The sequence below is a fragment of the Bombina bombina genome, chromosome 2 (genome assembly GCF_027579735.1).
Source record: "Bombina bombina isolate aBomBom1 chromosome 2, aBomBom1.pri, whole genome shotgun sequence".
NCBI lineage: Eukaryota > Metazoa > Chordata > Amphibia > Anura > Bombinatoridae > Bombina > Bombina bombina.
This window is the reverse complement of record NC_069500.1, coordinates 1,120,884,695-1,120,956,783: the sequence shown is the minus strand read 5'-3', so window position 1 is coordinate 1,120,956,783 and position 72,089 is coordinate 1,120,884,695.

Sequence of the window (72,089 nt, the reverse complement as noted above, 5' to 3'; positions counted from 1 at the left end):
AGCAAAATATTTTAAAATTTTAGATTTTAATATTAAAATAATGTTAAGAAGTGCAATGCACATATGAGTGGTCGCACTGGCTGGCTGCTACGTAGGGCAGCAATTAACAACAGTATGCTGTGTAAGTCAGATAGACAGTTAGACACAGGCCTGATAGAAAATAAAATTAGATTACACTAGCATAATGATTTAAAGACTTTTTTTTGGCAATTTAAAGAAAAAGGTTAAGCACATAAATATGAGTCGTGGCTGTCTAGCCTTGGAAGGGCAGCTATTAAAAACAGTAGGCTCTGTAAGTCAGATACACACACGCCTGATAGAAAATACTATTCGATTACACTAGAAAAATGATTTAAATTATTTTTTTTTGGGGGGGGAATTAAAAAAAGGTTAAACACATATGAGTTGTGGCTCATAGACTAGGGAGGGCAGCAAGTAAACACAGTAGGATCTGTATGTCAGCAAAACACACAGGCCTGATAGAAAATTATATTAGATTACACTATCAAACAAATTTAAAAATTTATTTTTTTAAATTTAAATTAAGGTGAAGAAGATATGAGTGCTGGGTGGATGCCTGGCACAGACTAATTAACCAAAAGACTGAAAAAAAAGAGGTATATTAATTCTGAGTGAGCCTGACAGACACAGGCCTGATAGTAAATGTAATTAGATTACACTAGCAAAATATATATATATATTTTTTTTTAAATTTAAAATAATGTTATAAACGAATATTAACACTGGTGGCTGGCACAGAGCAATGAACCAGAGTATATGCTGTGTGACACAGGCCTGATAGAAAATGAAAAAAAAATTACACTAGCAAAATAATTAAATTTTTTGGTTTGTTAAATTTAAACTAATGTTGTTAGGGAGTGGTGGCAGTAATCACAGCAGCATATGCTGTGAGCCTTAAACACACAGCCTGAAAGCCAGGCAAATGCTAATAAAAAAAAAAAACGAAAAAAAAAAAAAAAACGGCACGAAATATAGCCCTAAAAAGGGCTTTTTGGGGTGCTGTGCTTGCAGCAGAGATGAGTGGAGTTCTTCTGGACTGTAAATACACTAGCCTAGCTATGTTTTTCCTATTAATGTCAGGAGCAAAAACACAACACGTCCTCTCATTAAGAAAGCAAGGTCGTTATGAGTCTAAAATGGCGGATTCCGAGTAGCTGGGAGGGTCTGTGAGGGAGTGTCTGATGTTGATTGGCTCTAATGTGTCAGACGGCTGTGACATAAAGAGTCAAAGTTTCCTCAATGATGACACATAGGGGCGGATCGAACATCGCCATGTGTTCGCCCACAAACGCGAACGCGAACAAGCTATGTTCGCTTTGAACCGTTCGCGGACGAACAGTTCGGGACATCAGTACTCATATCTGTTGTCACAGTAGCTTGCACGCATAGTACCACCAATCGAAAAAAAAATGACAGGCAAAGGCAGGCCACCCCGCAGGGGCCGTCGTATTCGTGGTGCAGTGATTCCCTTTGGCCCTAGAATAATGCCCAGTGTTCAGAGGCCACGTACCCCAAACTCGAACATTTCTGAGGACATAGTTGACTGGCTAACACAGGACACCCAATCTTCTACAGCTTCCACTCGGAACCTTGATGCACCATCCTCCTCCAGCTTAGCTTCGGGCACCTCTCAAGTTACCACTCGCCCCACCTGCCACCACCACCAACACTAGCACCACAGCCGCTTCACTTGATCTGTCAGAGGAGTTATTTACACATCAGTTGGAATAAATGAGTGATGCGCAACCATTATTGCCAGAGGATGTAGATAACAGGGATATGTCTCAGTCAGGCAACATTACACACATGGACGTACGGTGTGATGATGATGATGTTGTACCCACTGCGGGAGTTTGGTCTGTCACTGTGAAGTGGGCGTAACCCTTACACTACCTGATCGATACAAAATCATACCTGATGTTTTAAAGCACGTTATTCCAAACAATTTAGGAATGTTAGGTGATTTATGCCCTTTATGGATTAAAACCATACTCTGTATCAACTATGTAATTTTCCATGGGAGTTTTGACATGGATCCCCCTCCGGCATGCCACAGTCCAGGTGTTAGTCCCCTTGAAACAACTTTTCCATCACTATTGTGGCCAGAAAGAGTCCTTGTGGGTTTTAAAATTCGCCTGCCCATTGAAGGCAATGGGGGTTCGCCCGGTTCGCCTGTTCGCGAACTTTTGGGGAAGTTCGCGTTCGCTGTTCTCGAACCCAAATTTTTAGGTTCTCGACATCACTATGAACAATGTATCAATATACTAATTGTACTAGTAAGCTGCTATCCATGATCAAAACGAACAATGTATCACTAATTCTTTCAATATGAAAGATAGGAAAGTGCTAAAAATACAATCTGCAACAAAATTTAAATCTATTGTATTTTTTTAAAAATGTGACAATAAAACACTATTTTTGTATTTGTGAGCAAATTTAAAAACAATACACACAAAAACCAATTATGAAAGAATGCTTGCACTATGTGCTAGATAACAAGTGGCACTGTATTTTTTCCTTGATTTTCAATTTTGTGCTTCTTGGGCTGGGTTCTTATTACAAGTTACAAAAAAACATATTCTGCGGTAGCGTTAACCCCGAATAGCGCAAAAACCTAACAAGTTTTTTCGTGTGCGCATGCATGTATTCCTCCATAGAAATCAAAAGAGAAAAAAAGTGGAAAAACTAACACCCGAGATTGTACAAACCCCATCGTATTTTTACATTCCCCATAGAAATCAATAGAGTAAAGAAAATTGCTGGGGAAAAAACAAACACCCATCGTGCAAACAACATAGCATATTTGCATTAAAAAATGTGAAATATTTACAGTAAATACATAGTTAAATTTTTTATTAAATATTGCATAAATATTTTATATCATGTTTTCATCTACTTAATGGCAAAGGGCTCTAAAGCCCCTACATATACTATATGTTTATATATGTGTAGATATACTGTATATTAATGTTTTTATATGTGTGTATATATATATGATTTAATTTTTTTATCAGTGTTAATATGAGTGTAAACCGTACTTTGTAATGCATTTTTTAAGTGTTTTGTGCAATCTTTTTGTTTTGGAAAACAGTTAACCACAGCTCTGAGATCGCAGTGAGGATTGAAGCATAAAGGGCGATTGAGCTAGAGCAATCGAAATTTCGCTCCACTTGTAATATCAGCTCAATGAAAATGGCTTGCAAAAGTTATAGTCAGCTGCACAGTAATCAGAAATGTCAATGTAATGCTCGTGGGATATTCTTCTATCAGACCAAACTTGGCCAGTAGTCTTCTTATCCCGGCACCAAGTGGAATAATAGGAAATATCCCAGAACAGAGAGAGTTTATGAAATGAGGTAAGCAGTACTCATGGTAGGCAGGGTAGTCCTTCACGGCAATAAGCGTTTAGGCAAAAGAATTGTCAAGACAGGCAGAGTCTGGCAACAGGAAGGCAATCCAGCAGTATAGCAGTTCAGGGTTAAACCAATAGTTTAGAGTTTAGCAACATTATAGCAATCCAGTATTTTAGGAGTTAAGCAAGCAGTGTGGTCAGACAGGCAGAGTTCAATAACGTTATACAGTCCAGCAATATAAGGAATACAGCACTCAGGAGCACACACAGTAATACCTATACTTGGGCACAGGTGAGAATGACTGAGGCACTTACATAGGGTAGGATTCGCGCCACAGGAGGGATCTGAACCAGCATCAGAAGACAGGGCGGGTGGTGATGACATCACCCCTGTGCTGTAGTTACACCGCTGCATCCCTAGCAACAGGAGGACTGTCTGCATCCATGACAACGGCCAAAGCAGAGCGGAAGAGTGGCGTGACAGAGCCCCTTTCTCAAAAGGTACCTCCGGGAGCCTGCATAGGCTTGGTGGGATGTGCAGCATGCAACCTGGAGATCAAAGAAGGAGCATACACATGATGGGCAGGAACCCAGGAACGATCTGCCACAGTGTGACCCTTCCAGTGCATGAGGTATTGGAGTTGCCTGTGTCTGTACCTGGAGTCCAGGATCCTGGCAATCTCATACTCCAGCTCACCATAAACCAAGAGTGGCGGAGGAGGAGGTCTGAGTTGGGTAAACCTGTTTGTGATGTAGGGCTTGAGCAGAGAGATGTGGAAGATAGGATGAATATGTAGGGCTCTGGGTAAAGCCACTTTGTGGCAACAGGAGATAATCTTTTGAGGACCTTGTAAGGGCCGATGTAGCGAGGACCCAATTTGTGGCAAGGCTGACGTAAGCGAACGTGTCGAGTAGAGATCAAGACTCGCTCACCAACAGAAAAAGCACGAATAGCAGCTTGATGATGGTTGGCATGCTTCTTGTATCTGGAAACAGCTGAACGTAACTGAGAGCATATACGCTGCCAATGGGTAGCAAGTTCAGTGAAACAACGGTCAGCAGCAGGAACTACCGTAGACTTAGCCAAAAGAGGGAAGAGACGGGGTTGATACCCTGCTGCGGCTTGAAAAGGAGAGCATCATAGAGATGAGTGCCAATGAGTGTTCCTTGCCAGTTCAGCTAGGGGCAAAAGTCCTAACAAGTTGGTATGCTGAGAGTTAACATAGGCTCTGAGATAGGCTTTGAGATCTTGATTCATCCTCTCCATCAGACCATTGGTCTGAGGATGATGGCCAGGAGATAAGGATACAGTGGTCCCAATCAGTTTGTAAAAAGTTCTCCAGAAAGTCGAAATGAATTGAGGTCCTCTGTCAGAGACAATATGTACAGGTATACCATGAAGGCGTACCACATGAAGAAGAAATAGAAGTAATGACTTTTGGGCAGTAGGTAGATTGACCAAGGGCACAAAATGAGCAAGCCTGGAAAATCGATCCAGCACAACCCAGATAACCGTATTATGGTCAGAAGGAGGGAGGTCAACAACAAAATCCATTGTTGTGTGTCCACGGTTGTTTGGGAATGGACAATGGCTGGAGTAAGCCATGAGGCAAGGATCGGGGAGTCTTATTGGCAGCACAAGTCATGCAGGCTTTAACATAATCCTGTCAGGTTTCGAGTATAAGAGGAATTTTATTTGTTTTAACCACACAGCTTCAAAAGAGGTCGAGATCACTAGATATGTAATCCCTGCTTTGATCATATACCGTGGGTCAACTTTAGGAGTTGAAGGGGAAGTTTTAGGAAGGTGAAACTTAGTATAGTTAGATCAACAATAATAATTTACTGCAGTATATAAAATATAGAATACCAAATACCGTGAAGATACCCTTGTTGAGGAATCACAAAGGCAATCAGTTTAACTTCAGAGACCAGTATGTAGTTAGGTACACTATAATGAGATAAACATTTCTGCTGTAATTAAAGGATGTACTTAAACAGAGTTCATTAGTAGCGAAAAAGATGCAACAGAGTTCAAAATAGTATCTTATCCAGTAGTTGTGCAAATAACAGAGATTCAAGAGCTCAGATGATAGAAAAACTGACAGTTCATGCGGAGACAGACACAGCTTTAGTGAGTAAGTTATGCGGTTACAACACTTACTTGAGTTTGAAGCAGACCACTAGTAAATAACTTCCTTACCAACAAGTAGTGCAGGAAGCTTAGAAGTTCTTAGGTCTGGAGGTGTAAAACTGTAAATCTTACAGCAGGTGTGATGTCACAACTTACGGAGCTGTAGCGAGATCCTGGGAAAATATCCAAAGAGGAACAAACAAGTGAATGTCTGTTTACCTTGCTATTCAAATTTAGCAGAGAATGTGACTGCCATAAAAGCAGCTGGATAGTTGGAGATGAGAAACATTTGAGAAAAGCTGAACAGATGAATTCAGTACGGAACTCCTGCTTCTGTTTAGTGGAAGGCTTAGCGTCTTTTTTTAGGAAACTGCATCAGCAGAAAATCACACCTGTGAATACAAATTACAGAGCAAGGTAGGTGGGGATAACGAGAGTCTTATAATCCAGATTTAAAGAGACAGTACTCAGATAGGTAACTTCCATGACAAATCCTGATTCAGACTTCATGGTAGGCCACCATACATGTTGGGAAAGGAGCTTAAAGGTTCTTGTCAAACCTGGATGTCCTAATAGTTTGCTGCCATGAGCCCAGGATAGCACAGTGGTGCATAGGTTCTGAGGTACAAAGAAGATATCAGGAGCAACAGGGGCTTAATGAGGCTTTCTAGACTGGGCATGTTGCAGTCTTTGAAGTAGAGAGGTGTAAAGTTGAGCAACTACACAAGAGGGGGGTATAATGGGTTCAATTGGAGCTTCAGAAGAGTCATTAGACTGAGGAAACTGACGGGAAAGAGCATCAGTCTTTTTATTCTTGGTCCCAGGAAGATAAGAGACTACAAAAGTAAAATGGGAAAAGAACAAGGCCCACCTGGCCTGTCGAGGATTGAGTTGATGAGCAGTCTCTAGGTACGTCATATTCTTTTGATCAGCGAGTATCTGAATGGGATTAGCGTAACCCTCTAGTCAACTACACCATTCAGTCAGGGCCATCATAATGGCTAAGAGTTCACGATTACCCACATCGTAATTTATCTCTGCAGGAGTAAAGTGTTTGGAGAAAAAGGCTGCAGGGTGCAACTTGGAGATTAAAGGATCCCTTAGGGTTAGGACTGCTCCAGCTCCAATCTTGGAGGCGTCAACCTCTAAAGTGAACTGCAGGTCAGGATCAGGATGGCCGAGCACAGGAGCAGAACAAAAGGCCTTTTTTAGATGAGAGAAGGCATCCACAGCTTGAGGAGAACAATTTTTGAAGTTTCTGTTCCATTTATTTAACTCAGTGAGTGGAGCAACTATTTGGGAAAAGTTATTTATAAACTTGCGGTAATAATTGGAGAACCCCAAGAATCTCTGTAGCTCCATTAATGAGGTGGGTTGAGGCCATTCCATAACTGCGGTGAGCTTAGAAGGATCCATGGCAAAAGCCTCCTTCGAGATGACATAGCCAAGGAACTGGATCTGAACTTGATCAAACTCACATTTCTCCAGTTTGGCTACCAGAGAATAGTCTCTGAGGCAGAGAAGTTCCTGTCTCAAGTGTTCATGATGCTCCTCAAGGGTGGAGGAGAAAATAAGGATGTCATCCAGATAGATGATAACAGTGTGATTGAGGAGGTCACGGAAGACATTGTTGACAAATGCTTGGAAGACTGCAGGGGCATTACACAGCCCAAAAGGCATTACAAGGTATTCATAATGCCCTGATCTCATGTTGAAGGCAGTCTTCCATTCTTGCCCTGGGAAGATACGAATAAGATTGTACGCCCCAAGTAGATCCAAATTAGTGAAGTAGCGAGCATTTTGGAGTGAATCATAAAGTTCAGTGATTAAAGGAATAGCATAGCGATTCTTGATAGTGATGTTGTTTATGGCTCTGTAGTTCACCATCATTCTTACTGACAAAAAAGAAGCCAGCCCCAGCAGGAGAAGAGGAAGGGTGAATAAAACCTTTAGCTAGGTTCTCCATGGCTTTGGTCTCAGCTTTAGAGAGTGGATAAGTCCTCCCTTTAGGAAGTGGGGCTCCAGGAAAGAGGTCAATTTTGCAGTTGTAAGGACGGTAGGGTGGCAGCACATCAGCTGCTTTCTTTTCAAACACATCTGTAAAATCTGTGTACACTGAGGGAAGGCTTGAAGGGGTCTGTAGACTAGCTATGGGGGTGTGGTGAAGAGAAGTAACCTTAGCCAGGCAGAAGTGGAAGCAGGATGTACCCCAGGAGTCCAACTATCCCTCAGTCCAGTCAAATTGCATGGTGTGTATACGCAGCCAAGGAAGACCAAGGATGACAGGCGGTGCTAGGGAATGAATGACATTGAACTGCAACTGTTTGGTATGAAGGACTTCCACATTCAGGGTTAGGGTTGCTGATTCAAAATGGTTTAACCCTGATCCAAGGGGAGTGCCATCCAGAGTAGTTATTTTGAGACATTGTTTTTTCTGCAGAAGAGGCAACCCTGCCTCAATCATAAAACGATTATCAAGAAAATTTCCAGTTGCCCTTGAATCAATGAAGGCTTGAGCGTGGACAGAATTCTGAAGGAAGGTAAGGGTAACAGGTACCAGGATCAGAGATGAGTTAGGGGATTTAGTAGAGGTACCGCAGTTTTTTCCTCTAAGCATTGGCTTTTCCCGGCAGAAACACAATCTCAATCTCCTTCTTCTCTGTCTTTCAGATTCTGTGGGCTTCAGGGAGGAGAGATCCATGGGTTCCTCTACAGAGGTAATTGGAGGTGCTGAAGGGGTAGAGGATAGTCTAGAGACCGAGTGAGTAGGAGGATGAGAGGGAAGAAATCTATGAGTTCTGTCTCTCTAAGCTTGTCTCTCCTGAAAGCGAGAATCTAGACTGATACAAAAGTGTTATAAATTCATGCAGGGAAGAAGGAATGTCACAATAAGTGAGCTCATCCATGATACGCTCATGCAAGCCTCTCCTAAAGGCCGCCTTGAGGGCACTGCTGTCCCAACTGGTCTCAAGTGCCAAAGTGCAAAACTTGATGGCATATTGTGCCACAGTTGTATTGCTCTGGCGGAGATCCAAGAGAGAGTACTCTGCTGCAGAAGCGTGGCCACAAGTCCCAAATACAGATGATAATGCACACATGAAGGCATCAGCATTGTTAAGGAGTTGAGCATCCTGTTCAAAAAGGGAAGAGACACAAGCTAGGGTCTTGTCTTTCAATAAAAAATTATAAAAGTGACCTTTGACTGATGAGACTGGAAGGTGTGAGGATCATTGTGAAAGTACAGCCTGCACTGGTTGAGAAAACCCCTACCATCGATAGTACCATCATACTTGTCAGGCAATGGTATCTGGGGTATACTTCCAGGAGCAGGGGAAGGAGGTGCAGCACTAGCAGCAGGGACCGGCTGTGTAACTACAGGAGTAGCTTTCTTCTCTGCAACCAGTGAGGAAAGCAAAGTGGTTATAGCCTCTAGTTTAGAATCCAAATTCTGCAAGTGCATGGTATGGGTTCCCAGCATCTGTCCTTGAAGAGAGACTGCTCTTGCTACCTCATTTTGGTCTACGGCCCAAGTATAATGTAATGCTCGTGGGATATTCCTCTATCAGACCAAACTTGTCCAGTAGTCTTCTTATCCCGGCATCAAGTGGAATAATAGGAAATATCCCAGAACAGAGAGAGTTTATGAAATGAGGTAAGCAGTACTCACGATAGGCAGGGTAGTTCTTCACGGGAATAAGATGAAGGCAGAGAATGGTCAAGACAGGCAGAGTCTGGCAACAGGAAGGCAATCCAGCAGTATAGCAGTTTAGGAATAAATCAATAGAATGATCAGACAGGCAGAGTTCAGCAACATTATAGCAATTCAGTACTTTAGGGGTTAAGCAAGCAGAGTGGTCCGACATGCAGAGTTTAATAACGTTATAAAAGTCCAGCAATATAAGGAATACAGCACCCAGGAGCACACACAGTAACACCAATACTTGGGCACAGGTGAGAGTGACTGAGGCACTTACATAGAGTAGGATTCAGGCCACAGGAGGGATCCGGACCGGCATCAGAAGACAGGGCGGGTGGTGATGACGTCATCACTGTGCTGTAGTTACACTGCAGCATCCCTAGCAACAGGAGGACCGCCTGTGTACGTGGCAATGGCCACAGAAGAGCGGAGGAGCGGCATGACAGTCAGTAGAAAAACTGTACACCACAATAGGATCACTGGCCAGCAACTCCTCACACCCCCACTATGTGTTTCAAGGATAAGTCCTCTTCCACATGAGGCAGCAGTTTCTGAAGCATTGACTGTTCTCACACCTTCAAACAATTGTAAAAGGTCAGTTCAGATTTTACCTTCTATACGTTCTATGTGCCCTGAGACCAGAGGTACTGTTTTGATTTAAGATGGTAATGTTTCCTCTATGGATGAGGATTCTCTCATCTGATGTTGAACGTTATTTTTCCTCTTTTTTGTTTAAAGCCTATATGTTCTCTTTTAAAGGAGGTCTTTATTACTTTAGGGGTTAAAGACCTTAAAGTGTCTAATGATAAGCCTTTTATTCATTTAAATTCAGTTTTTAAGACTGTTGTTAATCTCCCTAAGGATTTCCCTGTACATGATGCTGTCTCTGACATAATATATAATAGTTATATAATTTACCTGCAATTCATTTAGATTTATGGGAAACAGTTCCCATGCTGGATGAGGCCATTTCCACTCTTCCTTTCGAAGACAGTACTTATTTTAAGGACCCTTTAGATAGAAAGTTAGAATATTTTAATTTAATATAGAGGCCCTTTAAATAATAAGTGATGACATCACAATTCTGAGACTGCATCCTGTCTCACATGGATGATGCACACCAGTCTGGCCATAAAAGGAAGTGCAGTAAGTGAGCAGCATTCCGCACAATGCACCATAGTCAGGAAGAGAGGTGAGTAAAATGGCTACCAGCAGCACATGGCAAACACAACAGGGAAAAAACCCTGACAGTACCCTCCCCTCAACGACCCCTCCCCCATGGGAGGACAAAAGGCTTATTGGGGAAACGGGCATGGAAGGCATGGAGGAGGGCGGGAGCATGAACATCAGAGGAGGGAGCCCAAGAACGCTCCTTCGGACCGTAGCACCTCCAGTGAACCAAATACTCTACACGGCCCCTGGACATATGAGAGTCAATAATGCTGCTGACCTCATACTCAACATGGTTGTCAACAAAGATAGGATGGGGATGAGGCAACACAGTGGTAAACAGATTACAAACCAATGGTTTCAAGAGGGAGACATGAAAAACATTGGAGATGTGCATAGCAGGAGGAAGGTCAAGAGCGTAGGCCACAGGATTAACCCGTCGGAGTATTCGAAAAGGACCAACATAATGGGGAGCCAATTTATTGGAAGGCACATGAAGGTTCAAGTTGCGGGAGGACAGCCAAACTCTCTCACCAACCTTGTAGGAAGGTGCTGGCAGACACCTACGATCAGCCTGGAACTTTTGGAGCTGCATAGAATGATGAAGGCAATCCTGAATCTGCACCCACATGGAACAGAGTTGCCAGAGATACTCCTCCAAAGCTGGAATACCCTGAGACATGAATGAATCGGGCAACAAGGATGGTTGAAACCCATAATTCACCATGAACGGGGATAACTTGTAGGAAGCATTAATAGCACTATTACGAGCAAACTCTGCCCAAGGTAACAGTTCAGACCAATTATTGTGGTGATCTGAGACATAGCAATGGAGGAACTGTTCCAGAGCTTGATTAGACCATTCCGCAGCCCCATTGGATTGAGGGTGATATGCCGAGGAGAAGGAAAGATGGATCCCCATTTGAGCACAAAAGGAACGCCAAAATCTGGAGACAAACTGGCTACCCTGGTCCCACACTATCTCCTTGGGTAACCCATGTAAACGGAAGACCTCCTGGTCTGGCAAAAATTGAAGCAAGCTCCTCAGCGGTAGGCAGCTTCATCAAGGGAATGAAATGTGACATTTTAGAAAAATGGTCAACCACCATAAGGATAACAGTATTGCCAGTGGAAACAGGGAGCTTGACAATGAAGTCCATGGAAAGATGTGTCCAAGGACACTCACCATTAGCAATAGGTTGAAGAAGACCCACAGGAAGACGTTGAGGAGTCTTATACTGCGCACAAACTGAGCAGGAGGCAACATACACAGCAACATCAGAACAAAGACCTGGCCACCAGAATTGTTGAGTGACAGACCAAATCATTTGGTTCTTGCCTGGGTGACCTGCGGCTTTAGGATAGTGGTAAGTGTGCAAAAGTTTAGTTCAAAGATTCTCAGGAACAAAACACTTACCACTAGGTGCATTGGTTTGTGCAGCCAGGATCTCCTCCCCCAAGGGAGAAGTCAAATTAGTACGCATGGTAGCCAAAATATGGTCAGGAGGTAGGTACAGACTCCTCCTTGGACAGAGGCGAAAATTGTTGAGAGAGGGCATCAGCCCTAATATTCTTACTACCAGGCAGGTAGGAGACCACATAATTAAACCAAGACAAAAATAGTGCCCGTCTGGCCTGTCGGGGTGACAAACGTTTTGCTTCAGATAGATAAGTTAAATTCTTGTGGTCAGTAAGAATGAGCACTGGCACGCTAGTACCCTCAAGAAGATGCCTCCATTCCTTAAGTACCAAAATTATGGCAAGTAATTCCCTGTCGCCAATTTCATAATTGCACTCCGCTGGAGACAATTTCTTAGAGAAGAAACCACACGGATGCAAGGAACCATCAACCGACGTTGAGACAAGAGGGCACCTACTCCAGTCTCAGACGCATCGACCTCAAGAACGAAAGGCAGGACAGGGTTAGGATGAGCCAGAACTGGAGTGGCAGCAAAGGCAGTCTTAAGGCTATCAAAGCCCTTAATGGCAGTAGGTGACCAGTGGAGTGGATCATTCTTTTTACAGGTCATGTCTGTGATAGGTTTGACCAAGGAAGAAAAGTTTTTAATAAACTTTCTATATTAATTGGCGAACCCCAAAAAATGTTGAATAGACCGAAGACCAACTGGGTGAGACCACTGCAGAACTGCAGATAACCTGTCAGGATCCATAGAGAACCCTGCAACGGAGATAACATAACCTAGGAAGGTTACTTGAGTCTGGTGGAACTCACATTTCTCGAGTTTACAAAACAGGCTGTTCTCACGTAGTCTCTGAAGAACCCGTGTAACATCAGAACGATGAGCCTCAAGTGTGGGTGAGTGTGTGAGGATGTTGTCTAAGTACACCACAACACACTGTTGCAACATATCTCCTAGGACATCATTAATACATTCCTGAAAAACAGCAGGAGCATTACATAGGCCAAAGGGCATTGCAAGATACTCATAATGCCCGCTCCTGGTGTTAAATGCTGTTTTCCATTCATGGCCCTCCTTAATCCTAATCAAGTTTAGTAAAGACCGTAGCTCCCTTGAGGCGGTCAAAGAGTTCCGTAATAAGCGGAATAGGGTAAGCATTCTTAATGGTAAGACGATTAAGACCCCTATAATCGATACATAGGGGCATATGTATCAAGCTCCATATGGAGCTTGATGCCCCGTGTTTCTGGTGAGCCTGCAGGCTCACCAGAAACAGCAGTTATGAAGCAGCAGTCAAAAAGACCGCTGCTCCATAACCTGTCCGCCTGCTCTGAGCAGGTGGACAGACATCGCCGGAAATCAACCCGATTGAGTACGATCGGGTTGATTGACAACCCCTGCTGGCGGCCGATTGGCCGCGAGTCTGCAGGGGGCAGCATTGCACCAGCAGCTCTTGTGAGCTGCTGGTGCAATGCTGAATACGGCGAGCGTATAGCTCACGTATTCAGCGAAGTCTGGCAGACCTGATCCGCACTGTCGGATCAGGTCCGCCAGACTTTGATAACTAGAGGCCATGGTCTTAACTCACCACCCTTTTTCTTCACAAAGAAGAAGCCAGCTCCTGCAGGAGAGCAGGATTTGCAGATGATCCCCTGCGACAGAGCATCGGCAACATACTCCTCCATAGCACAATTCTCTGCAACAGACAGAGGGTACACCCGGGCCCGAGGAGGAATGGCTCTGGGTTGCAGGTCTATGGCACAATTGTAAGACTGGTGAGGAGGCAATGTACCGGCACACACCTTGTCAAACACGTCTAGGAATTTTTGGTATTCCTCTGGCAATTGAGATACTTTAACTGGTTTCCGAAGACAAGTGGAAATACATTGCGGGGACCACGAGACTGGGATTGTGCTTTTGGAGCCAGGGATAACCCAGGACAACCGGAAAATGCGGAGAGTTTATCACCTGGAACTGTAGGGTTTCAAAATGGAGAGCCCCAACAGCCATGGACAACGGAGTAGTTTTGTGAGTAATGAGTGTGGGCTGAAGGGGCCTGCCATCAATGGCCTCAATAGCAAGCGGTATGGACCGAGGCAAAACAGGAATGGAGTGCTTTGATACAAAGGCACTGTCAATGAAATAGCCTGCAGCACCGGAGTCAACAAGAGCCTGAGTGACTATGGAGGAGTCCACCCAGAAAAGGACAACCATAACCAAAGGTTTCTCCTTAAGCGGTTCCGGGGACGAGGATAAACCACCCAAGGTCTGCCCCTGACAGGACCTTAGGTGTGAGCGTTTCCCGGCCGTATAGGACAAGACTTCAAAAGGTGACCCTGTAACCCACAATAGAGGCAGAGCCCCTCTCTCCTTGTCAGGCTCACTGCTGCAAGGCATATCGATGTACCTGTCCCTTTAAATAATAAACTCTGATTAACAACTTTCTCTATAAAACCTCTAATCTAGTATCCTACATTGCTTGTTATTGACCGTCTGCCACCCAGTGGTAGCTAAACGGTATTATCCTGAGCCTTGCCTGTTTCCCTGCTCCTCTCTGAACCTTGCCTGCACAGCCTCTCTCTGAGTACCGGATCTACTTTGAATCACACACCATCAACAGAACTACCTGAGCCCTGATCAAGCTCTCTACACCAGACCAGCTTACTCCCCACTGGGGTTCTCTATACCGGATTCCAGACCTCACTCTCTAGGGTATCAACTTCCACTCAGGTACTTTTAAAAGTTCAGTTGTTACAAGTTTGTTCTTACTGCTACAGCCTGTATTTTCAGTTCACCCTAAAGAGCAACCTGTCAGTTTTTCTTTTGTTGTGCACATTGCTCTTATCCTCTCAAAATACCACATATATATATATATATATATATATATATATATATATATATATATATATAAATAAGTTGATCAACATTTATCGCTGCATAGCTGTGCTTTATGATAATTATTTTTCACAAGTACTTTGTAAGTTTGTTCTTTTTTTATTTGGGATTCACAGTGAGAGACACTGCTATATAAAAGCAGTGTTAATACCAAACACATGTGATAGCAATAGTGTTTTCTCACCTATTCCCCTAATATCAACCTTGCTGACTGTTAAATGTGCTGTTTGACACTATCACTCATGATAGTTTATGTCACATAGCAATATTTCATTCTGCTACAATCATTCATATTTTTTAGTACAAGTATGATTCTCAGCAGCTGTGGTTCACACAACTCATTATATAAATCTCATTACTAGCTATCGTATCTGAGTCTGACAGAATAACAAGCCAATTAATACAAAATGGACCCAGCTGAGATGACTACAAGTATGCAGAATCTAAAGCAAAGAGTTGATTTACTAACAGAGGGCTTATCCACACTTAAGGCAGAAAACACTGCACTTAAAGCTTACATTAAAGAATACATAGAACCTAAGTTGCATACATCAGAACCACCAATAAGTCTCCCTGATAAATTTTCTGGCGACAGATTTCAATATAGAGATTTTAAAAATGCCTGCCTTCTGCTTTTCACAATGAAACCACAAACCTACCCAAATGATAGGTCACGTGTCCTGACTATCATTTCTTTCTTGAGAGGTGAGCCCCGTACATGGGCTAATACCTTTTTTGAGACAAACGACACTATATTGAACTCACTTGATGCCTTCCTAACAGCTATGGGTCAATTATATGAAGACTCGTTCAAACAACAGACTGCTGAGACAGCTCTTAGGGCTCTGAAACAAAAGAAAAGAATTGTAGAAGAGTACATCTCTGACTTTAAAAGATGGGCAAAAGATTCCCAGTGGAATGATGTATCTCTTAAAAACCAGTTTAGAATCGGTCTATCTGACCCTATTAAAGATGAGCTGTCTCTCATAGACTTACCTCTCACTTTAGAGGGGCTTATAAATCTAACCATTACTATAGACAAACGTCTCAGAGAACGCATGCATGAAAGGTCTTATCAGGACACACACTACAAAAAGCACTATAACACTGCTACACCTCAGGCCTCTAGTAAATCAACAACTGAACCTATGGATATCGGGTTCCTAAAAGGACCCCTATCTACCCAAGAGAAAAATAGAAGACGAGAGAACAACCTGTGTTTATATTGTGCTTCAGAAGAACATACTGTAAAAGACTGCCCCTCCTTGCTGAGACAACGAAAGGGTAAGAACTATTCAACCTTATCCTGCTGTAATACTTATGACTCCACCACAACCTATTGTAAAATTAATCTTCTATTACAGTGGGATCTTCTACGGGTCAAAGTTCCAGCCATTATTGACTCTGGGGCAACCGCCTCCTATATTGATAAGGAATTCACCTATAATAATAAAATACCACTTGTGCACAAAAAATCTCCTATTTATTTGCATGGTATAGATGGTAAGATCCTTTCCTCAGGTCCAGTTGAATATCAAACAATACCCCTTTTAGTATCCACGACTGACCATCACAGGGAATATATGTCTTTCGATGTCATTTCTTCACCAGTTTCCCCTGTTATCCTGGGTTTAAAGTGGTTGAGTCTACATGACCCCAAAATATCCTGGGAAACACTCTCTCTCCGCTTCAATTCTAGATACTGTACCACCACATGTTTCCCTATGCCTATCCTACTCACTCCCCAGGCAGATACTGAGAACCAAATACCCAATGAATACAGGGATTTTATGGGTTTATTTAACAAAACTGAGTCAGAGAGTTTACCTCCCCATAGGAAGTACGACTGCCCTATAGACATAATACCTGGAGCAGAGATTCCCTGTGGGCACATTTTTCCCCTCTCTAAAACAGAGCTTGATCATTTAAAATCGTATTTAGAGGAAAACCTAAGGAAAGGGTTTATCCGCCCCTCGACATCACCGGCGGGAGCCGGAATATTCTTTGTAAAAAACAAGGACGGCTCCCTAAGGCCTATTATAGACTATAGACAATTGAACAAGATCACAGTAAAGAACAGATACCCTTTGCCCCTAATCCCAGAGTTAATCGAGAGGTTAGAAGGGGCCAAGTTCTTTACGAAATTGGACCTTCGGGGGGGCGTATAATTTAATCAGAGTACGAAGTGGCGACGAGTGGTTAACGGCGTTCAGGACCCGATACGGCCACTATGAATACACAGTCATGCCGTTCGGGCTCTGTAATGCCCCGGCCACTTTCCAGTATTTAATAAATGATCTCTTCAGAGATATCTTAGATGTTTATATAGTCATATATCTAGACGATATATTAATATACTCTAAAACACTCTCTGAACACGTTCTACACGTCAGACAAGTCCTATCTCGTTTAAGGGAAAACCACCTGTATGTCAAACCAGAGAAGTGTATATTCAATTCTCAGACCATAGCTTTTCTTGGGTATATCATCAGTTCCTCAGGTATACATATGGAGGAATCAAAAATACAAATCATTAAAGATTGGCCTGTCCCTAAGTCTAAAAAAGAAGTCCAAAGTTTCCTGGGCTTTGCGAATTTTTATCGCGAATTCATAAAAAATTTCTCTGCCCTCACTAAACCATTAACGATGCTAACAAGGACTAGCATACCGTTTAGATGGAACCCCGCAGCACAGGAAGCTTTTGAGCTGTTAAAACTAAAGTTCACTACTGCTCCTATCCTTAGGTTTCCTAATCCAGAGTATCAATTTATACTGGAGGTCGATGCCTCGGACGTTGCTGTGGGTGCTGTTCTTTCACAAAGAAAAGGCTTAAAACAACCTCTCCATCCTGTTGCTTTTTTCTCTCGATCACTGAATTCTGCTGAACAGAACTACCCCATTGGGGAAAAAGAAATGTTAGCCATTAAACTATCACTCGAGCATTGGAGGCACCTACTCGAGGGTACAAGTGTTCCTATATTGATCTATACGGACCATAGAAATTTACAGTACTTGAAAAGCACTAGGACCCTCTCCTCCAGGCAAGTAAGGTGGAATTTATTCCTCACCAGATTTAATTATCAGATAGTATATCGACCAGCAAGTCAGAACCATAAAGCAGATGCCCTCTCCAGGTTACCCTGTTATGTACGGAAGCCTATACCTGATACCAGCCTAATCCCTAAAGACAGGTTTGTTTCTTTTATCTGTGACTTCAAACCACAGCTACTACATGAACAAATGGAGGATCAAACAAAACCATTATCGCTCCTGCACAAGAGAAAGGATAAATTATACTACCACCAAGATCAGTTGTACATTCCTCCAACTCGTAGACAAATGGTTCTTCAAACCGTCCACGATTCTTCGCTCGCTGGACACCCGGGAATGAAAAAGACACTAGAACTAGCAAAGAGATCCTACTGGTGGCCTAACATGGCCAGTGAAATAAACCAATATGTAACATCCTGTCACAAATGCACCGTTTCCAAATCAACAAAACAAGCACCCTATGGATTTCTACTGCCCTTACCTACTCCATCAATCCCATGGTCAGAAATAGCACTTGATTTCATAGTAGACCTACCTGTATCGAACAACTTTAATACCATTTTAGTAGTAGTAGACCTATTCAGTAAAATGGCACATTTCATATCACAAATTGCCTACCGCCATGGAAACCATCCAATTACTCATAAAACATGTCTTCAAACACCATGGCCTTCCTACTACTATCTTGAGCGACAGAGGCAGTCAATTCTCTAGCAGGTTATGGACGAAGTTTTGCGAATTATTTATGATTGACAAGAGACTCACTACTGCATATCATCCTCAAAGCAACGGACAGACAGAGCGATGTAACCAATGGATCGAACAATATATACGGCTGTACTGCTCTGATCAACAAAACACATGGTCCCAACATTTACCATATGCTGAATTTTCATTTAATAACACTATCAATACCTCCACTGGGACTACACCATTCTTCGCGAACTACGGTTTTCACCCCAGGTTTCATCTACACCCCGATAACCGTACCACTTTCCCAGGTTTATCTGAACTCTCCAATGCCATCTCTGCCAGCTTCTCTGCTACACAGAATGCTATTGAATCAGCAAAGGAAACACAAAAAAAGTTTTACGATAGGAAAAGAAGAAAACCGCCCCCTGTATGCTGTAGGTGACCTCGTCTGGTTATCCACAAAAAACCTGAAGCTCAACACTCCTTCAAAGAAATTCTCTCCTTTATTCCTGGGACCCTATCCTATCACCCGAATACTCAATGTGAATGCTGTCACCCTGAAACTACCGGACAGCATGAAGGTACACCCTACCTTCCATGTGTCCCTTCTAAAGCCCTACAAGGCTTTAAGAAACGTTCCTTCGGATTCTGTCCCTCAGATCTCAATAGACCCTACTACCGAATATGAAGTTCGAGCAATTCTTGATTCCCGGTTGTTTCCGAGGGGTGTTGCAATATCTTATCAGTTGGAAAGGGTATTCTTTGGAGCACGATTCCTGGGAACCTGCTAGTAACATCTCTGCACCTCGACTGGTGTCGCTTTTCCATAGGAGGAACCCGGATCGGCCGCATCCTGAGCACCGGAGCTGCTCCTAGAAGGGGGGATACTGTCAGGCTCACTGCTGCAAGGCATATCAATGTACCTGTCCCTTTAAATAATAAACTCTGATTAACAACTTTCTCTATAAAACCTCTAATCTACTATCCTACATTGCTTGTTATTGACCGTCTGCCACCCAGTGGTAGCTAAACGGTATTATCCTGAGCCTTGCCTGTTTCCCTGCTCCTCTCTGAACCTTGCCTGCACAGCCTCTCTCTGAGTTCCCGGATCTACTTTGAATCACACACCATCAACAGAACTACCTGAGCCCTGATCAAGCTCTCTACACCGGACTAGCTTACTCCCCACTGGGGTTCTCTATACCGGATTCCAGACCTCACTCTCTAGGGTATTAACTTCCACTCAGGTACTTTTAAAAGTTCAGTTGTTACAAGTTTGTTCTTACTGCTACAGCCTGTATTTTCAGTTCACCCTAAAGAGCAACCTGTCAGTTTTTCTTTTGTTGTGCACATTTCTCTTATCCTCTCAAAATACCACATATATATATATATATATATATATATATATATATATATAAATAAGTTGATCAACATTTATCGCTGCATAGCTGCGCTTTATGATAATTATTTTTCACAAGTACTTTGTAAGTTTGTTCTTTCAGCAGTACCTGGTGAATCGGGACAAGGAGGCATGTGAGGAGAGGGAAGCATGGGTGGGAACGAACACGTAGGAGACAACGGAACAGGAGCCTTCCACAAGCGCTTCTTGAAAGAAGGCCTCTCTCTGAGTCTGATGTCAATTAGGATCAAAAAAGACACCAATGCCTCGAGATCCTCTGGTAAATCTCTGGCAGCAACTTTGTCTTTAATCGCATTAGAGAGCCCATGAAAGAAGGCGGCAACAAGGGCTTCATTGTTCCAACCTACCTCTGCGGCAAGCATACGGAACTCAATAGCATACTGAGAAACAGATCTTGTACCTTGCTGAATGGACATGAGTCATTTAGCAGCAGAGGAGGAGCGAGCCGGAACATCAAATTCAGGGTAATTTGAAATCACAGGTTTATTAGTCTCCCACAATGGATTAGCCCAGGCAAGAGCTGTGTCAGAGAGTAACGAGATGAGAAATCCCACCTTAGCTCTGTCAGAGGGAAACGCCTGAGGTAACATCTCAAAGTTAATGCCCACCTGGTTCAAAAACCCTCTGCACTGAATAGGATCACCTCCATATCGCTGAGGTAGAGGTGCAAAACCGGATATGCTCCTGGTAGGCATAGGTGCAGCAGCGGAAACAGGAGCAGCCATAACTTGTGGGACACTTTGATCCAAATGTGCAGTGCGAGTCAGCAGGGTTTGGCTAGTGCAAATTGATCCAAGCGGTGATCCTTTTCATCCATCCTGGAAATGATGGCAAGTAAAGGTGGATTATTAGCACCATCAGGATTCATGGCCTTTGCGTAATGTCAGGGTGCCAGGAATCAGACTAAGACGAGAAGTGCAAAAATAGAAGTCAAAACCATAGCTGGTAGTCAGACGAGCCGAGTCAGGAGCCAAAGCGTATAGTCAGACAAGCCAGAATCAGGAACAAGGAAAACAGCAGTGTCAGGAACAAGCCAGGGATCAGGAATCAGGAAGGACGTCAGGCAGCCAGGTAATACACAGGAACTCTCACAAACAGGTCTGAGACAATGCAAAGGCAAAGCATACTGAACAGAGGCCCTTTAAATAATAAGTGATGACATCACAATTCTGAGACTGCATCCTGTCTCACATGGATGATGCACACCAGTCTGGCCATAAAAGGAAGTGCAGGAACTGAGCAGTAGTGATGTTGCAAACCTAAAATTTTCGGTTCGCGAACGGCAGACTCGAACTTCCGGTATTGTTCGCGAACCGCCATTGAATTCAATAGGCAGGCGAACTTTAAAACCTACAAGGACTCTTTCTGGCCACAATAGTGATGGAAAAGTTGTTTCAAGGGTACTAACACCTGGACTGTCGCATGCTGGAGGGGGATCCCTGGCAAAACTTCCATGGAAAATTACATAGTTTATGCAGAGTCTGCTTTTAAGCCATAATGGGTCTAAATCAACTAACATTCCCAAAGTGGCTGTCTTAAAACATCCCGGACAGAAGATAGATTGATAGATAGGATGGATAGATATACATAGATTGATAGTTAGATAGAATCAATAGAAGAGAAATAGATATATTTGTTAGATATATAATTACCCTAATAAAGTCTAATAATTAAACATGCGTTCTTGGACCCAACTAGCTTGTGTTAATTAGTACTTTTCTTAGCACTTTAATCCCTGTTCCCCCCCCCCCCCATCGGGGGTGTTCTATATGGCCTGCCAGATTACACTGAAAAATGATAATAATAAGACATGCGGTCTGCTACCTATTTTAACTAGGTTGTGTTTTAAGTACTACCATTCTTAGCACTTTAATCTCTGTAACTACCCCTATTTGGTGAGGTCTATACGGCCTGGATGATTACCCATACAAAATATAGAATACTGTCACAACAAATATGATTGGTGTAAATATTTTTAAGTAGGCCTGGCACACAGGCTTGGAAGGCTGTAGAAAAGTGCAATTCTAGGGCACGAGCAAACTGAGGATTAAGATCATCAACAATCAAGATTTTTTTAATTTTAATTAGTAACTATACTGTGACAAAAAATTAGGATTGGTGTAAATAGTTGGCAAGACGGCCTGGCACAAAAGGCTGGCAGGCAGCAGGTAGATGCAATTCAAGCACACTAGGAGACTGATTACTGACAGTCAAAACAGTGATGATTTTTGCAATACTGTTAAAAGAAATATGATTGCTGGCAATAATTGGCTAGGTGGGCCGGGCACACAGCAGGCTGCAAGGCAGGAGGAAAGTGCTATTCACTGGCACCAGCAAACTGAGGATTCACAACAACTATTACCAACAATTTTAATTTTTAATTATTAAGAATACTGTCACAACAACTATGATTGGTGTAAATATTTTTCAAGTAGGCCTGGCACACAGGCTTGGAAGGCAGTAGAAAAGTGCAATTCTAGGGCACGAGCAAACTGAGGATTAAGATCAACACTAAAAAATTTTTTTATTTAAATTACTAACTATACTGTCTGTGACAACAATTATGATTGGTGTAAATAGTTGGCTAGACGGCCTGGCACAAAAGGCTGGCAGTGGCAGGCAGGTAAATGAAATTCAATGGCACTAGGAGACTGAATATTTGCAGTCCAAAAAATTATGATTTTTTTTTAATTACTGTTACAAGAATTGTGATTGGTGCCACTAATTGGCTACTTGGGCCTGGCAGACAGGCTGGCAGATATGAGTCGTGGATGGTAGGTAGGGCAGCAATTTAACACAGTATGCTGTGTAAGTGACAAAAACACAGGACTGATAGAAAATTAAGTTAGATTACACTAGCAAAATATTTTAAAATTTTAGATTTTAATATTAAAATTATGTTAAGAAGTGCAATGCACATATGACTCTATGAGTGGTCGCACTGGCTGGCTGCTACGTAGGGCAGCAATTATAACAACAGTATGCTGTGTAAGTCAGATAGACAGTTAGACACAGGCCTGATAGAAAATACAATTAGATTACACTAGCATAATGATTTAAAGACTTTTTGTTGTAATTTTAAGAAAAAGGTTAAGCACATACATATGAGTTGTGGCTGATAGCCTTGGAAGGGCAGCTATTAAAAACAGTAGGCTCTGTAAGTCAGATACACACACGCCTGATAGAAAATACTATTAGATTACACTAGAAAAATGATTGGAATTATTTTTTGGCGGGGGAAATTAAAAAAAGGTTAAACACATATGAGTCGTGGCTCATAGACTAGGGAGGGCAGCAAGTAAACACAGTAGGCTCTCTATGTCAGCAAAACACATAGGCCAGATAGAAAATTATATTAGATTACACTAGTAAACAAATTTAAACTTTTTTTTTTTATATTAAAATTAAGGTGAAGAAGAATAGATATGAGTGCTGGGTGGCTGCCTGGCACAGACCAATTAACCAAAATACTGAAAAAAAAGGAGGTATATTAATGCTGATTGAGCATGACAGACACAGGCATGATAGTAAATGAAATTAGATTACACTAGCAAAATATTATTATTATTATTTTTTTTTTAAATTTAAAATAATGTTATAAACGGATATTAACACTGGTGGCTGCTGGCTGGCACAAAGCAATGAACCAGAGTATATGCTGTGTGACACTGGCCTGATAGAAAATGAAAAAAAATTACACTAGAAAAATAATTAAATTTTTGGGTTAGTTAAATTTAAACTAATGTTGTTAGGGAGATATCAGTGGTGGCAGTAGTCACAGTATATGCTGTGAGCCTTAAACACACAGCTGAAAGCCAGGCAAATGCTAATAAAAAAAAAACGAAAAAAAAAAACGGCACGAAATATAGCCCTAAAAAGTGCTTTTTGGGGTGCTGTGCTTGCAGCAGAGATGAGTGGAGTCCTTCTGGACACTAAATACACTAGCCTAGCTATGTTTTTCCTATTAATGTCAGGAGCAAAAACACAACACGTCCTCTCATTAAGAAAGTAAGGTCGTTATGAGTCTAAAATGGCGGATTCCGAGTAGCTGGGAGTGTCTGTGCGGGAGTGTCTGATGTTGATTGGCTCTAATGTGTCAGGCAGCTGTGACATAAAGGGTCAAAGTTTCCACAATGATGACACATAGGGGCGGATCGAACATCACCATGTGTTCGCCCACAAACGCGAACGCGAACAAGCTATGTTCGCTGTGAACCGTTCGCGGGCGAACAGTTCGGGACATCACTACTGAGCAGCATCCCCCACAATGCACCATAGTCAGGAAGAGAGGTGAGTAAAATGGCTGCCAGCAGCACATGGCAAACACAAAAGGGAAAAAACCCTGACATCTAGTATCTCACACCAACTGACTCTTGTTATTCAACAGCATGGTTAGAGGATGCATTTTCCAAGGAGTTTGTTGGTTACTCCAACAAAGGTAACTTGGGTATCTTGGGTTTCCAAATAAATTCAAGATCCATGTGTCTTTCCCTAACTGAGCAGAGGAGGTTGAAATTGGCGTCAGCTTGTCTGAACCTTCAGTCTCTCTTGTTTCCCCTAGTGTCTCTATGTATGGAAGACCTAGGTCTAATGATTGCAGCCTCAAATTCAATTCCATTTGAATGATTTCACATAAGGCCTCTTCAGCTTTGTATGCTGCGTCAATGGTGCAGGGATTATACTCTGCTGTCTCAAAGGATATATTTGTATCCCAGTACAAATCAGACTCTTATTTGGTGGCAGGATCATCAGTTTATTATTCAGGGGGCTTCTTTTGCTTATCTTACATGGACTGTAAACAGCTGCAAGTGTCTCAAATTGGGGAGCTGTTTGGGGGTTTCTGACCGCACAGGGAGTTTGGAATCCTTCCTTGGGAGGCAAGGTTTCTAATTAATGTTCAAGAACTCCGTGCAATTTTCATGGCCCTTTAAGCTTGGCCTCTGTTAAAAAGGTAGTCTCAGTTCTGTTTCCAGATAGACAGTGGGGCCTAGTTATCAAGCCGTCAACCTCAAATACGCTGGAATTCCGCAGCGTATTTGTGGCGATGCTGATTCGCCTTAGATATCAAAGGCTAGAGACCGGCTAAAGGAGAACTTTGTGACGTAAACTTCGATCTGCCGGACTCAGTCCGACACAGATCGATTCTTACGTCACTCCAGATGTGTGGCACAATCTGACTACTTTTGCTAGTTATCAAAAAACTAGCAGGTACGCTAAGCTCTTTTATGGCCCAGCGTACCTGGTTTTCAAACCGCCACCCTGGAGGCGGCGGATCCCATAGGAATCAATGGGAGTCTGACCATAGCGAAAGTACAAGTTCGCTGCTGCCAGACATCCAATTCATTTCTATGGGAGCTGTCTACACCTAACACCTTAACATGTACCCCGAGTCTAAACACCTCTAATCTGTCCCCCCTACACCGCCGCAACTAAATAAAATGATTAACCCTTAAACCGCCGCTCACGGAGCCCACCGCAAGCTACTCTATACATATTAACCCCTAAACCGCCGCTCCCGGACTCCACCGCCACCTACATTATACCTAGTAACCCCTTATCCTGCCCCCCCTATACCGCCGCCCTCTATAATAAAGTTATTAACCCCTATCCTGCCGATCCCGCACCTCGCCGCAAATAAATAAATAGTTTAACCCCTAAACCGCCGCTCCCTGACCCTGCCGCAACCTTTATTAAATTTATTAACCCCTAATCTGCCCCCCCTACACCGTCGCCACCTCCAATACATTTATTAACCCCTATCCTGCCCCCCACTACACCGCCGCCACTGTAATAAATTTATTAACCCCTAAACCTAAGTCTAACACTAACCCTAACACCCCCTAACTTAAATATTAATTAAATAAATCTAAATAATATTTCTATTATGAACTAAATTAATCCTATTTAAAACTAAATACTTACCTTTAAAATAAACCCTAATATAGCTACAATATAAATAATAATTATATTGTAGCTATCTTAGGATTTATTTTTATTTTACAGGTAACTTTCAATTTATTTTAACTAGGTACAATAGCTATTAAATAGTTATTAACTATTTAATAGCTTACCTAGCTAAAATAAAGAGAAATGTACCTGTAAACTAAAAACTAACCTAAGTTACAATTACACCTAACACTACACTATACTTAAATAAATTATTCCTATTTAAAACTAAATACTTACCTGTAAAATAAACCCTAAGATAGCTACAATATAATTAATAATTATATTGTAGCTATCTTAGGATTTATATTTATTTTACAGGTAACTTTGTATTTATTTTAGCTAGTTAGAATAGTTATTAAATAGTTATTAACTATTTAATAACTACCTAGCTAAAAGAAATACAAAATTACCTGTAAAATAAATCCTAACCTAAGTTACAATTAAACCTAACACTACACTATCATTAAATAAATTAAATAAATTAACTACAAATAACTACAATTAAATACAATTACATAAACTAACTAAAGTACAAAAAATAAAAAAAGCTAAGTTACAAAAAATAAAAAAAAATAAGTTACAAACATTTTAAAAATATTACAATTTTAAGCTAATTAACCTAATCTAAGACCCCTAATAAAATAACAAACCCCCCCAAAATAAAAAAAAAGCCCTACCCTATTCTACATTAAAAAAGTTCAAAGCTCTTTTACCTTACCAGCCCTTAAAAGGGCCTTTTGTGGGGGCATGCCCCAAAGAATTCAGCTCTTTTGCCTGTAAAAGAAAAATACAACCCCCCCAACATTAAAACCCACCACCCACATACCCCTAATCTAACCAAAACCCCCCTTAAAATAACCTAACACTAATCCCCTGAAGATCATCCTACCTTGAGTCGTCTTCACTCAACCGAGCAGCGATGGAACCGAAGAGGACATCCGGAGCGGCAGAAGTGATCATCCAAGAGGCGCTGAAGAAATCTTCCATCCGATGAAGTGATCCTCCAAGCAGCACAGAAGAAATCTTCCATCCGGGCGATGTCATCTTCCAAGAGGCGCTGAAGAAGTCTTCTATCCGGGCGAGGTCATCTTCCAAGCCGGGTCTTCAATCTTCATCCCGCCGACGCGGAACATCCTGCTTTCCCGACGGACTACCGACGAATGAAGGCTCCTTTAAGGGACGTCATCCAAGATGGCGTCCCTTCAATTCCGATTGGCTGATAGGATTCTATCAGCCAATCGGAATTAACGTAGGAAAAATCTGATTGGCTGATTGAATCAGCCAATCAGATTCAAGTTCAATCCGATTGGCTGATCCAGTCAGCCAATCAGATTGAGCTCGCATTCTATTGGCTGATCGGAACAGCCAATAGAATGCGAGCTCAATCTGATTGGCTGATCGGAACAGCCAATAGAATGCGAGCTCAATCTGATTGGCTGATTGGATCAGCCAATCGGATTGAACTTGAATCTGATTGGCTGATTCAATCAGCCAATCAGATTTTTCCTACCTTAATTCCGATTGGCTGATAGAATCCTATCAGCCAATCGGAATTGAAGGGACGCCATCTTGGATGACGTCCCTTAAAGGAGCCTTCATTCGTCGGTAGTCCGTCGGGAAAGAAGGATGTTCCGCGTCGGCGGGATGAAGATTGAAGACCCGGCTTGGAAGATGACCTCGCCTGGATAGAAGACTTCTTCAGCGCCTCTTGGAAGATGACATCGCCCGGATGGAAGATTTCTTCAGCGCCGCTTGGAGGATCACTTCATCGGATGGAAGATTTCTTCAGCGCCCCTTGGATGATCACTTCTGCCGCTCCGGATGTCCTCTTCGGTTCCATCGCTGCTCGGTTGAGTGAAGACGACTCAAGGTAGGGTGATCTTCAGGGGATTAGTGTTAGGTTATTTTAAGGGGGTTTGGGTTACATTAGGGGTATGTGGGTGGTGGGTTTTAATGTTGGGGGGTTGTATTTTTCTTTTACAGGCAAAAGAGCTGAATTCTTTGGGGCATGCCCCCACAAAAGGCCCTTTTAAGGGCTGGTAAGGTAAAAGAGCTTTGAACTTTTTTAATGTAGAATAGGGTAGGGCATTTTTTTATTTTGGGGGGGTTTGTTATTTTATTAGGGGGCTTAGATTAGGTGTTATTAGCTTAAAATTGTTGTAATATTTTTTAAATGTTTGTAACATATTTTTTTTATTTTTTGTAACTTAGCTTTTTTTATTTTTTGTACTTTAGTTTATGTAATTGTATTTAATTGTAGTTATTTGTAGTTAATTTATTTAATTAATGTAATGATAGTGTAGTGTTAGGTTTAATTGTAACTTAGGTTAGGATTTATTTTACAGGTAATTTTGTATTTATTTTAGCTAGGTAGTTATTAAATAGTTAATAACTATTTAATAACTATTCTAACTAGCTAAAATAAATACAAAGTTACCTGTAAAATAAATATAAATCCTTAGGCCTAGATTTGGAGTTTGGCGGTAGCCGTGAAAACCAGCGTTAGAGGCTCCTAACGCTGGTTTTAGGCTACCTCCGGTATTTGGAGTCACTCAAAAAAGGGTCTAACGCTCACTTTTCAGCCGCGACTTTTCCATACCGCAGATCCCCTTACGTAAATTGCGTATCCTATCTTTTCAATGGGATTTTTCTAACTCCGGTATTTAGAGTCGTGTCTGAAGTGAGCGTTAGAAATCTAACGACAAAACTCCAGCCGCAGAAAAAAGTCAGTAGTTAAGAGCTTTCTGGGCTAACGCCGGTACATAAAGCTCTTAACTACTGTACTCTAAAGTACACTAACACCCATAAACTACCTATGTACCCCTAAACCGAGGTCCCCCCACATCGCCGCAACTCGATTACATTTTTTTAACCCCTAATCTGCCGACCGTCACCTACGTTATCCTTATGTACCCCTAATCTGCTGCCCCTAACACCGCCGACCCCTATATTATATTTATTAACCCCTAACCTGCCCCCCACAACGTCGCCGCCACCTTCCTACAATAATTAGCCCCTAATCTGCCAACTGCAAAGAGCCGCCAGCTACATTATAGCTATGTACCCCTAATCTGCTGCCCCTAACACCGCCGACCCCTATATTATATTTATTAACCCCTAACCTGCCCTCCCTAACATCGCCGACACTTAACTTCAATTATTAACCCCTAATCTGCCGACCGAATCTCGCCGCTATTCTAATAAATGTATTAACCCCTAAAGCTAAGTCTAACCCTAACACTAACACCCCCCTAAGTTAAATATAATTTACATCTAACGAAATTAATTAACTCTTATTAAATAAATTATTCCTATTTAAAGCTAAATACTTACCTGTAAAATAAATCCTAATATAGCTACAACATAAATTATAATTATATTATAGCTATTTTAGGATTAATATTTATTTTACAGGTAACTTTGTATTTATTTTAACCAGGTACAATAGCTATTAAATAGTTAAGAACTATTTAATAGCTAAAATAGTTAAAATAATTACAAATTTACCTGTAAAATAAATCCTAACCTAAGTTACAATTAAACCTAACACTACACTATCAATAAATTAATTAAATAAAATACCTACAATTACCTACAATTAAACCTAACACTACACTATCAATAAATTAATTAAATACAATACCTACAAATAACTACATTGAAATAAACTAACTAAAGTACAAAAAATAAAAAAGAACTAAGTTACAAAAAATAAAAAAATATTTACAAACATAAGAAAAATCTTACAACAATTTTAAACTAATTACACCTACTCTAAGCCCCCTAATAAAATAACAAAGCCCCCCAAAATAAAAAATGCCCTACCCTATTCTAAATTACAAAAGTTCAAAGCTCTTTTACCTTACCAGCCCTGAACAGGGCCCTTTGCGAGGCATGCCCCAAGAAGTTCAGCTCTTTTGCCTGTAAAAAAAAACATACAATACCCCCCCCAACATTACAACCCACCACCCACATACCCCTAATCTAACCCAAACCCCCCTTAAATAAACCTAACACTAAGCCCCTGAAGATCATCCTACCTTGTCTTCACCTCACCGGGTATCACACCGATCCGTCCTGGCTCCGATATCTTCATCCAACCCAAGCGGGGGCTAGACATCCACTGAAGAAGTCCAGAAGAGGGTCCAAAGTCTTCATCCTATCCGGGAAGAAGAGTAGATCCGGACCGGCAACCATCTTCTTCCAAGCGGCATCTTCTATCTTCATCCGATGAGGACCGGCTCCATCCTGAAGACCTCCACCGCGGACACATCTTCATCCGGCGACGTCCAACTGAAGAATGACGGTTCCTTTAAGGGACGTCATCCAAGATGGCGTCCCTCAAATTCCGATTGGCTGATAGGATTCTATCAGCCAATCGGAATTAAGGTAGGAATATTCTGATTGGCTGATGGAATCAGCCAATCAGAATCAAGTTCAATCCGATTGGCTGATCCAATCAGCCAATCAGATTGAGCTTGCATTCTATTGGCTGATCGGAACAGCCAATAGAATGCGAGCTCAATCTGATTGGCTGATTGGATCAGCCAATCGGATTGAACTTGATTCTGATTGGCTGATTCTATCAGCCAATCAGAATATTCCTACCTTAATTCCGATTGGCTGATAGAATCCTATCAGCCAATCGGAATTCGAGGGATGCCATCTTGGATGACGTCCCTTAAAGGAACCGTCATTCTCCATCTTGGATGACGTCCCTTAAAGGAACCGTCATTTTTCAGTTGGACGTCGTCGGATGAAGATGGGTCCACGGTGGAGGTCTTCAGGATGGAGCCGGTCTTCATCGGATGAAGATAGAAGATGCCGCTTGGAAGAAGATGGTTGCCGGTCCGGATCTACTCTTCTTCCCGGATAGGATGAAGACTTTGGACCCTCTTCTGGACTTCTTCAGTGGATGTCTAGCCCCCGCTTGGGTTGGATGAAGATATCGGAGCCAGGACGGATCGGTGTGATACCCGGTGAGGTGAAGACAAGGTAGGATGATCTTCAGGGGCTTAGTGTTAGGTTTATTTAAGGGGGGTTTGGGTTAGATTAGGGGTATGTGGGTGGTGGGTTGTAATGTTGGGGGGGGTATTGTATGTTTTTTTTTACAGGCAAAAGAGCTGAACTTCTTGGGGCATGCCCCGCAAAGGGCCCTGTTCAGGGCTGGTAAGGTAAAAGAGCTTTGAACTTTAGTAATTTAGAATAGGGTAGGACATTTTTTATTTTGGGGGGCTTTGTTATTTTATTAGGGGGCTTAGAGTAGGTGTAATTAGTTTAAAATTGTTGTAAGATTTTCCTTATGTTTGTAAATATTTTTTTATTTTTTGTAACTTAGTTCTTTTTTATTTTTTGTACTTTAGTTAGTTTATTTAATTGTATTTATTTGTAGATATTGTATTTAATTCATTTATTGATAGTGTAGTGTTAGGTTTAATTGTAGGTAATTGTAGATATTTTATTTAATTAATTTAATGATAGTGTAGTGTTAGGTTTAATTGTAACTTAGGTTAGGATTTATTTTACAGGTAATTTTGTTATTATTTTAACTAGGTAACTATTAAATAGTTATTAACTATTTAATAGCTATTGTACCTGGTTAAAATAATTACAAAGTTACCTGTAAAATAAATATTAATCCTAAAATAGCTATAATATAATTATAATTTATAGTGTAGCTATATTAGGATTTATTTTACAGGTAAGTATTTAGCTTTAAATAGGAATAATTTATTTAATAAGAGATAATTAATTTCGTTAGATGTAAATTATATTTAATTTAGGGGGGTGTTAGTGTTAGGGTTAGACTTAGCTTTAGGGGTTAATACATTTATTAGAATAGCGGTGAGCTCCAGTCGGCAGATTAGGGGTTAATAATTGAAGTTAGGTGTCTGCGATGTTAGGGAGGGCAGATTAGGGGTTAATACTATTTATTATAGGGTTAGTGAGGTGGATTAGGGGTTAATAACTTTATTATAGTAGCGCTCAGCTCCGCTCGTCAGATTAGGGGTTAATAAGTGTAGGCAGGTGGAGGCGACGTTGTGGGGGGCAGATTAGGGGTTAATAAATATAATATAGGGGTCGGCGATGTTAGGGCAGCAGATTAGGGGTACATAGGGATAATGTAAGTAGCAGCGGTTTACGGAGAGGCAGATTAGGGGTTAATAATAATATGCAGGGGTCAGCGATAGCGGGGGCGGCAGATTAGGGGTTAATAAGTGTAAGGTTAGGGGTGTTTAGACTCGGGATACATGTTAGAGTGTTAGGTGCAGACGTAGGAAGTATTTCCGCATAGCAAACAATGGGGCTGCGTTAGGAGCTGAACGCGGCTTTTTTGCAGGTGTTAGGTTTTTTTTCAGCTCAAACAGCCCCATTGTTTCCTATGGAGGAATCGTGCACGAGCACGTTTTTGAGGCTGGCCGCGTCTGTAAGCAACTCTGGTATCGAGAGTTGAAGCTGCGTTAAATATGCTCTACGCTCCTTTTTTGGAGCCTAACACAGCCTTTATGTGGACTCTCAATACCAGAGTTATTTTTATGGTGCGGCCAGAAAAAAGCCGGCGTTAGCTACGCGGGTCCTTACCGACAAAACTCTAAATCTAGCCGTAAGATAGCTACAATGTAATTATTAATTATATTGTAGTTATCTTAGGGTTTATTTTACAGGTAAGCATTTAGTTTTATATAGGAATAATTTATTAAAGTATAGTGTAGTGTTAGGTGTAATTGTAACTTAGGTTAGTTTTTAGTTTACAGGTACATTTCTCTTTATTTTAGCTAGGTAAGCTATTAAATAGTTAATAACTATTTAATAGCTATTGTACCTAGTTAAAATAAATTGAAAGGTACCTGTAAAATAAAAATAAATCCTAAGATAGCTACAATATAATTATTTTTTATATTGTTGCTATATTAGGGTTTATTTTAAAGGTATTTAGTTTTAAATAGGATTAACTTAGTTAATAAGAGAAATATTATTTAGATTTATTTAATTAATATTTAAGTTAGGGGGGTGTTAGGGTTAGTGTTAGACTTAGGTTTAGGGGTTAATAATTTTATTACAGTGGCGGCGGTGTAGTGGGGGGCAGGATAGGGGTTAATAAATTTATTATAGGTGGCGACGGTGTAGGGGGGGCAGGATAGGGGTTAATAAATTTAATATAGGTTGCGGCGGGTTCAGGGAGCGGTGGTTTAGGGGTTAAACTATTTATTTATTTGCGGCGAGGTGCGGGATCAGCAGGATAGGGGTTAATAACTTTATTATAGAGGGCGACGGTATAGGGTGGGCAGGATAGGGGTTACTAGGTATAATGTAGGTGGCAGCGGTGTCCGGGAGCGGCGGTTTAGGGGTTAATACATTTATAAGACTTGCGGCGGGTTCTAGGAGCGGCGGTTTAGGGGTTAATACATTTATAAGACTTGCGGCGGGGTCTAGGAGCGGTGGTTTAGGGGTTAGTAACTTTATTTAGTTGCGGGGGGCTCCGGGGGCGCCGGTATAGGGGGTAGAACAGTGTAGTTTAGTGTGAGTGCTTAGTGACAGGCTAGCAAGAAAGCTGTCAAACAGCCGAAGAGCAGCGAGATCGGATGAGTGATAACTCTCACAGTCCGCTGCTCATCGCCCCGTACTTCGTGCACGGCTTTTTGACAGCTTTTTTGATAACTTAGGCGAATTTTTGCAGGTCTGCGGCGGCGATGTGAGGCGAGCTTAGGCGGGCGTATTGGGCCGGCGAAGGCAGGAAAAGTAGACACGTTGATAACTAGGCCCCAGTGTCCCAACAGTAGATTAAATTAATCATCAGGGGGTACTTGCAGTTCCCTGGCAATGATGGACGTGTCTCAGATTCTCTCATGGCCATAAGCCAATCTTGTCTAGTCTCTGCAATTCATTTTCCAGGAGTGAAAAACTGGAATGTAGACTTTCTCATTTTTCAATCTCTACTCCCTTGGAAGTGGTCTCTTCACCAGGATGTGTTCAATTAGGTTGTGGATGTTGGGGTCTCCCAGAAAAAAATCTGATGACCTCTCGTTTGAACAACAAATTCCCAGGTACTTTGTGAGGTCCAGGGATCCTCAGGCAGAATTAATGGATGCTCTTGTAGTTCCTTGGTCTTTTCAGCCTGATTATCTGTTTCCGCCTCTGGTTTTTCGTCCCAGAGTGATTTCCAATATAAGGCTAGAAAAGTCGTCTCTAACCTTGATTACCCCAGCTTGGCCTCGAAGGATTTGATATGTGGATCTGGTTCAGTTATCCAGTTGCCCTCCTTGGCCTCTTCCTCTGTCCCAAGGTCAATGTTTTCATCTGGATCTCAAGTCTCTGAACTTGATGGCATGGAAATTGAATGCTTGGTCCTTAGGAATAGGGGTTTCTCTGATTCTGTGATTGAAAACATGATTCAGGCTTGTAAGCCTGTAACTAGGAGGATCTATCACAAAGTCTGGAAGGCCTTTATTTCATGGTTTATAAATCATTTTTTTCCTCGCATTCTTTCAGAATTCCTATGATTCTGCAGTTTCTGGAGGATCATCTAGATAAAGACATATCTATCAGTTCTCTGAAGGGGCAGATGTCTGCTCTGTCAGTTTTGTTCCACAGAAATATTGCTAATCTTCTTGATGTTCATAGTTTTGTTCAGGTTCGTATTAAACCTGTTATCAAGCCTATTTCTCCTCCATGGAATCTTAACCTGGTGGTAAGGGTTTGCAGGCTCCTGCTTTAGAACCTATGCATAAATTGGACATTAAATTATTTTCTTGGAAAGTGTTATTTCTTTTGGATATTTCTTCTGCTAGAAGAGTTTGAGTTATCTGCTCTTTCTTGTGAAACTCCTTATCTTATTTTCATCAGGATACGGCTATTTTACGGATGTCATTCATTTTTTGCCTAAGGTTGTTTCTTTAGACAACAGTATCAGATAGATTGTTGTTCCTACATTGTTTCCTAATCCTAATATTGATTATGAAAGACCTTTGCATTATTTGTATGTTGCTAGCGCACAAACAATTAAGTTTCACCTTGTGGTATTTGGTGATATGAGGCAAATGAAAAGCCCTATAGTAACAGGTCCACTATTTAACCCAGGTTTTACCTCTGATCCTGATATTAAGCACAATGCCCAGATAACAAAAACTGGAGGGTTTCCATGGCCATGACTCACTTGTTTTAAATTTAAATATTATTTATTTATTATTTATAAAATATTTTACCAGGAAGGATACATTGAGATTTCTCTCATTTTCAAGTATGTCCTGGGTCCACAAAACATTGCATTGATACAATAGGGTACAATAAAATACAAAAACAATAATATATGCAAAATTTATCATAGAACAGGTAGGAAATATATAATCAACCATGGCAGGTGCATTCTGTTTTGAGATATGCAAAGAGGGATCTCTTAAAGGATTTTAGGCTTGGGGAAGGTTTTAAAGTATGTGGGAGGTCGTTCCATAACTGTGGTGCTCTGTAGGAAAAGGAGAATCGAGCTGCTTTCTTTTTGTATGGAGGCAGGCTAAATAATGTGCTGGTACTGGATCAGAGGTTATGGGAGGTGGGAACAGCTGGAGAGAGCATTCTACTTAGGTAGGGTGGGAGCTTCCCAGAAAAACTCTTAAACACAAGGCTGGAAAGATAGATGGCACGTCTGGATTCCAGCGACAGCCAGCTTAGTACTTTTAGCATGTTACAATGGTGGGTTCTGTAGTTACATTGTAGCACAAAGCGGCAGAACTAGTTATACAGTGCATTACGTTTATTTAGGTGAGTTTGCGGTGCAGGTGCATATACTACATCCCCATAATCCATGATTGGCATCAGCATTTGCTGTACAATCTTTTCCTTTAGTGTAGGGCTGAGGTAGGATTTGTTTCTGTACAGGGCACCTAGTTTTGGATGGAGTTTAGATGTAAGTTTTTCTATGTGGAGGCAAAAAGATAGATTGATGTATAGATGCAAATTTTGTAGTTTGTGTAATTTAGGTACCATTCCAAAGATCATTGTGACAGTTTTGTCAGTGTTTAGGAAGAGTTTGTTTTTTTGAGATCCACTTTTTTTACCTCTGTGAACTAATCTTGGATCACTGCCTCAAGCTGCGGCAGATCGGATTTGATTGCATCGATTACTGTGTCGGCTGCGTACATGTGTAGAGGATTTGCAGACATTTGGCAGATCATTTATAAATAATGTGAATAGTAGGGGGGCAAGAATGGAACCTTTGGGAACACCACACGTGACTGGGAGTGAGAGGGAGTCGCTGTCAGAATTGGAGACATACTGTGATCGATCCGATACATATGATCGAAACCAGGTTAGCGGACGATCACCAATACCTGGGTTTTTAGTTTAAGCAGTAGTATGTTGTGGTCTACGGTGTCAAAGACCTTTGCAAAATCAAGGAAAATAGCTCTAGTTAGGTCTTGTTCCATGCCAGTTTGGATGTTGTTGCAAACTTTTAGGAGGACAGTTGTAGTGGAGTGATTTGGATGAAAACCTGATTGAACAGGGGTCAGATAGTTAGATTGTTGGAAATACATAGTTGCATATGGATGCATTTTTCTAAGATTTTTGACAATACTGGGAGCAATGATATTGGGCGATAGTTAGTAACCAAGGTTAACTCATCACTTTAATGGATAGGCACTACTCTTGCAGTCTTCCAAAGTTTGGGTATGTATCCAGACACCAAGGATTCATTAATTAGGGCTGTGACAGGTTTAGCAATTGCCGGCACACTGAGTTTCAATAGCATTGCTGGGATTTGATCAGGTCCAGACTGGTTTTTCATTTTTAGATTATTAAATTGTTTATTAATGACATTGATGGGTATAGGTCTAAAATTGAACTTCTCTATATTGGGTCTTTGCAGATTTAGTGGGGTCTGATCCACGTTTGTAGTTTCAGGATGTGTGTCATTTATTAGTTTGTCAATCAGGCTGGTGGAGCATCTGACAAAATAATTGTTAAAGGCATTTGCTACTTCTAAGGGAAGTTGCAGGGTTTGGTTGTCCACTTTGACAGTAGAGGGTTGGGAGTGGATTGGGGGTGTATGTAAGTTATTTATGACTTTCCAAAACTTTCTAAGGTTTGATATGTTATTGTTCAGATTTTCACAGAAATATTGGGCCTTGGCCAATTTTGTTTGTTTAGTGCATATATTTCGCCATTGTCTATATACACAGTGATCGTTCAAAGAACCAGTATGCTTGAACTTTGACCACAATGAATCCCGAAACTGGTATATTTGAATAAGGTCAGCTTGATCCAATTCATATGTGCTCCTTTTATTCTCACCTTACGCAGCGGGGCATGCAAATTCCAAACTTGTAGGAGTTTGGACTGAAAGAATTCAACTGCAGAGTCTAAATCTGGGATTAGGTTTAATCTGTGCCAGGGGAGGTTCTTGATGTCATTTAGATTACATTTTTTAAAGGAGCTGGTGATTTTAACCTTGGGAGAGGATTTAGTAGCTTTTATTTTGCGCACGCAGTACACTAAGCAGTGGTCACTGAAACAGTTAGGGAGAACACCTGCCTCCTGGCTTTGGTCGGGAGAAGTGGAGAGAATCTAATCAAGCAGGGTGTGGTTATGGCTTTTTATGTTTATGCGAGTTGGGGAGGAGATTAATTGCGTTAGCTGAAAAGTCTTAAATGGTGAGCAAGAACTATTGTTTTTAGGATTCAGCCAATCAATATTAAAATCTCCAAAGACCAACATTTTTGGGTTTTGAGCTATGGTTTCACTAAGGAGATGGGCTATGTCAGAAAGGGAATGCACAGGGGAGCTAGGTGGGCGGTAGATTCCTGCAACAATGAATGATTTACTGCACAGGATCTCAATTGTGCCAGAAAGGAGATCAGAGGTGGCAGGAGAGCTAAATTATTGTAACAGGGTGTACTGTATGGAATTGTCAACATAAATTACAATGTCGCCTCCTCCTTTTGCTATGTGATTTTTATGGCATGAATACCCATGTATTGCAATGGCAGAGTCAGGTATTTTTGCAGTTAGCCATGGGCGATAGATATTAATTATATAAACAAACATTCAGTGAAAAAATACAGGACATATTTCTTTCTTGCTTTAACACAAACATAAGATCAAAATGTATCAATAATAAACGAGAGTTTTATATCAACATTGACATTATTATTAATTTACAAATAACCTAATCTTGTAATTTTATTATTTATAAAATGTGCTTTTTTATTTGGATATTAAAATGTCCTTCTAAACTATCAAATAATAGATTCCTGATACAGTCATTGTTAATATTGATTCATTTAGTTGCCAGAAATGTAATCATTATTTCTATCACCATTTATGATATATGGCATTTAGAAATGGTGCTTTCTATTGTCCTGTATTAAATCTACAATTGACTACCCTCTAAAGAGAGAGCAATTTTTCTTACAAAGACAAGGAAAGCAAAGATTTTCTATAATGAATATGAAAGAGCAGCAGTTATACATATTAACCCTTTTCATGTAAAAAGTTTTTTGGTTTTTTTTGTAGATGTAATAGATTCACACTAATTGTTTTTTTTTATTTTTCATTGAGGATTAAAAATAAACATACAGGAATCCCATTGTGAGATAACAAAAATATACAGGCAATATGTTCCATAACAATTAAATGACATAAGCAAATAGTTACATAAATGCAAAATAAAGTGTAAAACAATAATGTAGCCAACTATCTAAGTAGTACCTGTAGAATAGAACAAAAAATATCAAATTCTAATCTGATCCTCAGTTTTCCACCTCCATAACACAAGTGAGGCCACATTTGGACCTCCAACACATCTATTATGAAGAATAACAGGAGGGTTACATTAATATAAGGTCCCTTTTGGACCTTTTGAGTACTTTTGAAACACATCAATTATAGATATGACATATACATCTAGTTTATATAGTATATATAACCATCAAAAATAGGGGGGGGGGTAATATTGAGATAAAGAAGGTTATTATATTTTATATATAAAAGAATCAGTTGATATAAGAGTATATAGAAGAATAGCTGTCTCTGATTAGTAGCTAGTGATAGGAAAAAAAAATATCCTGCATGTTTAATACAGGATATAAACTATGACATCATAGTAAACTAGAGTAAGAACTTCAGCATTGTCACATTTTCTTTATACAGGGAGTGCATAATTATAATGCAAGCTGTATTTTTGAGGATTAATTTTATTATTGAACAACAACCATGTTCTCAATGAACCCAAAAAACTCATTAATATCAAAGCTGAATAGTTTTGGAAGTAGTTTTTAGTTTGTTTTTAGTTATAGCTATTTTAGGGGGATATCTGTGTGTGCAGGTGACTATTACTGTGCATAATTATTAGGCAACTTAACAAAAAACAAATATATACCCATTTCAATTATTTATTTTTACCAGTCAAACCAATATAACATCTCAACATTCACAAATATACATTTCTGACATTCAAAAACAAAACAAAAACAAATCAGTGACCAATATAGCCACCTTTCTTTGCAATGACACTCAAAAGCCTGCCATCCATGGATTCTGTCAGTGTTTTGATCTGTTCACCATCAACATTGCGTGCAGCAGCAACCACAGCCTCCCAGACACTGTTCAGAGAGGTGTACTGTTTTCCCTCCTTGTAAATCTCACATTTGATGATGGACCACAGGTTCTCAATGGGGTTCAGATCAGGTGAACAAGGAGGCCATGTCATTAGATTTTCTTCTTTTATACCCTTTCTTGCCAGCCACGCTGTGCTGTGGAGTACTTGGACGCGTGTGCTGGAGCATTGTCCTGCATGAAAATCATGTTTTTCTTGAAGGATGCAGACTTCTTCCTGTACCACTGCTTGAAGAAGGTGTCTTCCAGAAACTGGCAGTAGGACTGGGAGTTGAGCTTGACTCCATCCTCAACCTGAAAAGTCCCCACAAGCTCATCTTTGATGATACCAGCCCAAACCAGTACTCCACCTCCACCTTGCTGGCGTCTGAGTCGGACTAGAGCTCTCTGCCCTTTACCAATCCAGCCACGGGCCCATCCATCTGGCCCATCAAGACTCACTCTCATTTCATCAGTCAATAAAACCTTAGAAAAATCAGTCTTGAGATATTTCTTTGCCCAGTCTTGACGTTTCAGCTTGAGTGTCTTGTTCAGTGGTGGTCGTCTTTCAGCCTTTCTTACCTTGGCCATGTCTCTGAGTATTGCACACCTTGTGCTTTTGGGCACTCCAGTGATGTTGCAGCTCTGAAATATGGCCAAACTGGTGGCAAGTGGCATCTTGGCAGCTGCACGCTTGACTTTTCTCAGTTCATGGGCAGTTATTTTGCGCCTTGGTTTTTCCACACGCTTCTTGTGACCCTGTTGAATATTTTGAATGAAACGCTTGATTGTTCAATGATCACGCTTCAGAAGCTTTGCAATTTTATGAGTGCTGCATCCCTCTGCAAGATATCTCACTATTTTTGACTTTTCTGAGCCTGTCAAGTCCTTCTTTTGACCCATTTTGCCAAAGGAAAGGAAGTTGCCTAATAATTATGCACACCTGATATAGGGTGTTGATGTCATTAGACCACACCCCTTCTCATTACAGAGATGCACATCACCTAATATGCTTAATTGGTAGTAGGCTTTCGAGCCTATACAGCTTGGAGTAAGACAACATGCATAAAGAGGATGATGTGGTCAAAATACTCATTTGCCTAATAATTCTGCACTCCCTGTATATTATCAACACCTGACATAAAATATCCAAATAGGTTGCTGCATTATTTACTTATCATAAGGTCTTATACCACTTAGAGTAATCATTATAAATACTGGCATCTTAAGAGTAAAACACATGATTTGAAAATTAAAGGGAAAGGTTTCTTTGGAATCTGAGTTCCTTTGTTTATCAAATAAACAAAAATTTAGGGAGGGCGAAGCTAGATTTAGGGGAGCTATAGTTACGGGAAGGTAGAATTATCTAAACTGGATGGAGGTCACTGTGCAAATGTTTTCTCTAATCTCTAGAGGGATATATGTATATTCTATCCCTTTATTTTTACCTCTAAAGATATATAGAAGGGAGACTATTATGGAAGATATGGTTCAGTAACCCACTTATCATATAGGTTTTACAACTAGAAAGAGTATCAAATTTGTGGGAAATTAAAGTGACAGGAATCTTTAACCTTTTGTTATGAATGAAATAAATAATCTCAGTTACTATTAAAACTGTGAGTTTGGTAGTGTGAGTTTTTAGCTTTTTGCAGCAAATATATAATTATACTTTAGCAGATCATAGTACGCCTTAATATAAGTCTAACATAGCTAACATAGTATTAACCAATAAGAACAAATACATTTTAACAAATCAGTACAAACAGTAACTAAAAACATATACAGGAAGAACTTATCTTCAAAAAGGGAACTTGTGTCTTAAAGGGCCATAATACCCAAATGTGAAAACACTTGAAAGTGCTGCAGCATAGCTGTAAAAAGCCAACTAGAAAATATCACCTGAACATCTCTATGTAAAAAAGAAAGATATTTTGCCTCAAAAGTTCCTCAGTAGCCACAGCCCATTGTAAAGGACTTCTAAGCAGCATATCAGTATGTCTGTCCCAGGACAGCTAAGGGGTTGAGCCTCGTGCACTCTCATCCTATTTCCCTATTCAGTTTAAAGGAAGTTTACTATGAAATCTTATGAGAGTTAAGTCAAATCTCATGAGATCACAGTAAAAGAGTTCATGACCTCAGCACTGTTAATGCTGATTGGCTGCTGTTCATTTCTTCATTTTTTATTTTTTTTTACCTGCAGCTGGGAGCAGCTGAGTATAACTTTTTACACAGAACTTACTCTACTGAGCTGAGGAGATTGTGAGGTAAAATATCTTCCTTTTTTACATAGAGATGCTCAGGTGATATATTCCTGTCAGCTTTTTACAGTTATACTGCATCAGTTTCAAGTGATTTAGCATATGAGTATTATGCCCCTTTAATTATAACAATGAAAGATAGTTCTATGTTGTAACCTCCCTGACTCCACAACAACTCATTTGCTAGCATACTAAATATAATTTATAAGGAGTTTATAATCTGAAATTTCTTACTGTGTATCTCTAAATCAAGTAAATATACTTGTGCAATTTTCCCCATTTTAGATTCTGGTAGGCCACTCATAAATCTGTAAGATAACATAAGATAGACTTACCAAGACAAACATTTAACACAAAGCTATAGACAAGATAATACTCTTGTATATGATGTCCAACCATAGACAGAGTGAAGGTCTCATATATTTTCCAAAGTCTAGGACTTCAGACATTACTGTCGTCATTATGAGTTCCAGATAACAATGAAAGATAGTTCTATGTTGTAACCTCCCTGACTCCACAACAACTCCTTTGCTAGCATACTAAATATAATTTATAAGGAGCTTATAATCTGAAATTTCTCACTGTGTATCTCTAAATCAATTAAATATACTTGTGCAATTTTCCCCATTTTAGATTCTGGTAGGCCACTCATAAATCTGTAAGATAACATAAGATAGACTTACCAAGACAAACATTTAACACAAAGCTATAGACAAGATAATACTCTTGTATATGGTGTCCAACCATAGACAGAGTGAAGGTCTCATATATTTTCCAAAGTCTAGGACTTCAGACATTACTGTCGTCATTATGAGTTCCAGATGTGGATAAGTGTTAGCAGTATAATACTAGGCAGGTTACCGCACTGTATATCACTGTCCAGTGATATAAAGTGTCTTCTATCCCACTCCTGTATTCGTAAGCGTTTGTCCCAGAAAGGCCACATAGGGGTTATCACAACCCACGGGACTGATTTTCCAACTTCCTGAACGTAGGTTTCTGCTAGAATGTCCAAAGCAGCGATACTCTACGCTTCAGATATGAACCTGATGATCCCATCCTTAGGGTCTAACAAAGCGGGCCATTGCCGATATGAGGCCAGGCAGCCAGGGCCCATAACTGCTGACCACATCCTGTAGGGTTGGTTTGTTGGATTGCCCTTTAGGTCACTCTGTGAGACTGCCTCATTTTCTATCCTTTGAACTGGCTGTTCAGTGATCGGTCTCTGAAGGTCACCCGCATCCTGCAAGGTGTGATCAGCCCATGCTAACTTAGTATATTTATCTAGTAGCCTTTGTGGTTCCTTGAGCATCGGCAATTCAGCAGTCAATTTCAAATGATCAGGCCTAGATCCATCACCTGATTTTTTTTTTAACCGTAGATCATCTACAATTTGGAACATTGTCAATTCAAAGTCAGCAAACAGGGGCCTAGATTTAGAGTTTGGCGGTAGCCGTGAAAACCAGTGTTAGAGGCTCCTAACGCTGGTTTTAGGCTACCGCCGGTATTTGGAGTCAGTCAGGAGAGGGTCTAACGCTCACTTTTCAGCCGCGACTTTTCCATACCGCAGATCCCCTTACGTTAATTGCGTATCCTATCTTTTCAATGGTATCTTTCTAACTCCGGTATTTAGAGTCGTGTCTGAAGTGAGCGTTAGAATTCTAGCGACAAAACTCCAGCCGCAGAAAAAAGTCAGTAGTTAAGAGCTTTCTGGGCTAACGCCGGTTCATAAAGCTTTTAACTGCTGTGCTCTAAAGTACACTAACACTGTGCTCTAAAGTACACTAAAAAATTTTTTAACCCCTAATCTGCCGACCGCCACCTATGTTATACTTATGTACCCCTAATCTGCTGCCCCTAACACCGCCGACCCCTATATTATATTTATTAACCCCTAACCTGCCCCCCACAACGTCGCCGCCAGCTACCTACAATAATTAACCCCTAATCTGCCGACCGCCACCTATGTTATACTTATGTACCCCTAATCTGCTGCCCCTAACACCGCCGACCCCTATATTATATTTATTAACCCCTAATCTGCCCCCCTCAATGTCGCCTCCACCTGCCTACACTTATTAACCCCTAATCTGCCGAGTGGACCGCACCGCTACTATTATAAAGTTATTAACCCCTAATCCGCCTCACTCCCACCTCAATAACCCTATAATAAATAGTATTAACCCCTAATCTGCCCTCCCTAACATCGCCGACACCTAACTTCAATTATTAACCCCTAATCTGCCGACCGAATCTCGCCGCTACTGTAATAAATGGATTAACCCCTAAAGCTAAGTCTAACCCTAACCCTAACACCCCCCTAAGTTAAATATAATTTAAATCTAACGAAATAAATTAACTCTTATTAAATAAATTATTCCTATTTAAAGCTAAATACTTACCTGTAAAATAAACCCTAATATAGCTACAATATAAATTATAATTATATTATAGCTATTTTAGGATTTATATTTATTTTACAGGTAACTTTGTATTTATTTTAACCAGGTACAATAGCTATTAAATAGTTAAGAACTATTTAATAGCTAAAATAGTTAAAATAATTACAAAATTACCTGTGAAATAAATCCTAACCTAAGTTACAATTAAACCTAACACTAGACTATCAATAAATTAATTAAATACAATACCTACAATTATCTACAATTAAACCTAACACTACACTATCAATAAATGAATTAAATACAATATCTACAAATAAATACAATTAAATAAACTAACTAAAGTACAAAAAATAAAAAAGAACTAAGTTACAAAAAATAAAAAAATATTTACAAACATTAGAAAAATATTACAACAATTTTAAACTAATTACACCTACTCTAAGCCCCCTAATAAAATAACAAAGCCCCCCAAAATAAAAAAAATTCCCTACCCTATTCTAAATTACAAAAGTTCAAAGTTCTTTTACCTTACCAGCCCTGAACAGGGCCCTTTGCGGGGCATGCCCCAAAGAATTCAGCTCTTTTGCCTGTAAAAAAAACACATACAATACCCCCCCCAACATTACAACCCACCACCCACATACCCCTAATCTAACCCAAACCCCCTTAAATAAACCTAACACTAAGCCCCTGAAGATGTTCCTACCTTATCTTCACCTCACCGGGTACACCGATCCGTCCTGGCTCCAAAATCTTCATCCAAGCCCAAGATGCAAGCTCAATCTGATTGGCTGATTGGATCAGCCAATCAGATTGAACTTGATTCTGATTGGCTGATTCCATCAGCCAATCAGAATTTTCCTACCTTAATTCCGATTGGCTGATAGAATCCTATCAGCCAATCGGAATTCGAGGGACGCCATCTTGGATGACGTCCCTTAAAGGAACCGTCATTTTTCAGTTGGACGTTGCCGGAAGAAGATGGGTCCACGCTGGAGGTCTTCAGGATGGAGCCGGTCCTCATCGGATGAAGATAGAAGATGCCGCTTGGAAGAAGATGGTTGCCGGTCCGGATCTACTCTTCTTCCCGGATAGGATGAAGACTTTGGACCCTCTTCTGGACTTCTTCAGCCGTCAGATAATGGATGTCTAGCCCCCGCTTGGGCTTGGATGAAGATTTTGGAGCCAGGACGGATCGGTGTACCCGGTGAGGTGAAGATAAGGTAGGAACATCTTCAGGGGCTTAGTGTTAGGTTTATTTAAGGGGGGTTTGGGTTAGATTAGGGGTATGTGGGTGGTGGGTTGTAATGGGGGGAGGGGTATTGTATGTGTTTTTTTTACAGGCAAAAGAGCTGAATTCTTTGGGGCATGCCCCGCAAAGTGCCCTGTTCAGGGCTGGTAAGGTAAAAGAGCTTTGAACTTTTGTAATTTAGAATAGGGTAGGGCATTTTTTTATTTTGGGGGTCTTTGTTATTTTATTAGGGGGCTTAGAGTAGGTGTAATTAGTTTAAAATTGTTGTAATATTTTTCTAATGTTTGTAAATATTTTTTTATTTTTTTGTAACTTAGTTCTTTTTTATTTTTTGTACTTTAGTTAGTTTATTTAATTGTATTTATTTGTAGATATTGTATTTAATTCATTTATTGATTGTGTAGTGTTAGGTTTAATTGTAGATAATTGTAGGTATTGTATTTAATTAATTTATTGATAGTCTAGTGTTAGGTTTAATTGTAACTTAGGTTAGGATTTCTTTTACAGGTAATTTTGTAATTATTTTAACTATTTTAGCTATTAAATAGTTCTTAACTATTTAATAGCTATTGTACCTGGTTAAAATAAATACAAAGTTACCTGTAAAATAAATATAAATCCTAAAATAGCTATAATATAATTATAATTTATATTGTAGCTATATTAGGATTTATTTTACAGGTAAGTATTTAGCTTTAAATAGGAATAATTTATTTAATAAGAGTTAATTAATTTCGTTAGATTTAAATTATATTTAACTTAGGGGGGTGTTAGTGTTAGGGTTAGACTTAGCTTTAGGGGTTAATACATTTATTAGAATAGCGGTGAGCTCCAGTCGGCAGATTAGGGGTTAATGTTTGAAGTTAGGTGTCGGCGATGTTAGGGAGGGCAGATTAGGGGTTAATACTATTTATTATAGGGTTAGTGAGGCGGATTAGGGGTTAATAACTTTATTATAATAGCGGTGCGGTCCGCTCGGCAGATTAGGGGTTAATAAGTGTAGGCAGGTGGAGGCGATGTTGTGGGGGGCAGATTAGGGGTTAATAAATATAATATAGGGGTCGGCGATGTTAGGGCAGCAGATTAGGGGTACATAGGGATAATGTAAGTAGCGGCGGTTTACGGAGCGGCAGATTAGGGGTTAATAATAATATGCAGGGGTCAGCGATAGCGGGGGCGGCAGATTAGGGGTTAATAAGTGTAAGGTTAGGGGTGTTTAGACTCAGGGTACATGTTAGAGTGTTAGGTGCAGATTTAGGAAGTGTTTCCCCATAGCAAACAATGGGGCTGCGTTAGGAGCTGAATGCGGCTTTTTTGCAGGTGTTAGGTTTTTTTTCAGCTCAAACAGCCCCATTGTTTTCTATGGGGGAATCGTGCACGAGCACGTTTTTGAAGCTGGCCGCTTCTGTAAGCAACTCTGGTATCGAGAGTTGCAGTGGCGTTAAATATGCCTGTACGCTCCCTTATTGGAGCCTAACGCAGCCATTCTGTGAACTCTCAATACCAGAGGTATTTAAAAGGTGCGGCCAGAAAAAAGCCAGCGTTAGCTACGCGGGTCGTTACTGACAAAACTCTAAATCTAGGCCAGGGTGTGTAACGCTTGTAAAATGTTCTCCATGTTAGACAGTAAAAGTAGCTATATAAAGTGGCTATAGCTAGTATAAAGAAGGTAGTTGCCATAATATAAGCTTGCAATCCAGGCAACTCATCAGACTAACATCCACTAGGCTCCAACACCCGGTCCAAATACTTAGGCCGCACTGCAGAAAAGCTCTCCCTATAGCTGTTAAGTTGTGACGAAGAACATAGGTCAGGAAAGGGTTTAAGGAATAAGCTCCCTCATATCTTCAACTTTATTTCTATACATCAATGTCCAATATATTGATGGATTATCTCTTAAATTATAAGATGTATTGAGGAGATTTTCCACCACACGTCCTGCTGCTTTGGCATCAGGCTCCGCCCCCCCATGTAAAACGTTTTTTAATCTAAAACTGTTACAGATTTTGTTGGAACTAGAGGAAAATGCATTTAGTTTACAACTCATATTTTAGTATTGCTAAACAGGTTAATACCTTTGTAAGCAGGGCCACCACTAGAAATGTTGGGGCCCCTTAGTTAACCATTGATCAGCCCCCCTCCCACCCCCCTTTGACATGTGCAATTTTTGACCAAGTGACTAAAACATATATGCACTTTATTCTTAAGTGTAGTCAAACTTGGAAATGTTGTAAAGGTAGTAACACACAAACAAAGACACAGACACACTCATACACTGAAACACACTCATACATAAGGATTCATATATAGACACTCTAACAGACACACAAAGAAACACACAAACACACTCAGACACAGACACACACACAGACACTCAGCACTTGTTTACATTGACTTGACAAGTAATGAGGTAGACTACAGTTTTGTCAAAAAGGAGATTTACAAGACAAAATATGGAGATTATCTTTTTGTCAAGGAAGATGACAACTATATGATGATAACAGCATGCAGTGGCTGAAAGGAAGGGCCCTGAACTGCCTAAACAATAATTTAAAGGTTAAGTTGTGGATTGGTGACTTCCGGAAAGGTCTCATTAGTCTTAAAGTCTGTAGAAAGATGTGAATAATCAGTTGTAAGGTCAAAATGTCCTAAAAAGGAACAGACAATGGACACACACACACACACACACACAAACTCAAACACAAACTTGCACATACACCCAAGGAAACACTCACAGAGACAGCCTCAGAAAACACACAAAGACATACACACTTGCAGACACCCACAGAAAACACACAAAGACTTAAACACACAAAGACACCCACAGAAAACACACAAAGACATACACACACAGATAGACACCCACAGAAAACACACAAAGACATACATACACCCACACCCTCACTGAGACATCCACAGAAAACAAACAAAGACATACACACACCCTCACAGTGGCATCCAAAAAAAATAAACAAAGACATACATACACACACACACCATCGAAGAGACACCCACATAAAATGCACAAAGAAATATGCACACACCCTCACAGAGACATCCACAGAAAATGCACACCCCCCCCCCTCATAGAGACACCCACAGAAAATGCACAAAGACATACACACACACACACCCTCACAAAGACACCCACAAAAAACATACAGACATATGCACACACCCTCACAGAGACATCCACAGAAAATTCACAGACATATGCACACACCATCAAAGAGACACACACAGACATTTGCACACAACCTCACAGAGACACCAACAGAAAACACACAGACATATGCATACACCCTCACAGAGACACTCACAGAAAATGCACAAAAACATATGCACATACCATGACAGAGACATCCACAGAAAACACAGACATAAATACACACACACACTCACAGAGACATCCACAGAAAGCACACAAAGACATACATACCCACCCTCACAGAGGCATCCGCAGAAAATACACAAAGACATAGATACACACACACACACTCACCGAGACACCCACAGAAAATGCACAACAAAATACGTACACACCCTCACAGAGGCATCCACAGAAAATACACAAAGACATAGATACACACACACACCCTCACAGAGACTCCCACAGAAAATGTACAAAGACATACGCACACACCCTCACAGAGACACCGACAGAAAATGCACAGACATACACACCTTCACAGAGGCATCCACAGAAAACACACAAAGACATACACACACACCCTCACAGACATAAATACACACACCCTCACAGAAACATCCACAGAAAACACACAAAGACATACACACACACACACACCCTCACAGAGACTCCCACAGAAAATGCACTAAGACATACACACACACCCTCACAGAGACACCCACAGAAAACGCACAGACATACACACACACACACACCCTCACAGAGACTCCCACAGAAAATGCACTAAGACATATGCACACACCCTCACAGAGACTCCCACAGAAAATGCAAAAAGATATACGCACACACCTTCACAGAGGCATCCAAAGAAAATACACAAAAACATACATACACACACCCTCACAGAGACTCCCACAGAAAATGCACAAAGACATACGCACACACCCTCACAGAGACATCCACAGAAAACACAGACATACATACACACACAACCCCTCACACAGACATCCACAGAAAACACACAAAGACATACACACCCACCCTCACAGAGGCATCCAGAGAAAATACACAACAACATACATACACACACCCTCACAGAGACACCCACAGAAAATGCACAGACATACACACACACCCTCACATAGAAAACTACAGAAAACATACAGACATATGCACACACCCTCACAGAGACATCCACTGAAAATGCACAGACATACACACCCTCACAGAGACTCCCACAGAAAATGTACAAAGACATATGCACACACCCTCACAGAGACACCCCACAGAAAATGCACAGACATACACACCCTCACAGAGGCATCCACAGAAAACACACAAAGACATACACACACACCCTCACAGACATAAATACACACACACACACCCTCACAGAAACATCCACAGAAAACACACAAAGACATACACACACACCCTCACAGACACCCAAAGAAAATGCAAAAAGACATACACACACACCCTCACAGAGATACCCACAGAAAATGCACAGACATACACACACACACCCTCACAGAGACTCCCACAGAAAATGCATAAAGATATATGCACACACCCTCACAGAGACTCCCACAGAAAATGCAAAAAGATATACGCACACACCTTCACAGAGGCATCCAAAGAAAATACACAAAAACATACATACACACACCCTCACAGAGACTCCCACAGAAAATGCACAAAGACATATGCACACACCCTCACAGAGACATCCACAGAAAACACAGACATACATACACACACAACCCCTCACAGAGACATCCACAGAAAACACACAGACATACACACCCGCCCACCCACCCTCACAGAGGCATCCAGAGAAAATACACAAAAACATACACACACCCTCACAGAGACACCCACAGAAAATGCACAGACATACACACACACCCTCACAGAGACACCTACAGAAAACATACAGACATATGTACACACCCTCACAGAGACACCCACAGAAAATGCACAAAGACATAAACACCCACCCTCACAGAGACACCCACAGAAAACATACAGATATATGCACACACCCTCACAGAGACATGCACAGAAAATGCACAAAGACATACACACACACACCCTCACAGAGACACCCACAGAAAACACACAGACATACACACACACACCCTCACAGAGACTCCCACAGAAAATGCACAAAGACATATGCACACACCCTTACAGAGACATCTACATAAAACACAGATATACAAACACACAACCCCTCACAGAGATATCCACAGAAAACACACACAGACATACACACCCACCCTCACAGAGGCATCCAGAGAATATACACAAAAACATACATACACACACTCTCACAGAGACACCCACAGAAAATGCACAAAGACATACACACACCCTCACAGAGACAATCACAGAAAACATACAGACATTAGCACACACCCTCACAGAGACACCCACAGAAAATGCACAGACATACACACACCCACACCCTCACAGAGACTCCCACAGAAAATGCACAAAGACATACGCACACACCCTCACAGAGACATCCACAGAAAACACAGACATACATACACACACAACCCCTCACAGAGACATCCACAGAAAACACAAAAAGACATACACACCCACCCACCCTCACAGAGGCATCCAGAGAAAATACAGAAAACATACAAACACACACCCTCACAGAGACACCCACAGAAAATGCACAAAGACATACGCACACACCCTCACAGAGACATCCACAGAAAATGCATAAAGACATGCACACACACCCTTACAGAGGCATCCAGAGAAAATACACAAAAACATACATACACACACCCTCACAGAGACACCCACAGAAAATGCACAAAGACATACACATGCTCACAGAGACACCCACAGAAAACATACAGACATATGCACACACACCCTCACAGAGACACCCACAGAAAATGCACAGACATACACACACACCCTCACAGAGACTCCCACAGAAAATGCACGAAGACATATGCACATACCCTCACAGAGACATCCACAGAAAACACAGACATACATACACACACAAACCCTCACAGAGACATCCACAGAAAACACACAAAGACATACATGCCTACCCTCACAGAGGCATCCAGAGAATATACACAAAAACATACATACACACACCCTCACAGAGACACCCACAGAAAATACACAGACATACACACACACCCTCACAGAGACACCCACAGAAAACATACAGACATATGCACACACCCTCACAGAGACACCCACAGAAAATGCACAGACATACACACACCCACACCCTCACAGAGACTCCCACAGAAAATGCAAAAAGGCATACTCACACACCATCACAGAGACATCCACAGAAAACTCAGACATACATACACACACAACCCCTCACAGAGACATCCACAGAAAACACACAAAGACATATACACCCACCCTCACAGAAACATCCAGAGAAAATACACAAAAACATACAAACACACCCTCACAGAGACACCCACAGAAAATACACAAAGACATACCCACACACCCTCATAGAGACATCCACAGAAAATGCACAAAGACATACACCCTCACCCTCACAGAGGCATCCAGAGAATATACACAAAAACATACATACACACACCCTCACAGAGACACCCACAGAAAATGCACAAAGACATCCACACACACCCTCACAGAGACATCCACAGAAACCACACAAATACATACACACCCACCCTCACAGAGGCATCCAGAGAAAATACACAAAAATATACAAACACACACCCTCACAGCACAGAGACACCCACAGAAAATGCACAAAGACATACGCACACACCCTCACAGAGACATACACAGAAAATGCACAAAGACATACACACCCACCCTCACAGAGACATTCACAGAAAATGCACAAAGACATATACACACACCCTCACAGAGAGACCCACAGAAATAAAATACATACCAACTCATAGAGACGCCAACAAAAGCACAAAGACATAAACACAGACATCCACAAAAACACTCACAGGAGTAAAATATCTGCACATTGCCATCCCCTAAATCAACAGTGTGCGACATGCATGATAAAAAAAATAGCAGAAATTAAGAGATCACTTTTTATAGAATCATATTTGTAAATGTGCAACCAAAAATACTTCTGTGAATTCAAAATTATACATTAATGATCTGTCAGAATGGGTAGATAAAGAAAAGTACTTTTGAAAAGTTGACATATGTTTGTATGTTTGTTTTTTTCCCCAACCAAGAGCACCACTTCAAATCTGGTGTACAAATATTCCCATCTGTCAGCTGTACTTATGGATTTTGAAAACGCTGTACTCTGTATTGTTTGGTGGCACCATAAGCAGTGGTACTCATACGATAAGATCTGGTTAAATGCAGAATTTAGGCTTGTTTGTATGTATTTCAAACTTAAGTCAGCTGTAGTATAAACTGAACAGTGTTAAGTTAATATGTCTCATTTCAAAACACTGAGCAATCTTAGCCAGAGAGTATAACATTTTATGCAGATGTAAAAATCTTATATATAAGAAAAACTCATATCTGTCAAAAGGTCACCTACTATTTGTGTATTGAGGAAGAAACATTTCTGCATGGTGTTAAATATAGAATTTCTACAGCATTGTCAAATAATCATAAATACACTGCTGCATATTGCTAAAAGCAATGTGTTTTTAAGTACCCCTGGCCTCACCATACAACTACTACCACACTGAAGTTACAATCCAAAATAGCACAAAGAAATTAAAAACATTTACTAAGTAAGTCCTACCTCCTCTGCAAATAAAAATGATCTGCTGTCGGACTCAGGCACACACTGTACAAACTGAAGTGCCAAGTCTGTCTCACACTGTGCATAGTGGTTTAGTGCAAACTCAGAAATTCTCTCAAATGCTAATACTTTACTCCTTGTAATGACATTTCCCAAGCTCAATAGTACTCTGCTGTAGCACCCTCTGGTGCCAAAATGTATTTTTTTTTAATAATAGTTATGCTTGCCTCATGGGGCCCCCTGGCCAAGAGGGTCCCTGACAGGAGTCACCCCTTTCACCCCCAGATGGCAGCTTTGTTTGTAAGAACATACTGTGGCTACGGTGCATTTCTCCACTGGAACTTCCATGCTTCATAACTGTAATATAATTTAAAATGTTATGTCCTTTAAAATAGATAAAATAAATATACAATTATATTATAAAACTGGTGTAATATACTGTTTGGAATTTAATATTTTACGTTACTGTTATATTCAGATATGTGTAGATATATGTTATGTACATGTATAATGCAATAGTATATGTATTAGGCTGCATCCCTTCATGTAAGACATGGGGTTACGTTTAGAACCATCTGCTCAGAATTGTCTGACTATGCTAAGGTAATTCTAGATAGATACTAGGGGGGCTATTTATCATGATGTGAGTGGACATGATCCGATATTGTGGATCATGTCCGCTGCATACGCTGTCGGCATTTATCATTGCACCAGGAGTTCTTGTGAACTGCTGGTGCAATGTCATCCTCTGCAGATTTGATGTCTGCCTGCCACCTCAGAGCAGGCGGACAGGTTATGGAGCAGCGGTCTTTAGACCGCTGCTTCATAACTTGTGTTTCTGGCGAGCCTGAAGACTAGCCAGAAATACTAGGCATCAAGCTCCATACAGAGCTTGATAAATAGGCCCCCAGGTGTCTCATGGGTTGTGCTAGTAGTAGTGTTACTAGGATTCAAAGCCCAAGCATCTAGCAATCAAACCCCAAACGTGAGTCGGAATATTTATAATGTGCTCAGTGGTTCATAGCTGTATCAATAAGGTTTCATCAGAAGGAGTTGATATTATACTTCATTATAATGCATTGTATGTTCAGAGGCAGAGCAGGGAGATCCCTGCTAAGGTGTGTGCTACAATGCCTACCGTTAAATTCTAATATGTATTAACCCCTAAACCCCTGGCCTCCCACATCACTACCATTAACTAAACCTATTAACCCCTAAACTGCCAGCCCACCACATCGCCATAAACTAAATGAAGCTATTAACCCCTAAACCTAACAACCTGCTAACTTTACATTATAATACTATACCACTATACTAAAGTTATTAACCCCTAAACCTAACCCTAAGTCTAACCCTAACATCCCTAACTTTAATATAATTAAAATAAATCTAATTAAAAATTCCTATCATTAACTAAATAATTCCTATTTAAAACATAATATTTACCTACAAAATAAACCCTAAGCTAGCTACAATATAACTAATAGTTACATTGTAGCTATCTTAGGTTCTATTTTAATTTCACAGCTAAGTTTGTATTTATTTTAACTAGGTAGACTAGTTAGTAAATAGTTATTAACTATTTACTATCTAGTTAAAATAAATACAAATTTACCTGTAAAATAAAACCTAACCTGTCTTACACTAACACCTAACCTTACACTACAATTAAATAAATTACATTAATTAAATAAACACTAAATTACACAAAATAAAAAAGAAATGATCAAATATTTAAACTAATTACACCTAATCTAATAGCCCTATCAAAACAAAAAAGCCCCCCCAAAATAAAAAAAAGCCTTTTGCGGGGCATTGCTCCAAAGAACTCAACTCTTTTACCTGTAAAAAAAAATACAAACAACCCCCAACAGTAAAACCCACCACCAACACAACGAAACCCCCCAAATAAAATCCTATCTAAAAAACCTAAGCTCTCCATTGCCCTGAAAAGGGCATTTGGATGGACATTGCCCTTAAAAGGGCATTTAGCTCTTTTTCGGGGCCCAAAACCCTAATCTAAAAATAAAACCCACCCAATAAACCCTTAAAGAAAACTAACACTAACCCCTGAAGATCCACTTACAGTTTTTGAAGACCGGACATCCATCCTCAATGAAGCGCCAGAAGTCCTCAGCGAAGCCAGCAGAAGTCTTCATCCAAGCAGGCCGTAGTCTTCATCCAAGCCAGCAGTATTTGAGTGCAGTATGGAGCTCAATTTTGCTCAATGCTCACATATTGCCTGCTAACGACGGGTTTATGAAAATCTGTAATAGCAGCGCTATAGGGAGGTGAGCAGTGGAAATAACTTGCAAGTTAGTACCGAGCCGCTCTTACCACAAAACTCGTAATCTAGCCTTCTGTTAATTAATTGTGTGCTATTCTTAGCTCAGGCCCCCTGTTGTGTCAATAGCACCCCACTCGTAATCTGTGCCACATTTTTCTAAAGGTTTTAAAATGACTTTGCACCATGAAAATCATTACTTTGAGAACCTTCACTAACAATATTGCAATTCATTAGAAAACAATTTCACATCGGCTGTTGCATAATATGCTAAAATATCATATGCAAGACCTTTTAACACTTGGAAATCCATGTTGGCCATTTTCCCACAGTATCACCTAGATTTAGAGTTTTGCGTTAGAAGGGGTGCGTTAGCTACGCATGTTTTTTTCCCCCCGCACCTTTTAAACAACGCTGGTATTTAGAGTTCTCTGAAGGGCTGCGTTAGGCTCCAAAAAGGGAGCGTACAGGCATATTTACCGCCACTTCAACTCTAAATACCAGCGTTGATTACGGACGCGGCCAGCTTCAAAAACGTGCTCGTGCACGATATCCCCATAGGAAAGAATGGGGCAGTTTGAGCTGAAAAAAAACCTAACACCTGCAAAAAAGCAGCTTTCAGCTCCTAATGCAGCCCCATTGTTTCCTATGGGGAAACACTTCCTAAGTCTGCACCTAACACCCTAACATGTACCCCGAGTCTAAACACCCCTAACCTTACACTTATTAACCCCTAATATGCCGCCCCTGCTATCGCTGACACCTGCATTATATTTATTAACCGCTAATCTGCCCCCCCCCAACGTCGCCGCTACCTAACTACATTTATTAACCCCTAATCTGCCGACCGGACCTCGCCGCCACTATAATAAATGTATTAACGCCTAAACCGCATCACTCCCGCCTCAAAAACCCTATAATAAATAGTATTAACCCCTAATCTGCCGACCGGACCTCGCCGCTACTCTAATAAATGTATTAACCCCGGATGTCCTCTTCTTGCCCGATAGGATGAAGACTTCGGACCCTCTTCTGGACCTCTTCTTGCAGGATAGGATGAAGACTTCGGATAGGATGAAGACTTCAGACCCTCTTCTGGACGGATCGGTGATACCCGGCGTGGTGAAGATAAGGTAGGGAGATCTTCAGGGGCTTAGTGTTTTTTTAAGGGGTGTTTGGGTTAGATTAGGGGTATGTGGGTGGTGGGTTGTAATGTTGGGGGGGTATTGTATGTTTTTATTAAATGCAAAAGAGCTGTTTTCTTTGGGGCATGCCCTGCAAAAGGCCCTTTTAAGGGCTGGTAAGATAAAAGAGCTGTTAACTTTTTATTTTAGAATAGGGTAGGGCATTTTTTTATTTTGGGGGGGCTTTGTTATTTTTTTAGGGGGCTTAGAGTAGGTGTAATTAATTTAAAATTCTTGTAATCGTTTTTTATTTTTTGTAATTTAGTTTAGTTTATTTAATTGTAGATAATTGTAGATAGTTTAGTTAATTAATTTATTGATAGTGTAGTGTTAGGTTTAATTGTAACTTAGGTTAGGATTTATTTTACAGGTAATTTTGTACTTATTTTAACTAGGTAGCTATTAAATAGTTATTAACTATTTAATAGCTATTGTACCTAGTTAAAATAAATACAAAGTTGCCTGTAAAATAAATATAAATGCTAAAATAGCTACAATATAATTATTTGTTATATTGTAGCTATATTAGGGTTTATTTTACAGGTAATTATTTAGCTTTAAATAGGATTAATTTATTTAATAAGATTTATTTTATTTCGTTAGATTTAAATTATATTTAACTTAGGGGGGTGTTAGTGTTAGGGTTAGACTTAGCTTTAGGGGTTAATACATTTATTATAGTAGCGGCGAGGTCTGGTTGGCAGATTAGGGGTTAATAAGTGTAGTTAAGTAGCGGCGACGTTGGGGGGGGCAGATTAGGGGTTAATAAATATTATGTAGGTGTCGGCGATGTTAGGGGCAGCAGATTAGGGGTACATAGGGATAATGTAGGTTGCGGCAGTGTGCGGTCGGCAGATTATGGGTTAATTATTTATTAGAGTGGTGGCGATGTGAGGAAACCTCGGTTTAGGGGTACATAGGTAGTTTATGGGTGTTAGTGTACTTTAGAGCACAGTAGTTAAGAGCTTTATGAACCGGCGTTAGCCCATAAAGCTCTTAACTCCTGACTTTTTTCTGCGGCTGGAGTCTTGTCGTTAGATTTCTAACGCTCACTTCAGCCAAGACTCTAAATACCAGCGTTAGAAAGATCCCATTGAAAAGATAGGATACGCAATTGACGTAAGGAGATCTGCGGTATGGAAAAGTCACGGCTGGAAAGTGAGCGTTAGACGCTTTCCTGACTGACTCTAAATACCAGCGGGCGGCCAAAACCAGCGTTAGGACCCCTTAACACTGGTTTGGACGGCTAACGCAGAACTCTAAATCTAGGCGTTAGTTTTTTTTCCCTATGGTTTTTAATGGAAGTGTAAATGTCAGATGTCTATACTATAAAATGTTGAAACAGTAAACAAAGCATGTTGTTTAAAATAATAAACATGTTCACAATAAAAAATAGAATCATCAGCATGTTATTCATAATTGCAGTTAATGATAAATTATAGGAAAGAGTTAATTGACTGTACATATCTTGAACTGTGCTTCTCTTGAGAATTAACAAAGTTACAATCAAACAAATAAGGCAGAAATTAATTCATCAGTTTTACATTATTCTTTCCTTATTTAATGTTTCTGTTGTGGTCAGCAAATCCCTTACAGCTGTTCATGTGCTTATGTAGAATAAATGTAGGAGCTTTAGATTGATCTCATCAGGGATTCACTTCTAACGGATTATAATGTCATTAGTAAAAAATCCCCCAAAATAGCCGAAACTAGCGTCCCATTTTCTCACTGCAAACTTTAAAAGATTGGAATTTAGGCCATTGGTTGCCAAGTGTGAATGTTCATGTAGCCTCTGTAATGAAATCCACAGACCTTTAGCTGTGTTTTCTTTTTCTGATGTGAATGAGTTGATCATCTTCCTCTAGCATGCATATAATTGCTTTTGCTTGCCAAAACTTACTTTCCCATTCTGCTGGGTGATCATCTGGCCTGTCTTTGTCTATCACATCAGATATCTCATCTTTTCTAAGTTAAACTTGCAAACATTAAAGGGACACTAACCCCAAATTTTTTTCTTTTGTGATTCAGATAGCGCATGCAATTTTAAGCAACTTTCTAATTTACTCCTATTATCAATTTTTCTTCATTCTCTTCTTATCTTTATTTGAAAAAGAAGGCATCTAAGCTAAGGAGCCAGTACATTTTTGGTTCAGACATGGACAGCACTTGTTTATTGGTGCTGCCCAATCAGCAAGGACAACCCAGGTTGCTCACCAAAAATGGGTTGGCATCTAAACTTACATTCTTGCTTTTCAAATAAACATACCAAGAGAATGAAGAAAATTTGATAATAGGAGTAAATTAAAATGTTGCTTAAAGTTGCATGCTCTATCTGAATCATGAAAGAAAAAATGTGGGTTCAGTGTCCCTTTAGCAATAGAAACTATATGCTATGACACTTCATATCTGAAACAGTTGAGCAGTACCTGTAACAGCTTTTTTTTAGGGCTTTTTTACTATAAATTTAAAGGGTCACTACATTTCCGTTGTTTGAAAAACAGATACGTGCTGAAAAAAACTTTTTGTGTTTCTCCTTTCTGTCTGTGCCACCATATAGCTAAGGTTGTTGTCTTTATTAGACAGTGTGCACAACTCATAACATTGTTCACTCATGCTCTTCCTGCTATATCATTGTTTTGCATTAATGGAATATTAAAGGCATACAAAAATAAATCAGAAGTTCTAAATGAGCTTGCAAATAATGACAAATATGTTATATAGAAAAACAAATCCACGGTGAAAATAAGTTGTCAGTGCTCAAAAGGCAACGTGATATAGAGATATAGAGGCCTACTTATCAAGCCGCCAACTATGCTGCATTCGCCGGGACCAATACGCTCGCCTAACATCGCCTAACATAGCGGCCGCGGACCTGAATACACTCTCTTTTTTTATCAAAAAAGCTGTCAAAAAGCCGCACACCAAGTACGGGGCGATGAGCAGCAGACTGTTGTTAACTAACAGTCATCGATCTCGCTGCTATTCGGCTTTTTCCCAACTTTATTTATACCCTGTCACTAAACACCGCCACTATACTAAAATGTTTAACCCCTATCCCGCCGCTCCCGGACCCCGCCGCAACTCTAATAAATGTATTAACCCCTATCCCACTGCTCCTGGAGTCCAGCGCAACTCTAATAAATGTATTAACCCCTATCCCGCCGCTCCTGGAGCCCACCGCAACTAAATAAATGTATTAACCCCTAAACCCCTAGCCTACCACATCACTACCACTTACTAAACCTATTAACCCCTAAACCGCCAGCCCCCCACATCGCCATAAACTAAATTAAGCTATTAACCCCTAAACCTAACAACCCGCTAACTTTACATTAAATATTAACTCATCCCTATCTTATAATAAATGTAAACTTACCTTTAGAATTAAAATAAACTATATTAAACTACTAATTACCTACCCTATCTATTATACTAAAATTACATTAAACTACATTAAACTATTAATTAACCTACACTAACTATTATACTAAAATTACATTAAACTATATTAAACTATTAATTAACCTACACTAACTATTATACTAAAATTACATTAAACTATATTAAACTATTAATTAACCTACACTAACTATTATACTAAAATTACATTAAACTACAAATTAAATTAACTATATTACATATTTAAAAACCTAACCCTACTCAAGTTATTTAAATCTACTATAAAGAATTACTAAGTTACAAAAAAATAACAACTAAGTTACACAAAATAACAAACACTAGCGCCTAGATTTAGAGTTTTGCGGCCGCCGTAAAAAACAAGCGTAAAGGGCTCTTAACACTGTTTTTTACCGCCCACTGGTATTTAGAGTTTCCTTACCGACAGTCAAAAATTTCCTAACGCTGAAATCCTTACCGACAACCCAGACCCAGTAGTTAACATCTAACGACAAAATAAACATCCACAAATCACAAAACAAATATTACACAAAGTACACTTACACTCATACAAACACTACACTATATTTATTTTTAATTTTTAATATTTTAACGTCAAAATAGAAAGGATCAAAGTTACGAGATCTTGGGTGTTAGGAAAAAAATCTACACAAATCCATCTTGCCATTGACTTACATTGACAGAAGGGAACAGACACTCATATAGCTACATCTAAATAATAATATTATCACATACATATACTAGGCCTGTCAAAAATAATCGTTTTGACGATGCATCGCGATGCGGCATGAAACGATTCTGCATCGATGCGGTGAGACGCGAGAATCGATTAACGTTACCCACGTGACCAGCCTCCAGGACAAGTAACAGAAAGTGCGCGAAAGTGCGCGGTACAGCGTTTTGACGTCACTGACGTCACGTCACCCAATAAAGCAACATGGGCGCTCCATGGGCGGTCTCTGGAAGTGCCGAAGTTACGCAGTAGGAGCAAAGCAGGAGTGTGTTGCCTGAGATTGATGATGGTGAATGTGATGACGATTCCGACTCCGAGTATACACGGCGGTATACAGCTACACGGCGGGCTCATTTTTATTTTGTGGGAGACAGAGGAGGAGACCTATGGTGAGAATTAGACTAACTAACTAACTGCTTAGTTACCAAAACGTTGTACATTTTGCCAATGTCATTGCCAATGCCATGCCATAATTGCCATTGCCATGCCTATTTCCTCAATGCCTAGTGCCTACTTGCCATAGCCTAGTAAACTAATTATTAGCTTACTGAAAGAGCAAATCAATAAGGGGTACACATTTATTACACAATAAGGGGTACAATTAAATACTTGCCTAATGCCTATATAGCCTAGTAATAATTATTAGCTTACTGAAAGAGTTACTGAAAGAAAGAGCACAATCAATAAGGGGTACAATTAAATTATTTACTTAACGTAGTATGTACTACTACTACTGCTGACTGAGGCTCAGGCTGCTGCATAATTGCTGCATTATTGAATATTGCATATATAAAATGTATTATAAATATAGTATACTATTATTGTGTAATGTCTCTATTAGTCTAATCTGTATCTATCTATATCTACATGTTTTTCACATGGATGGATGCCTGGTCTGAAGTTCAAATATTTTAATAATATACACTTTTTATATATAATATTATTTATTTATTTAATATAATAAATTTTATATATGCTATTTAATATGCAATTGCAATTGCAAATGCATGTGCTGACTCTGAGTGCTCTCTTAAAAGATGCCAATCCAAAGAACCCAATCCCTGTTTTTATTTTATAAGTTAACAAAACTTAACAAGGCTAAAGCTGCATTTTTAAACATACTAAACTAAAGGCCATAAAACCCATTTTGTGATTCAAGAAAGTGCATGCAATTTTAAACAACTTTCCCTATTATATAATTTGCTTATCCTTTGTTGAAATGCATAGCCTCCTCCTTGTGCCGTGCACTAATGTGTGTGCAATGCATTGCTAATATGTCATCAACAAACGATATCTGAGAAGTATGAAGCAAATTAAATAATAGAAGTTAGTTATGATGTTTATTTAAAATTGTATTCTCTATCTGAATCATGAAAGTAAATGTTTGGGTTTCATTGCACCTTTAAGTGTGTAATATATTACAGTAACTTACAGTGTCAGTGAGTGACGTCCCCTGCAATGCAATTTGTTTTAAAAATTATGTTGGCAAAATGTATGGCAAGTAGTTGAAGTTACTAGTACTTGTTGATTTTACATTTGCGGCTTGACATTTTGACATCTTGAACTTAGTGTTTTTTTTGTTTTTTTTTAACACTGACAGAGTTCGACGTTGACAACAACATCATCCGTCACATATGTACATGTCATGCTAAAATGACAGAGGGAGACAAAAAAGATAGAGAGATAAAAAAATGTACCTAGCATTTTAAAAGCAAGCATCTGGGCACATTTTGGATTTTATGAACATACTGGAAAACACGAATTGGACAAGACACACGCGGTTTGTAAAGCCTGTCACACAAAAATTAAATACCTAGGGAATACTACTAACTTGAGAAATCACGTTAGACGTTTTCACTCTGAGATGCTAACCCCTGCCGCTGCCGCCAGTGCCACTGCCAAGGAAATAACAAGACTAGCTGAAGCTCATCAGCCAAGAATTGATGCAATGCTGTCAACTTTGCCACCCAACTCTGAAAAAGGGAAGAGAATAACCAAAGCTGTGGCAACTTTCATAGCGAAGGACCTACGGCCTTACTCTGTTGTGGAAAACCTTGGGTTTCGCAACCTGTTGAAGATGCTAGAGCCACGTTATAAGATCCCGTCACGCAATCACTTAACAGAAAACGTTATAGCTGCACTCTACCACGAAACAAAAGCTCAGGTAATTGCATCAATGAGCCAAGCCAGTCGAGTCGCAATAACGTGTGATTCATGGACTTCAGTCACGACGGAGTCTTATGTAACAGTAACTGCACATTACATTAGCAAGGACTGGAAGATCTTGTTGCATGTGCTGCAAACGAGAGCAGTTTATGAGTCTCACACAGATTCTCATCTGGCGGAGCTACTGTCTCGTGTCGTGGAAGAATGGCAGCTGTCCGATAAATCTGTAGTGCTTGTGACCGACAATGCGTCGAACATGATTGTTGCTGCTCAAGTTGGAAAATTCCCTCATGTAAAATGCTTCGCCCATACACTGAATCTCGCATCCCAGCGGGCGCTGAAAGTGGCCACGCTCTCCAGGCTTTTAGGCAGAGTGCGACGAATATCAACATTTTTTTACTGCAGCACTACAGCAAACCACTGTCTGAAAGAAAAACAGAAATGTCTTGGCCTGAAGAATCATAAGCTGATAACTGATGTGACAACAAGGTGGAACAGCTCATATGACATGGTCGAGAGGTTCCTAGAACAGCAACCTGCAATCTGTGCCACATTGTTGTCTCCAGAAGTCAGAAAAAGTGAGTCAGATCTCTGCACTCTCAATGAAACAGATGTGTCAAATGCAGAGGATGCTGTGAGTGCATTAAAGCCAATGAAAGATGCAACCACACTGATGTCAGAAGAGCGCAATCCAACTGTTTCTCTCATTGCCCCTCTAAATGCACAACTGCTCCAGAACATGACAGACACCATGGGAGACACACCCATGATCCATGAGATCAAGAATGCCATCAAAACAGATCTCCTGAAGAGGTACAGCAGTGAGGCAGAGAAGAAGATACTTTATACAGCCTCTGCCCTGGATCCTCGTTTTAAGGGACTGCCTTTTATTCTCACAGAGGAGGAGAGATTGGAGATATACAGAGGAGTGACTGAGGAGGCTGCATCCTTGGAGGTAATTTTAATTGCATCATGTTTCTTGAAAAATGTATAAATTGAAAACAAACATAAAACATACCATCCATAACAAAATAGGCTTAGCTAGCTAGCAGTAGCTTGCTTAGTAGCTAGTTTAATGAGTACAAGGTTTATTATATATATATATATATATATATAAGTCAGTTTGAAAACGCCACAGTCAGTCAACTTTCCTCCTCCTCCGTCCACTTCCGAGTCCTAATAGATGTGAGCTGTTGCATGCATTTATTTATGCATTACTGTCTCTCTGAGCACACACATAGCATTAGCTGGCTGACTGCTCGAGGTAATAATGAATGCTATTTTTTCTATTCTTTTGTTCAAACACAGATTGAGTGTACTAGTACAGTTACATCTAGGAGGACAAACGTGGATGAAGTGCCACTGCCTGAGGGAAAAGAAACTCTGGAAGAAGAATCACCCATCGAGGAGGATAATCCTTCTCCTCCCAAAAGAAAGTCCACATCGCTGCTCATGACTTTGCTGGGCTAGTCTTTCACTGACACTGAAGGTACAATAGAACCAAAGACCCCCTATGCCAAGGCTGAAGATGAAATAGAGAAATATTGTAAAGCCCCATCTCTGCCTCTCACTGAAGACCCTTTGAACTGGTGGCATGTACATGAGGTCACATTTCCCCTCCTCTCTCATTTGTCAAAGCGATACTTGTGTATCCCAGGTACAAGCGTGTCTGCAGAGCGGGTTTTCTCCCCTGCAGGGGATGTGGTAACGGCAAAAAGAAGCACCCTCAAACCAGAGCATGTGGATCAACTAGTGTTCTTACAGAAAAACCTACATATTCCATAATTCTGAGTAGTGATTCAGGTTTATATTAATATTTAATGTTTTTTGGCACATCCAGAAGAATGTGCTGTGTGCCCCACTGCCCAGTGCAGACTACTGTTAAGTTATTTTATATTTGTTACTGTTATATAGCTTATAGCTTTTTGAAAAATGAAGCTTAAAACCTTGAGTAAATCTTTGTTGGATCACAAAATATACTAGTACACTACACGACACGACCGACCACGTCACTCACTGTCACAGTCACACACACACAAACAATACAAAAGAAACAACACACAACTGCACACACCTCATGTGTGCGTGTCAGTGTCACCCTTCTTCACCATGATTCACTCTTTTTATGATGTGTGGTTTTTTTGGTATTGTTTGACTGTGTGTGACTGTGTGTGTGTGTTGTGTAACAATATATTTGTGATCCCATAAAGATAATCAAAGTTAGTAAATCTAGTAGTTCAATGCTACTTGTTGTATAATGTCTATTACTACTTCTAGTGTTACTGTGATGTTTGCCAATCAGGAAGTGCTCTGTTTTGTAGATGTTGTGCTATTGTTTACAGCACACCCCTGTATTGTTTGCAATGCAGTGAGTGCATGTTGCATAAGGGATTATTCACACTAAAAATTGTCTATTTTAAATAGACCCTTTAAGAAAGCATATGTTTTTGTTTATGATCTCAATCCCAAATGCCATCCCACTCCCAGGCAGATCTGTAGGGGTTAACCTAATATAACCAACCAGTTAACAATAACAATGTGTGTACTGTCTAACTGTCTTTATGAGTGTGTGAGTGTGACTGTGAGTGAGTGAGTGCCAGTTTGAAATGTTGTTTGTATGTATCTATCTATGAGTGTGTGTGAGACACAGGGGCCTAGTTATCAAGCCGTCAACCTCAAATACGCTGGAATTCCGCAGCGTATTTGTGGCGAGGCTGATTCGCCTTAGTTATCAAAGGCTCGAGACCGGCAAAAGTAGAATTTTGTGACGTAAACTTCGATCCGCCGGACTCAGTCCGACACAGATCGATTCTTACGTCACTCCAGATGTTCCGCACACAAGTGCGGCACAATCTCACTACTTTTGCTAGTTATCAAAAAACTAGCAGGTACGCTCGGCACTTTTACGGCCCAGCGTACCTGGTTTTCAAAGCGCCAGCCTGGAGGCGGCGGATCCCATAGGAATCAATGGGAGTCTGACCATAGCGAAAGTACAAGTTCGCTGCTGACAGACATCCCATTGATTCCTATGGGAGCTGTCTACACCTAACACCCTAACATGTACCCCGAGTCTAAACACCGCTAATCTGACCCCCCCTACACCGCCGCAACTAAATAAAGTTATTACCCCCTAAACTGCCGCTCCCGGAGCCCACCGCAACTATAATAAATGTATTAACCCCTAAACCGCCGCTCCCTGAACCCGCCGCAACCTATATTAAATGTATTAACCCCTATCCTGCCCCCCCTACACCGTCGCCACCTATAATAAATTTATTAACCCCTATCCTGCCCCCCACTACGCCGCCGCCACTGTAATAAAATTATTAACCCCTAAACCTAAGTCTAACCCTAACGCCCCCCTAAGTTAAATAATTAATTAAATAAATCTAAATAAATTAACTCTTATTAACTAAATGAATCCTATTTAAAACTAAATACTTACCTTTAAAATAAACCCTAATATAGCTACAATATAATTAATAATTATATTATAGCTATCTTAGGATTTATATTTATTTTACAGGTAACTTTGTATTTATTTTAGCTAGTTAGAATAGTTATTAAATAGTTATTAACTATTTAATAACTACCTAGCTAAAAGAAATACAAAATTACCTGTAAAATAAATCCTAACCTAAGTTACAATTAAACCTAATACTACACTATCATTAAATTAACTAAATAAACTACCTACAAATAACTACAATTAAATACAATTACATAAACTAACTAAAGTACAAAAAATAAAAAAAGCTAAGTTACAAAAAATAAAAAAATAAGTTACAAACACGTTAAAAATATTACAACAATTTTAAGCTACTTACACCTAATCTAAGCCCCCTAATAAAATAACAAACCCCCCCAAAATAAGAAAAATCCCTACCCTATTCTAAATTAAATAAATTTCAAAGCTCTTTTACCTTACCAGCCCTTAAAAGGGCCATTTGTGGGGGCATGCCCCAAAAAGTTCAGCTCTTTTGCCTGTAAAAGAAAAATACAACCCCCCCCCCCAACATTAAAACCCACCACCCACAAACCCCTAATCTAACCCAAACCCCCCTTACAAAAACCTAACACTAATCCCCTGAAGATCATCCTACCTTGAGTCGTCTTCACTCAGCCGAGCCACCGATGGAACTGAAGAGGACATCCGGAGCGGAAGAAGTTAATCCTCCAAGCGGCGCTGAAGAAATCTTCCATCCGATGAAGTCATCATCCAGGCGGCGCTGAAGAAGTCTTTGATCCGGCCGATGTCATCTTCCAAGAGGCGCTGAAGATGTCTTCTATCCGGGTGAAGTCATCTTCCAAGCCGGGTCTTGAATCTTCCTTCCGCCGACGCGGAACCACCTTCTTCACCGACGGACTACGACGAATGACGGCTCCTTTAAGGGACGTCATCCAAGATGGCGTCCCCTCAATTCCGATTGGCTGATAGGATTCTATCAGCCAATCGGAATTAAGGTAGGAAAATCTGATTGGCTAATGGAATCAGCCAATCAGATTCAAGTTCAATCCGATTGGCTGATCCAATCAGCCAATCAGATTGAGCTCGCATTCTATTGGCTGATCGGAACAGCCAATAGAATGCGAGCTCAATCTGATTGGCTGATTCCATCAGCCAATCAGATTTTTCCTACCTTAATTCCGATTGGCTGATAGAATCCTATCAGCCAATCGGAATTGAGGGGACGCCATCTTGGATGACGTCCCTTAAAGGAGCCGTCATTCGTCGTAGTCCGTCGGTGAAGAAGGTGGTTCCGCGTCGGCGGAAGGAAGATTCAAGACCCGGCTTGGAAGATGACTTCGCCCGGATAGAAGACATCTTCAGCGCCTCTTGGCTGTGTCTGTCTAAGTGTCTAAGTGTGAGTGTGACTGTGGCTGACTGGCTGTGGTGCCTTTGAATGTTTTTGTTTGTGTGTTTCCCACTGTGTCTCTAGTGCAGTGCTTTCCAAACTGTGTGTCAGGACACATTAGTGTGTCGGCGGCAGTGTGTAGGTGTGTCCCTGCTTCAGCACAAATTTTTTGGAATTTAAAATTATTTGTAAGAAATTTTTTTGTTTCCGACTTTCTGCCTGCCTGCTATGCATATCATGTGGTTGACACGTGATTGATACTTAGTGGGTCACAGATCATCTTAACCTATTGGTGCAGCTTAGCGGGAACTGAAACTATTCCCATTGGAGGCACATTGGCTCCTGACTGCACGTGTAGACTCCTCAATCGACTAGTGACTGCACATGTAGTCAGTGAGTGGGACAGCAGTGTGTTTGCAGCGTGGGCAGTAGTCAGTCAGACTCGCAGAGCTCTGAGGGCACCAGCTTAAACACTGAGCTAAAGTCAGAAGTCATAATGTTGTTTATTGTTGCAGCTAGCTCCCAGTAGTGCATTGCTGCTCCTGCTCTTGATATATGGATAGGAAGTGGAAGCTTAAAAATACTTGATGATGAAATTCAAATCTAATATTCCACTAAATATTCAGAAACAGTGTTCATCCCATCAACCTCATACATCCCAATAAAATAGTAAGTAGCTATTGGTGGTATTAAACTTTTTTTTTTTAATACTTGCACATACATAGTGTTACTTGTAAATACATTTCGTTATTATATAATTTATGTATGTGTCCGTATCTCTTACAAGTTAGTTTAACCTCCTGTTTGCTTGTACAACTGAATTACTGTGTCGCAAAATGATGTACGTCTAAAAAGTGTGTCACTAACATGAAAAGTTTGGAAAGCTCTGCTCTAGTGTCTGTCTAGTGACTGTCTAACTGTCTATGAGTGTGCAGAGAGTGAGACTGAAGCCAAACCACTATATTAGGGGAAGGAAAAGCCTTGAGTAAACCTTGAGTAAATCTTTATTGGATCACAAATATACTGTACACTACAGACAGTACAGCACACACACACACACAACAGCACAATACAAAAATAAAGCACACACACCTCAGGTGAGTGGCGTGCCACCCTTTCTTCACCATGATTTACTCCTTGATGTCTGTGTGCTTTTTTATGTATTTTTTTGTTTGTGTGTGACTGTGACTGCTGTGTGACTCAGTCACTGTTCAGTTGTGTGTAGTACTGCTTTAACAGTAACTAATAACTAACTAATTATATTTGTGATCCCATAAAGATAATATAATCATCAAGAAGAAACTGTAGTTATAGTAGTTCAGTTCAATGCTACTTGTTTTAAATGTCTCTCTAGTACTACTGTAAGTCTGTAACTGTGTAAACTAATTGTATATGTCACAATCACATGTGTGTGTTGTGTGCACACTCTGTGCTGTGTGTTGTGTTCCAGATTCTTCACGTGATGTTTGTTTGCCACAAATTGACAGTCATGAAGGCACAGTGGAGTGCACCTGTAATTTTGTACCGTATATAAGGGATTTATGTTTTGTTTTCTGAGGAGGACAATTTTCACACAAATAAGGTATTATGGTGGTAACTTAAGCTTAACCTATCTATTTTGGTTTTAATTTAATGTCTATTATTATATTATTATTACTAAGTAAGTAAAGACATTAAATTAAAACCAACATAGATAGGTTAGACATTTATTAGTTGTTCATGTTTCTTTACAAGTGTATAGTGTACTTACTATATATAAAATATACATTTAAAGGGACACTGTACCCAAAAATTTTCTTTCATGATTCAGATTGAGCATAAAATTTTAAGCAACTTTCTAATTTACTCCTATTATCAAATGTTCTTCATTCTCTTGGTATCTTTATTTGAAATGCAAGAATGTAAGTTTAGATGCTGGCCCATTTTTGGTGAACAACCTGGGTTGTCCTTGCTGATTGGTGGATAAATTCATCCACCAATAAAAAAGTGCTGTCCAGAGTACTGAAACCAAAAAAAAGCTTAGATGCCTTCTTTTTCAAATAATGATAGTAAGAGAATGAAGAAAAATTGATAATAGGAGTAAATTAGAAAGTTGCTTAAAATTGCATGCTCTTTCTGAATTACAAAAGAAAAAATTTGGGTACAGTGTCCCTTTAAATATTTTCTTTTATTGAAGAAGTACACTGCGAGCACTGCACTTTTTACACTACGTACTCTGTAACTACAGTTTGATGCCATAATATTGTTTCCAAACCAATACAACAATTGCCATTTAGTATTTACTGTTCTATAAACTGTTGTTGTCTGCTGTGTTCAGACTTTGCCACAGGAAGAGTGTCCTTTTTTGAGCTAATAAAATAAAAAAAGAGTTTATTTCAATATTTTGACTGCTTGAATTTTTTTTTCTGAAAAATTAAAAAATTGGGCAGAAATAGTGCAGTAATCGTGATGCATCGCGATGCATCGTAGAATCGAATCGGATCGAATCGTTACGATGATAATCGTAATCGAATCGTGAGACAGGTGAAGATGCACAGCTCTAACATATACTCATCGATGCATACAAACAATATACACCACATTACATACACAAAGAAGATTTGGATTACGAAATAAATACGATTTAGCTACTTTTTTACACAAGACCATGACGTCACTCACTTTACGCTCAAAACTATTTTTTTGACAAAAAAAGCTGTCAAAAAGCTGCACACCAAGTACGGGGCGATGAGCGGCAGACTGTTGTTAACTAACAGTCATCGATCTCGCTGCTATTCGGCTTTTTCCCAACTTTATTTATACCCTGTCACTAAACACCGCCACTATACTAAAATGTTTAACCCCTATCCCGCCGCTCCCGGACCCCGCAGCAACTCTAATAAATGTATTAACCCCTATCCCACTGCTCCTGGAGCCCAGCGCAACTCTAATAAATGTATTAACCCCTATCCCGCCGCTCCTGGAGCCCACCGCAACTAAATAAATGTATTAACCCCTAAACCCCTAGCCTACCACATCACTACCACTTACTAAACCTATTAACCCCTAAACCGCCAGCCCCCCACATCGCCATAAACTAAATTAAGCTATTAACCCCTAAACCTAACAAACCGCTAACTTTACATTAAATATTAACTCATCCCTATCTTATAATACATTTAAACTTACCTTTAGAATTAAAATAAACTATATTAAACTACTAATTACCTACCCTATCTATTATACTAAAATTACATTAAACTACATTAAACTATTAATTAACCTACACTAACTATTATACTAAAATTACATTAAACTATATTAAACTATTAATTAACCTACACTAACTATTATACTAAAATTACATTAAACTATATTAAACTATTAATTAACCTACACTAACTATTATACTAAAATTACATTAAACTACAAATTAAATTAACTATATTACATATTTAAAAACCTAACCCTACTCAAGTTATTTAAATCTACTATAAAGAATTACTAAGTTACAAAAAAATAACAACTAAGTTACACAAAATAACAAACACTAGCGCCTAGATTTAGAGTTTTGCGGCCGCCGTAAAAATCAAGCGTAAAGGGCTCTTAATGCTGTTTTTTACCGCCCGCTGGTATTTAGAGTTTCCTTACCGACAGTCAAAAATTTCCTAACGTTGAAATCCTTACCGACAACCCAGACCCAGTAGTTAACATCTAACGACAAAATAAACATCCACAAATCACAAAACAAATATTACACAAAGTACACTTACACTCATACAAACACTACACTATATTTATTTTTCATTTTTAATATTTTAACGTCAAAATAGAAAGGATCAAAGTTACGAGATCTCGGGTGTTAGAAAAAAAAACTACACAAATCCATCTTGCCATTGACTTACATTGACAGAAGGGAACAGACACTCATATAGCTACATCTAAATAATAATATTATCACATACATATACTCATCGATGCATACAAACAATATACACCACATTACATACACAAAGAAGATTTGGATTACGAAATAAATACGATTTAGCTACTTTTTCACACAAGACCATGACGTCACTCACTTTACGCTCAAAACCAGTCTTGGATTTTATTTACACACACATTTTTCTCCTCCATTGACTTCTATGGGGAAGACGTGCTCGTGCACGAGACAGACAGATTTCCCTAGCACACGCAAAAAGCGTAGACAAAAAAACTCTAAATACCAGCGCTAGAATTCTGAAAGTAA